Consider the following 72,089-nt stretch of genomic DNA (forward strand, 5'->3'; position numbering starts at 1 on the left):
CCATTACCGCTGGGGCCGCTGTGGGGTGGGGGTCACTATTACCGCTGGGGCCGCTGTGGGGGTCACTATTACCGCTGGGGCCGCTGTGGGGTGGGGGTCACTATTACCGCTGGGGACGCTGTGGGGGTCACTATTACCGCTGGGGCCGCTGTCATGTGGGGGTCACTATTACTGCTGGGCAGGGGTCACTATTATCGCTGGGGCTGCTGGGGGGGTGTCACTATTACCGCTGGGGGTGGGGGTCACTCTCACCGCTGGCGCTGCTGTGTGGTGGGGGTCACTATTATCGCTGTTGGGGGTCACTATTACCGCTGGGGCCGCTGTGGGGTGGGGGTCACTATTACTGCTGGGGCCGCTGGGATGTGGGGGTCACTATTACCGCTGGGGTATGTTTACAGGTGGCGGAAATGGGCAGGGCTATTTCAAAATAGACAGGGTGGAGATTTTGACTACTTTTTGGATGCGGAAATGCTGCCGAATTTTCCACAGAAATTTCCGCTGAGGACGTTCTGCAGTATTTCCGCATCAAAAAAGCAGTCAAAATGCGCTCCCTGTCTATTTTGAAGCGGCCCTGTCCTTTTTAGAACGACGGGGGTAAAATTATACGTCGTGATAAGCCCCGCCCCCTGACGTGTTGGCACTTTGCGATAAATAAGTGGGTTTTAGGTTGCAGTTTGGGCACTTGGTCTCTAAAAGGTTCGCCATCACTGTCCTAGACTCTGTAGGAGTCATGTAGGAGTCTAGTTTTTTCACCCTCTAATGTTTCTTAGCTATTTCAATTTGTCCTACATGTTCTGAAGTAAATCAAAGGTCGATAATAATCTATTATTATGAGCTTGGAAACTTCCCACTTCTAGGGCTAACAGTAAGTGGCCCTTTCCAACTACTTGACACAACACAAATCCTATGGACAGCGAAGAGCAGTTATTTAAAAAATTGGCTTGGGTCAGTATCATCACGATTTTACCAAAAATATTGACCGACTCCCATTGAAGTTACTGGGAGTAAAAATTGCGTTCACTAATTTGCCCTCCAGAAGTTCCCTAATGCGGCCGAACTTTCCAGATTGTTTGGAAATACAGCCACAGATCAGAGGAACACTATGTCCTTCCACAAATTGGTAAAAAATAGTGTACAATGGTGTGAGGGTCACTCAGAGCACAGGGGTTTCACTGAAAACAAACAGAGGCCCACATAGGGTCTCCTAGACTATAAATTATGCCAAGTAAGACAGCAGGTGTGGTACTTCTTTACAGTAAACGTGAAGAGAAGGTCCAAACACAGGCTTCTTCCAAAGAAAAACAATAGAGCTACCAATAATTACACCAAGGAAGATAGTAGGTTTGTGTTTTTTTTTAAACTAATGTCATAAATTTTGCAATGGCCAAATTCTACCAGGTGAATAGAATACCCAAACACTGGTCTCCTCCAAGAAAAAAGCATTGTTTTGTTTTGGGGAGGAATGAGGAGGAGGAAACATGGGGGAAGCAAGAGAAGGACAGCAGTATCAACAGCACCACTACCACCAATACCAGCTTGGGGGAAGAGTGTGCTCTCAGTAGAAACATAAGAGCTATAGCTATTATTTCAATTTTGACATATTTTTCTTTTGGGGGGATGCAGGAGGAGGAAGAAACATGGTGGAAGCAGGAGAAGAACATCAGCAGCACCACCACCAATACCATGTTGATGGCAGTGTGTAGTTTTTGATAGAAATCTATGCTCTGTCATATGCGACTTAAACTAGTCAGCATGCTAACTAATCAGTGGAAATTGCCATTGGGATACAGAAGTCACGTGAAATCCATGCTTAGTTCATTTTTACAAACGTCTGGTGATCCACGTTGATTTATTTGTTAGAAGCTGACTTTGTTTTTTGTTGCATTTGCATTTGTGGAGGAGTGGCTGCTTCCACTTTTCTTGCGCTTCCACCCCTTGCATAAATGGGGTCAGATATCACTTTTCCCTTAACCTTTCCTTGTATGGGGATAATTAAAGGAGATGTCTCACGCCGAAACGGTTTTTTTTTTTTTTTCAATAGCCCCCCCGTTCGGCGCGAGACAAACCCGATGCAGGGATCAAAAAAAAAAACCGCATAGTACTTACCCGAATCCCCGCGGTCCGGCGTCTTCATACTTACCTTGTGAAGATGGCCGCCGGCATCTTCACCCTCGGTGGACCGCAGGGCTTCTGTGCGGTCCATTGCCGATTCCAGCCTCCTGATTGGCTGGAATCGGCACGTGACGGGGCGGAGCTACACGGAAGCGCTCTCCTGCACGAGCGGCTCCATTGAGGAAAGAAGAAGACCCGTACTGCGCAAGCGCGTCTAAAATCGCCAGAAGAGGCGATTTTAGACGGAACCATGGAGACCAGGACGCTAGCAACGGAGCAGGTAAGTGAAATAACTTCTGTATGGCTCATAATTAATGCACAATGTATATTACAAAGTGCATTAATATGGCCATACAGAAGTATATAACCCCACTTGCTTTCATGAGACATCTCCTTTAATATTGCAGGCTCCTTTGCTACTGTAGCTCCTGCCTGCCAACCCACACTCTTCTCATCATTTAAGGGATCCATTGCTGGCTCAGAGTCTATCATGGCTAAAGTCAATTGTTTATCCGCTGTGAAGTTCTTTTGAGGCTCCTCTATGAGGTGCATGGGCAAATTCTCCAAGCAACATGCCATGGTTACATTCTGAAACGCTAAATACTTTAAAACAGAAAACATGCATTTACTGGGTACATATCAATCTGAGCCCTAATCTCCTATAATCCTTCCAAATAAACAGTCAAGAATTGTGCCACAATATAGAAGAGGTGGTACTTCGTCTGAGATGCAGTACTGTATATACCTTACGCTTTTTACTATGCAATTGAACCAGATTTATTTAAATGAATGTAGTATGTGTAAATGCTTTCAATGTCACTTTCTTAATCCCCAAATGCATATGCAAAGCTAATCATGTTAAAAGTGTATCAAATAAAACCCTTATTAAATATTATTTCACACAATTTGTTGTTTGCCATGTAGCTCAGTGGTTGGGACTGTTGTGTCTTAACACTGTACACAAAAGAAAATACACAAATTACCATCACATTTACTGTCCATACACATTTGGGATCATGTCGATTTGCAGGTGCCCTGGCCACTTGGGCCTGTAATAAACTTCAGTCATCACATGTAACATAGCCCATACAACCCCACAGTTTGCATACTCCTAAGGTTGACTGTGTGTAGGGAACAAACTAATGTGGCTAGAGCTCCATAGAAAGTTTTGATACTGTCACATCCGTGCGGCACACAAGGACCATGCTCAGCACGGACGGAGGATGACGTTCACAACCACTGCAGTTGACAATACCATGCACTGTAGAACAGTGTGCACCTCGCTATACTGAACAGTAGCACCACTCCAGGGAGAAGGAAGCCTGGCCCTAACCTAGCAGGGTGGGTGAAGGGTCCCTGCCTAGAAGCGGAGTAATCGCCTCGATAGAGGCAACCACTACGGTGCTCTTTCTGGGCCCTGATTGTCCCTATGGAGGCCCCTGGAGAGATGAACTGAACAGCAAAGCAAAACAGAAACATGACTGAAAAAGTAAACCGCAGCAACTTAACTGAAAGTAGCAGTACACCCAGCACAGAGGAGCTCCAACTCTCTACTACTCCTCTATGGAGCTGAATAAGCAGCATCGAGCAAAGGGAGGGGTGAGAATATAAAGCTACTCCACACCTGAGGACTAGCAGAGCAATTAGAGAACACACCTCGAACCTTCTCCCAGGCATGACTAATCCAGCATGCATCCATGCAGCCAAGAGAGACAGCACCCAGCAGTCTCTGCGCATGATGCATTAACCCTTGTCCTGCATAACAAGGTGACAGGTCTTGGTCTGCGTCGAGGCCACCATGCCACGATGCTGTCGCAACCGACAAGCCGTTACAGTACCTCCCCTCTGAGGAGGGAGTTCTAGACCCTTAGGTCTGGTTTACCAGAATTCCTGACTAAACAGTCTGCATTGACCTCAGCTGCTGAAACCCACATCCTCTCCTCAGCACTGCACCCCCACCAGTGCACCAGATACTGCAGCAAGTTCCTGACTCAACGAGAGTCAGTGATGCGGCTGACCTCGAACTGCAGATTCCCATCAACCAACACTGGCGGAGGAGGTGACGTCCCAAGTCTGGGATTCACCACCTTCTTAAGTAACGATTTGTGGAACACATCAGTGATTTTAGTGATCTGGGAATCTCCAATCTGAAGGACACTGCGTTAATACTCTCAGTTATCTTAAAATGACCAATAAACCATGGACCCAGCTTAAAAGATGGTTGTTTAAGCTTTATGTTCCTTGTGGGCAACCAAACTAAGTCACCCACTTGAGGTTCCTTGTGGACAACCTTGTGGACAACCAAACTAAGTCACCCATTTGAAAGCTAAACCCCTCTGACCGATTGTCTTCCGCCATGCTCATAGCTTCTGACCAATCTCTTGATATTTCTCTGCACCTCCTCCCAAACGGCTTCAAGGCTGGATGAAAATTTACTCTCTTGCGGTACCTCCGATGTAAATTTAGTAAAAGAACCAAAACACGGATGAACCCATATTTGCAAAAGAAAGGAGATGTGCCTGTAGACTCTAAAGTTCTGTTGTTCAGAGCAAATTCTGCCAGAGGTAAGTACCCAGACCAGCAATCCTGATTCTCCTAAACATCGCAGATACTGCTCGAGACTCTGGTTACACCTCTCCGTCTGGCCATTTGTCTCAGGATGGTAAGCAGACGGAAAAGACAGTTGTATGGTGACACACAAAATGCCAGAACCCAGATACAAATGTTAGATGGTACCCCATGTAACCTAATAACATGAACTATGAACAGCTTAGCCAATTTCTTAACGTTAGGTAGGCCGGGCAGAGCCACAAAATGACACATCTTGCTGAAATGATCAACCACCACCCAGATAACTGTGTTTCCCTCGGAGGAAAGTAAGTTCGTGATAAAATCCATGGACAGATCAGTTCATGGTCTCTCCGGTGCAGGTAGAGGCAACAACTTCCCGGCAGGGAGATGCCAAGACGATTTGACTCTAGCACAGATCTCACATGCAGACACAAAACATAAAACATCACGTCTTAAAGACGGCCACCAAAAAGCTTGAATTATTAACTTACGAGTATTATTGATGCCAGGATGACCTGCCAGAACAGAGCTATGCATTTCCGAAAATACCTAAAACCTCAAATGTAGCAGAACAAAACGTTTGTCTTTAGGCAAGCCAACAGGCGCCAAATCTTGTGCCTTATGAATCTGCTCCTCAAGATCCAGGGACACCATGGACACTGCCACCCCCTCCGACAGAATGGGTGCAAGAGGTTCATCTGAGACCACCGGAACAAAACTCCTAGAGAGAGCATCCGCCTTGATATTACAATTGCGAGGTCAGAATGTGACCACAAAATCAAACTGAGCATAAAACAACAACCACCGAGCTTGTCTAGGGTTAAGGCATTTCGCTGATTCTAAACAAATCAAATTCTAGTGATCAGTGATAACTGTCACCTTACGTTGAGCCCCCTCCAGAAGATGATGCCATTCCTCAAAAGCCCACTTAATAGCCAACAACTCTCTGTACCCAATGTCATAGTTCTGTTCAGTAGAGGTAAACTTCCATGAAAAAAATGCACACAGACGAAAATCCTTTAATTCGCCAGCGCTTTGAGACAGAACAGCCCCTACCTCTAAAGTGTCCACCTCAACAGCAAAAGGCTTGGATGAGTCTGGCTGTACAAGAATGGGGGCAGACGCAGAACACTTCTTCAAAGTCTCAAATGCAAGAGTTGCTTTAGGAGACCATTCAGTAGTAAAACACCCTTTTTTCGTCATATCGGTCAAAGGTTTGACCCTCTCCAAAAACCTATGTATAAACTTACGATAGTAATTCATGAAACCCAAGAATCTTTGAAGGGCCTTCAAATTTTTAGGCTGAACCCAGTCCAAAACAGCTCGGATCTTCCCAGGGTCCATCTTAAATCCCTCTGGTGTTATAATATGCCCCAGAAAAGATATCTCTTGTACAGTGAAAGTACATTTCTCTCTCTTGACAAATAGGTCATTTTCACGGAGAGCTTGCAACACCTGTAGAACGTGCAGAATATGACTATCATAATAGGGGGAAAAATAAGAATGTCATCCAAATATACCAAGACAAAACATCCAGTGAATTTCTGGAGTACCTCATTTATGAAAGCCCGAAAAATTGCGGGGGAATTGGTCAAACCGAAAGGCATCACAAGATTTTCAAAATGACCCTCGGGAGTATTGAAAGCTCTCTTCCACTCACCCCCCTCTCTGACCCGTATTAAGTTGTATGCCCCCCGCAAGTCCAGCTTAGAAAACCAGCGGGCAACCATTAACTGGCTGAACAAATCAGGAATGAGCGGTAATGGATAAGGATTTTGCTTAGTGATCTTGTTGAGTTCCCTAAAATCCAGACATGGTCGAAGACCCCCATCTTTCTTCTTAACAAAAAAGAAACCAGCAGCTGCTGGTGAATTGGATGAGTGTATTTTTCTCTTTCTCAAACTGTCCATGATATACTCCTTGAGAGCCTGCCTCTCTGGAGCTTACACATTATACATGCAACTCTTTGGTATCTTGCAACCTGGAATGAGGTCAATAGTGCAATCCCCCTGCCTATGAGGTGATAACTTATCCGCTCCCTCCTTAGAAAAAACGTCAGCAAAATCCTTGTTGTACTCTGGTAACTCCTTGGTTTGTACTGCTGAGTTATTGACTGACATGCAGTTCTGTCTACAAGAAGGATTCCACTGAACCATGTCTCCTTTTTCCAAGTCTACCACTGGATTGTGCAACTTCAGCCATGGCAAACCCAACACTTTCTGTGTAGGAAGGAAGTGATTCCATGACAAACAACATTATTTTCTCTGTATGGAATAACCCAAACTTAAGACAAACGTCTGAAACAAAAATTTTTAGACACTTCTGGGACAGTGGGGCGGAATCAATGGCTGACATAGGTATAGGGCAATCCAAAGGTCTAATAGCAAGTTTCAGCCGTTCGGCTACCTCATAATGAATTAAATTGACTCCCGCTCCACTATCCTAAAAGATTGTTACCGGACAACTCTGAGACCCTCGAAACGGACAAATCTGTATGAAGTGTCCTTCCCGGCCACAGAAAAAACAGCGATCCCTACCTTCTTGCTTCATCCTGTTCACCGCTCCACCAGATAAAGAACCTAATTGCATGGGTTCATTATACTCCATGGATTCTACAGACACAGCAAAGGACAGCTCACTTGCCCGCTCTTCATTGCCGACCAATCCTTATGGCTTTGGACAGGGCCTCGTCAAGAGTTTTAGGTGCCGGATGCGATACTACAAGATCCTTTATCTTATCGCAAAGCAAAGAGCAAAATTGACTCCGCAATGCGGGGTCATTCCACTGTAACTCATTAGACCAGCGGCAAAACTCTGTGCAAAAATCTTCTATCGGTATTTTCCCCTGACATAGGCTTCTAATCTGACCCTCCGCCAGAGATACCTTATTGGGATCATCAGACGCAGGGTGACGTTCACAACCACTGCAGTTGACAATACCATGTACTATAGAACAGTGTGTACCACGCTATACTGAAAAGTAACACCACTCCAGAGAGAAGGAAGCCTGGCCCTAACCCAGCAGGGGGTTGAAGGGTCCCTGCCTAGAAGCGGAGTAATCGCCTCGATAGAAGCGACCCCACGGTCCTCTTCCTGGGCCCTGATTGTCCCTATAGAGACCCCTGGAGAGTAAACCGCAGCAACTTAACTGAAAGTAGCAGTACACCCAGCACAGAGGAGCTTCAACTCTCCACTACTCCTCTATGGAGCTGAATAAGCAGCAATGAGCAAAGGGAGGGGTGAGAATATAAAGCTACTCCACACTTGAGGACTAGCAGAGCAATTAGAGAACACACCTCCAACCTTATCCCAGGCATGACTAATCCAGCATGCATCCATGCAGCCAAGAGTGACAGCACCCAGCAGTCTCTGCACATGGTGCATTAACCCTTGTCCTGCATAGCAAGGTGACAGGTCTTGGCCTGCGTCGAGGCCACCATGCCACGACGCTGTCACGACTGACAAGCCGCAACAGATACCCCTTTATCTCTTAGAACATGAGCTTGTATTACATCCATGACCACTATTCCAATGGAAGTATAGTTTGGGCCCGTAGCAGACTATGCAAAAAACTAAATTGTCCAAAGGGATAAATTGCCCTTGGTTGCCACTTTTTTCGACCAAGACATAACTTTTTTTTTGGATATATTCAAACTACCAAATAAAGTTAATTTAAAATGACTTTGCCAATGTGCCACTTAGTCAGAATGCACCAATCAGACAACTTGTCTATGTATTATAAAATCCCTGTCAATGATGGTATATTCATACACATCCCAATTCCCCTGATGACGGTGGTTTCTGCCAAAACATGTCAGGCGGGGATATTCATTTTTTCATGTGCAGGGCATAGTAAGCACAGTATATAGGCTTTATTGATCTCTAGCCTGCAGCAATGATCTATGCCTCTACATTGATATCATTGAGCTTAGAATATACCAGACAATTAAGTGGCACACTGGTCCTGTCATTTTAAATTCACTTTGTTTGATGGTTTAAATATATGCAATAAAAGTTATATCATAGACAAACAAGGTGGCAACCGATGGACAATTTGGTCCTTTAGGCAATTTTGTCTCTGGCTATAGTAATACCTGGTGCTACCTCTAGGATCATATTCTTTTATCTCTCATAGCAGACTATAAATTCCTAGCAGGCTACTATTTGATTTACACTCATGCAATTTCTAACTACAACATGTTTCCTATTCACTAGTACTTATTGGTAAAATTTTTCGGTTTTTTAAGCATTAAGAACTGCATTTTAGTAAGGTGATATGGGTCCTAAGTGGGAATTTTGCCGTAATAATTCAGTAATAATTAGTTCTTTTATGCAATATTAATGGAGGAGGCACAAGTAGAAACATTAGTACGAGGTATTCTTTTAAATGCCATTATAAATGCCATTATAGGACTCCATTAGTGATGAGCGAGCACACTCATCCGAGCTTGATGCTCGTTCGAGCATTAGGGTACTCGAGATGCTCGTTACCCGAGACGAACACCACGTGGTACTCGAGTCAATTGAATTTCCTTCCCTGCATGTTTAGGGCCATTTTCTAGACAATAAATATGCGGGGAAGTCATTACCACTTCCTGCTATGACGTGCCAGCCCTTTGCCCGCCAACAGCAGTGAGTGGCTGGGCCGACCAGGTGACCGCCGAGTACATAAACTGGTCCCGCCCACGGCTCACTTCAGACGCATGCTGGAAGAGGTTAGGGAAAGTGCTGCTGCTTATACAGGGATAGTGTTAGCGTAGGATCCTGTCTTCAAGAACCCCAACGGTCCTTCTTTGGGCTACTCCTCATCGTGTGTATTATAGTTGTGGCTGGCTTGGAGCAGTAGTGCACCAATTTTTTTTTTAAGCATCTTGGGCTGTGCAGGCCATTTCAGCTATAGTGTTCTCAGTCTGCAGTGCATTACGCAGAGTTTGGGGACAGAGCTGCCTATATAGGGAAAGTTTTACAGGACTCCTGATCCTCTGTGTAAGAACCCCAATGGTCCTTCTTAGGGCTACATCTCACCGTGTGCATTAAAGTTGTGGCTAGCTGGGAGCAGTGGTGCACCAACTTTTGTATTACACATCTAGGCCTGTTCCCAGCCTTGCAGTTATAGCATTCTCAGCCTGCAGTGCCTTACAACGAGCTCTCACCATGAAACTACACACTAAAATTTACTAGCCTACTGCAAAGTAGTTCAGTTATACCATTCTGTGTGTGCAGTGCATAACGCAGAGGTTAGGGACACAGCGACTTCTATAGGGAAAGTTATACAGTCCTGATTCTCCGTACAAGAATTCCAATGCTCCTTCTTAGAGCTACATCTCGCCGTGTGCTTTACAGTTGTGGCTGGCTGGGAGTAGTAGTGCAACAACTTTTCTATTACGCATCTAGGCCTGTTCCCAGCCTTACAGTTATAGCGTTCTTAGCCTGCAGTGCCTTGCAACGAGCTCTCACCGTGAAACTGCACTCTAAAATTTCCTTGGCTACTGCAAAGTATTTCAGTTATACCGTTCTATGTCTGCAGTGCATTAGAAAGAGGTCTCACCGCTAAACAGTACTGTAATATTTCCTGGGCCACTTCAAACTATTTCAGTTATATCATTCTATGTCAGCAGAGCATTATACAGAGGTCTCACCGCTAAACACTACTCTAATATTTCCTGGGCCACTGCAAACTATTTCAGTTATACCATTCTATGTCTGCAGTGCATTAGAAAGAGGTCTCACGGCGAAACAGTACTCTAATATTTCCTGGGCCACTGCAAACTATTTTAGTTATATCATTTTGTGTCTGCAGTAGATTAGACAGAGGTCTCACCGCTAAACAGTACTGTAATATTTCCACCAGGGCTCTGCAGCTCGGCAGCCTCACACACATGCCATGTCTGGCCCACGTCTTCAATCTGGTGGTTCAGCGGTTTCTGAAAAACTACCCCCACTTGTCTGACCTGCTCGGCAAGGTGCGCCGCGTCTGCAAACATTTCCGCAAGTCCACCATGGACGCTGCCACCCTGAGGACTCTGCAACATCGGTTCCAGCTGCTAGAGCACCGACTGCTGTGGGATGTGCCCACACACTGGAAGTCTACGCTGCACATGTTGGCCAGGTTGTACAAGCAGCGTAGAGCTATAGTGGAATACCAGCTGCAACATGGGCAGCTTAGTGGTAGTCATCCTCCGCAATTCTTTACTGAGCAGTGGGCATGGATGGCAGATATCTGCCAGGTCCTCGGAAACTTTGAGGAGTCTACCCAGATGGTGAGCGGCGATGTGGCCATCATTAGCATTACCATCCCGCTGCTTTGCTTGCTGAGAAGTTCGCTGCTAAGCATAAAGGCCGACGCTTTGCGGTTGGAACAGGAGAGGGGGATGACAGTATGACGCTTGATAGCCAGACCACCCTCATGTCTATAACTTAGCGCGTTTTGGAGGAGGAGGAGGTGGGAGACAGGGAGGAGGAGGAGGAGGGGAAGAGACAGCTGGCCACAATGCAAAGGGTACTTATGCTGCTTGCCTCTCATCTGTTCAGCATGTATGTGCTGAACAGGAGGAGGAGGATCCTGAAAGTCATCTTCCTAGTAAGGACAGCGATTTGTTGCATACTGGGACCCTGGCACACATGGCTGACTTCATGTTAGGCTGCCTTTCCCGTGACCCTCGCGTTAGACGCATTCTGGCCAACACGGATTACTGGGTGTACAACCTTCTCGACCCACAGTATAAGGAGAACCTTTTCACTCTCATTCCCGAAGAGGAAAGGGGTACAAGAGTGATGCAATACCACAGGGCCCTGGTGGAAAAAGTGATGCTAAAGTTCCCATGTGACAGTGCTAGTGGCAAAAGACACAGTTCCGAGGGCCAAGTAGTAGGGGAGGCACGGGGATCAGGCAGCATGTCCAGCACAGGCTGGGGAACACTCTCCAAGGCCTTTGCCAGCTTTATGGCTCACCAGCAAGACTGTGTCACCACTCCCCTGTCAAGGCTGAGTCGGAGGGAGCACTGTAAAAAGATGGTGAGGGAGTATGTAGCCGATCGTACCACCGTCCTCCGTGATGCCTCTGCTCCATTCAACTATTGGGTGTCAAAGCTGGACATGTTGCACGAACCTGCGCTGTATGCCCTGGGGGTGCTGGCCTACCCTGCCACTAGTGTCTTGTCAGAGAGGGTGTTTAGTGCAGCTGGGGGAATCATCACTGATAAGCGTACCCGCCTGTCAACTGCCAGTGCCGACATGCTTACACTCATAAAGATGAACAAAGCCTGGATTTCCCCAGACTTCTCTTCTCCACCGGTGGAAAGCAGCGGAACCTAATGATTCTTTTCGCTGCAACAGGAGAAAAATGCATCCTCTATTACCACAAAAAATGGATCAATTAGCTTTGTCAATCACTCTCGGATATTATTACTCCTACTACTCCTCCTCCTAAAACAGCATGTCATCACGCTGAACTGCCAATTTTTCTGCAACCCAAAAGGCTCTGTTTAAAAGTTTTTTACAATTTTTCAAAGTTTCAAAAGAATTGATAATTTTACAGAAACCAATTTTTTTCACAGGGCTGCCTCCAGGCTCTGTTACAAATTAAGCAACAGCGAGCTGTATCTTTAACAAATGTTTATGGGTTTCACCTGCCCTCGCGGTTGAGCAATTTTTCAGGGGTACACTTGTACTCTTGGTATACCAATTTTTCTTGCCCTCGCCTATACTATTATCTAACTCATTTTTCGGCCTTCACTCTTGGTAGCCAAATTTTTTCAGGTGTTCGCCTACACTCATGGTACACCAATATTTCAGGGGTCTGCCTATAGTTTTACTACAGAAATGTTAATGGGGTCTGCCTATACTTTTGTTACAGAAATGTTACTGGGGTCTGCCTGTACTTCTGCTACAGCAATGTTACAGGGGTCTGCCTATACTTCTGCTACAGAAATGTTACAGGGGTCCGCCTATACACTTGCTACAGAAATGTTACAGGGGTTCGCCTATACTCTTGCTACATAAATGTTACAGGGGTCCGCCTATACTGTGGGTGCACAAAGGTTTGCGATTGCAGTGTTCAGCTGCCTGACACATACACAGAATGAAGTGTGTGGGGACACATGGATTTCCCACAGCTATTTATTTCATGGCACCTTGGGTCACACAAGGTGGAGGCTTGGACCGAGCCTGACCCTGGGCCCGCTCACGTGCTTCCGACACAGAGTATTGCTGCATTGTGAAGATGTGTAGAAGTGCTGGCACCTGAGTCCCCTTTATGCCCATGTTTGCGGCTCTTGACAATTTTGTAACGGAGGTGGCAGGGGATTGGAATGATGATCGTATGTTAATTTATCATCAATTGTCATCAGCATTGTGGGCTATCGCCCACACTTTCAAAGAGGGTCGCTGCCTGGCCCTGCCAACCCTCTACAGTGTGTGCCTCTGGTTCCTCCTCATCCAGTACGCACTTATAAATAGACATAAGGGTGGTGTGGCTATGAAGCGATCGTGTGGCATGAGGCCAGCTGAACGCTGCGCAGGGAAAATTTTGTGTCCGCTGTGGATGCAGGGTCATGTGGAGGGTTGGACAGCAATGCCAGCATGTAACCCAGGAAAAGAGGCAGCGCAGTCAGCCGCAGGCAGTGATTGTCCTTGGTTGCAGGTAGTTTGGTGCTTAGCTAAGATGTGCCAGCGTGTGTACTTTGCTAATGAGGGTTTGTCCCAAGTAAATTGTTAGGGGGGTGACAGCCAGGCTCTTTCCCCCATTTTGGCTTAAAGGGGTTGTCTCGCGAAAGCAAGTGGGGTTCAGCACTTCTGTATGGCCATATTAATGCACTTTGTAATATACATCGTGCATTAAATATGAGCCATACAGAAGTTATTCACTTACCTTTCCTGCGCTGGCGTCCCCGTCTCCATGGCTCCGTCTAACTTCAGCGTCTAATCGCCCGATTAGACGTGCTTGAGCAGAAGGGTCTTCTGCCTTCGGGTCTGCCCGGCAGAAGCGGCGTTCTGGCCCCGCCCCCTTCTACGCGTCATCGCGTAGCTCCGCCCCATCATGTGTGCCGATTCCAGCCTCCTGATTGGCTGGAATCGGCACACGTGATGGGGCGGAGCTACGCGATGATGTGTAGAAGGGGGCGGAGCCAGAACGCCGCTGCTGCCGAACCGAGCCGAAGGCAGAAGACCCTTCTGCGCAAGCGCGTCTAATCGGGCGATTAGATGCTGAAGTTAGACGGAGCCATGGAGACGGGGACGCCAGCGCAGGGAAGGTAAGTGAATAACTTCTGTATGGCTCATATTTAATGCACGATGTATATTACAAAGTGCATTAATATGGCCATACAGAAGTGCTTAACCCCACTTGCTTTCGCGAGACAACCCCTTTAATAGTGGGAGCCTCAGATGCAGCCATGCATGCTGCCCCTGCCCTTCCCTATCCGTTTCTGTGGTGTTTCCATGACTTTCTGATGTTTTCAGGTGTTTGACAAGTCATCACCTATTCGGAGCATCGGTCCCATACAAAAATGCTCGAGTTCCCCATTGACTTCAATAGGGTTCGTTACGCGAAACGAGCTCTCGAGCATTACGAAAAGTTCGACTCGAGTACCGAGCACCCGAGCATTTTGGTGCTTGCTCATCTCTAGACTCCATACAAGGCAGAAAAGTTGTTTGAGTCCTAATGGAAATTTGAGTCAATCTGCTATAAATGTTCTAATATAAAGCTTTCAAATTAGAAAACATTGATAATCTGCTTAAGCATGTCTTATAATGTTTTAAACAGAATTTTTTTGTTTAGTTTTTTGTAATCTTGTCATTTAATTGGTTAACAATGATATTGGAGGCTAATAGTATAAATGTATCCCTCTGATAAAAATCTGTTTAAATGTAATGATTTAATTGTTGGTCATTTGTGTATGCTTAGACGTTCTATTCCCAAGTCACTAACTAGAGATTTTCCGAAGGCTAGCGTATATATAATACTGTTATTTTGCAGTGTACTCAGTTCAACCAACAGACAAGGTACTATCAGAGGAATTCAGTATCAAGATATATTGCACCCATTGGGAAGTTTACTGGATACATTTATCTTTTATACCATAACTGTTTCTGGTCATCAATCTTTCATTGGTTATTGAATAATTCAAAAAGTAAAAAACTTGAATTTCCAAATCATCAGAAGAAAACTTCAAAAAATGTTCTTGTATAATGTGTGATTTACTAAATCATTATTGTCATAGGGACCTTTCGCACAGGATGGAATATTCCACAACAGCATTGTGGAATATGTGCTCCTGGAGAATATTCAGCAGCAGAATCCGCCCTGCTAGCATATGGATTTTGATGCAGAATTGAAAATAGCAGAATCCAGCCAGGAATTCTACATCAAAATTCACAGTTAGCCGTGCCATGATGAGGGGTAATTTTGGAAAATTTTCTCTGCATGTCATTGTTATCTTAGAATCATAGAATGTTGGAGTTGGAAGGGACCTCCAGGTTCATCTGGTCCAACCCCCTGCTCAGTTACTGTTGATTTGGTGCACATAAATTTTGATCGACCAATATTTTTATATTTTTAGACTATGGTCCTTCAAGGTTTTGCAAGCTATTCAGATAATAGTAAAGAGTTTCCACAATTTATAAAGTAATAATGTTTTAAAACTATAATGTTGATTAAGAAAAAAATATCTGATGAAAGGTGATGTTTTCTAAAGCTAACTATAATAGATGTAAAAATGTTATTTTTAGACCAATATGGTCACTCATGCTGTATATTCACAATGAATGTAGCCTTTGCTGTGAAAATAGCGTTCTGAAATAGTTAAGTTAGCTATTGAAAGACATTCCTCGGTTAATACTTTGCTACATTTTATATTTGTATTTATATCTATGTAACATGGCGTAATACATACTTTTACATAATTAAATCAGAAGTTATATATTGCAAACCATCTCTCTGTTTAGGGTCTTATTAAGCAGTAATCCTCTAATAGTCCTACACGCAGATGTGTTTCTTTTTTACCGCAATGTCAGGTAAAGAATAACATACTGGCATTTACTAATAAGCATTATATTTATTTGTGTGTAAATAGAGTAGTAATCACTAAAGATAGTTCTACATCCAGTAATAAACATTGTATGCACTGGTAAGTATAGTAATATACACATTAGATACTTAATATAGTACTAATCATTATAGATTCTTCTGCATCTAGCAATAAATACTATAGGTAATTGTAGACTTAGTAAACAGTGTAGATAATTGTGCAATTAGTAATAAACACGGCAGGTACTTGGAGATATAGTAACAACTTCGCATTACAGCAAAACTACTTATGCATTTAGTAATAATAAACACTAGAAACATCACAGGTACAATGAGTGAAAAAGTCCCTTAAACATAACTTTCAATAAATGATTTACAACATATAAGGGTGCTTTCACACCTGCCCTGAGGATTCTGTCTCTCTGCCTGGTACACCATGCACATACTAACATCTCTTTTTCTTCCGTTAGTTTCAGCTGCATCTATGACGGTACTTTTGTTGGAGGGTCCGACGCAGATGTGAAACCACCATAACTCATGTTCAGCAGTCAGATAAACCAAACAATATATTCAAAATAAGGGCCAGTTATAAACAGGGTACAAATAACATCATTCACCGATACCGCAAGGTGTTTGCATATAGTTGATACCAAACAAAGTACAATACTGCTCACTTTCTATTAAATTAGGTCTCATTTATAGGGTAGTATTTTGGTCAGCAATTTGCTTCAATATTTGTAAGTCAAGACCAGGAGTGGAACCCACAAAGACATGTGCCCTTGGTCCTGGCTGAAAACAAGCCAATCTATCCACATCGGGCTTTAGATGCTGAACTAAAGCTACAACTCTGTCATTATAAGGCCGCATTCAGGCTACCATACGGTATATTAGCTGCAACTGAGATTCTCGGATGTAGCTTGCATCAGACAGCACACACATCCGTGTACTACCCAATTTCACAGACAGTGAACATTGCCTGTCCTATTCTCATCCATGGTACAGACCAGAATATGTAATGCTGCAATTTTTTTTTCACTCAGGCCATTAGTCCGTGTGAAAAGTTGTATATTTGAATAGCCCTATAGGCTATAATAGGTTTGTATGCTGTCCAGGAAACATATGGATAGCAAACAAAGGGGAAATATGCTTGTGTGTGTGAATGGGCCCTTAGTAAGGTCAATACAATCACCTCATTTTACAATGCCCTTATCCAAGGGTAAAAAATCACCTAGGCTATAACTTTGCAAGGTAATTAAGGACCTTAGAGATAGTTATGTTACATTTAATTTTAATTAGGTTTTCTGAGATATAAATACTTTTAATAGAAATGTGCTACAGATGTGACAAAAGACAACTTCCAAATATTGCTGAGTAATGCCCACAACACATGGGCGTAACTATAGGGGATGCGGTTGCACCCGGGCCCAGGAGCCTTAGGGGGCCCATAAGGCCTCTCTTCTCATATAGGGAGCCCAGTACTATGAATAAAGTATTATAAATCTTTTACAGATTTTGCATTAGGGCCCAGAAGTTTCAAGTTACTCCTCTGCAACAACAACATACCATACTACGGTAGCAGCACAGCTTCAGGTGTTGGTTTAGAATTCACACCTTTGTGGTAAGTTGTATCTACCAATCTGACTTTTAATATTGCACTTTTACAAATGTGTAAGATATTGCTTCATATCATAGAAAAAGTGTATAGATTTTTTTTTACTTAAATGAAAAATCTTGAAAGAAGCATTCCTGTGAAAGTAGAAAATAAAGTGGCAATGTGGAGTCATTTTTTTCATTATATGTAAGAGATGTGATCGTTATCACATGAATTTTTATACGCAAATATTCACATTAATATATTCTTCATTGGTAAATCATATTTAACTCTTTCAAATTTAATAATCAAATGGATTTGTTTTAGTTACATTAATGAAGTAAAATATTCTGATCTCTGGCTTTTTCTTACATTTCTAACAGAGTTCAGGGCAATAGAAAACGATGACCAATAGTTCTCTAGTTTCTGAATTTATTATTTTAGGCCTGACCACTCGTCCCGAATTGGAAAAAATTATTTTCATTGCTTTTTTGATCATTTACACGGTGGCTCTAATTGGTAATTTAATTATCTTTCTGCTCTCCATTTTTGACTCTGGTCTTAACACACCCATGTACTTCTTCTTAGGATTTCTATCATTTCTTGATATCTGTTGTACCTCAGCTACTGTTCCCAAGATGCTAACAGCCTATGTGACAAAATCTAAAGTGATTTCATATTATGGATGTGTCGCCCAATTATTCTTCTTTACTTGGCCTATGGGTGTTGAGCTTTTGTTGCTTACTGTTATGGCTTATGACCGATACATTGCAATTGGAAATCCGTTGCGTTATGCAACCATAATCAATCGTAAAGTCTGCATTCATGTAGCAATCATTATCACAATTATTGGTTCTCTGAATTCATTGGCACATACATATTGCACCTTTCGGCTCCCATATTGTGATGATAACAAGATCAATCATTTCTTTTGTGAGATAATGCCTTTGCTGAAACTTGCATGTGCAGACACCTACATAAATGAGATTGTGGTATTTACTGCCGATTTTATTCTTGGAATTTGCTGTTTTTGCCTAACGTGTATTTCTTATGTCTTTATAATTAGCACAATACTGAAGATACGTTCTGCTGAAGGAAAACGCAAAGCCTTCTCTACTTGTGCTTCACATATAACCATTGTATCCATGTATTATGGGGCTGTTATTTTCACCTACATTCGACCTCGATCGAGTCTGTCTTTAGAGAAAGATAAAATAGTTTCTGCTCTTTATGCTGTAATAACACCAACCCTCAATCCTATAATATATAGCCTAAGGAATAAAGAGGTGAAGGAGGCATTTAAAAGGACTGTTAAGGGACTACTACAGCATAAGCTTAAAAGTATGACGTAGAAAATTAATGCCATCTAGTGACTCAATTACATGGATGTAACTATAATGATCAGATGATGCCATCACATCCAGGCCCTGAAACCTTCATCAACCCAAAAAGTCTGTCTTCCCCATACGAGACCAGTACTATAAACTAAGCATTATAGTTGTGAGGCTCTGTTGCAGATTTTGCATTGAGGCCCAAGTTATGCTTCTGCTGAAGGATTTTTTCTATGAATGCATGATTTTGGTATGTTTTTAATTATCTATAATTTTCTCTGTAATAGTTCTTTAGTTGGAAAGTTTAATCAATGCCTTCACTCCATTGATTTTAATAAGAAGGTACCCATCTATTATACTTTCAGGCTTTACCACCCATGTGGATGGCTGGCTCTGCTGCACTGACAATGAGCTGGAAAATCAGCTGATCCGTGGGGATCCACTGCCTGAACCTAACTCATCAGTAGATAGATAATGGATATTCTGTGCCAGGAAAAGCTGGGGCTTGGCTATCTCCTGACAACCAGGCTCCTGCTCTAATTGCTGAGAGCAAATGGTACCAAGAAAATCTACAGGCTGTCCCGCAAAAAATAAGCTGTTATATAGCTCTGTCGATTAAATAAATATGAATGTTACGGGCCTTGTAATGTGGCGACACAGAAACATTTTTATTTTCAAAGTGTTCATTTCAATGTGCCAAAGTAGTAACACATAAAAAAATCTATATAAAACCTGGTTCCCCTATAATCATATAGATCAGGGGAGTAACATTGTCATGTTTTTCTACCGCACAGTAAAAACCAATAAAACAAAACCCAAAAAACAATGGTGGAATGCATCCCAAAGGGGTGCTATTACAAAATACAGCATATTCCACAATAAAAACAAGCCCTTGCAACTCTATGTTGATATAAAAATAACAAAAAAACTGTGGCTCTTTCAATATGACAATGGAAAAAAATTAAGAATATAGCCAATGTTTTTTTCATAAGAAGTTCTCTAATGTATACATGGCCAATTTGGTAAATAAAAAGCTCAGTTACCTAATAGAAGTTATAAATGGCATAGATTTTCATTTTGTTGAGTCTATTACGGATGTAACAGGGAGATATCTTGTTTTGCTCTGTATAATAAATGACACTCATTTCATCTTGGCCAATATCTACCCTATGTCCCAAATTCTTTTCAGATAATATTTTTTTAAGAAATCGATCATACATATTTGGAGCTCTGAAAATGGGAGAATAATATTAGGTTGTGATTTTAATCTAATCCTTAACGAATTGATAGATAAATGAAATCAGAATAAGAACACTCTACCCACTTTATCTTTTTGGATTCACAAAGAAGAGCTGTATCATTTGTTTAGATGTTTAAATATATCTTCTAGAAAATATACTTTTCATTCTGCAAGACATAGATCTCTTTCATGCATTGATTTATTCCTGTTTCATACTTGTACCTTTCAAATGGTAAAATCTTTAGGCATTGATCTAACCACATGGACAAACTGTGCTCCAATTTCTCTTTAAGAGTTTTAGACCTTTTGGAATGCAATGGGGCTAGAAGATAAAAAGTAGGCTATATGACTTAGAAGACAGGTTCAGTTCCCACACACACTATTGCATAACAAATATTAAATGTGTGTATAAATGTAAAATTATATTTTGTATCTAGGAAATAGAATGTTTCTTTCACTGTATAGAAGGGGCAGCAACTTTACATTGGAGAACAAATAATCAATAGTAAAAATTTTTGGGGACGGCAGCTACACGACTAGAGATGAGTGAACGTACTCGTCCGAGCTTGATGCTCGTTCGAGTGTTAGCGTGTTCGAGATGCTCGTTACTAGAGGCGAGCACCACGCGATGTTCGAGTTACTTTCACTTTCAACTCTGAGACGTTAGCGCGCTTTTCTGGCCAACAGAAAGACAGGGAAGGCATTACAACTTCCTCCTGTGATGTTCCAGCCCTAGACCATTCCCCTGCAGTGAGTGGCTGGCGAGATCAGGTGTCACCCGAGTATATAAATCGGCCCCTCCCGCGGCTCGCCACAGATGCATTCTGACATAGCTCAGGGAAAGTGCTGCTGATGCTGGAGCTGCTATAGGAAGAGTGTTAGGAGTGATTTTAGGCTTCAAGAACCCCAACGGTCCTTCTTAGGGCCACATCTGACCATGTGCAGTACTGTTGAGGCTGCTTTTTGCAGTGTTGCACATTTTTATTTTTATTTTTGTATATCGGCCGTGCAGAGCATTGCGTCCTCAGTCTGCAGTAATTTTACATAGTATAGGGCCAGTAGTGCTGAAGCAGGGACAGTGAAAAAGGTGAAAGACGATAAGGTGACTGACCCCACCTGGTTTGCTAAGCCTACTGAGGACAGGTCTTCAGAGGGGGAGGCAAGTGCAGCAGCAGGGCAGGTTGGAAGAGCCAGTGCGGTGGCCAGGGGTAGAGGCAGGGCCAGACCGAATAATCCACCAACTGTTTCCCAAAGCGCCCCCTTGCGCCATGCCACCCTGCAGAGGCCGAGGTGCTCAAAGGTCTGGCAGTTTTTCATTGAGAGTGCAGACGACCGACGAACAGTGGTGTGGAACGTTTGTCGCACCAAGATCAGTCGGGGAGCCACCACCACCAGCCTCACCACGACCAGCATGCGCAGACATATAATGGCCAAGCACCCCACAAGGTGGGACGAAGGCCGTTCACCGCCTCCGGTTTGCACCACTGCCTCTCCCCCTGTGCCCCAACCTGCCACTGAGATCCAACCCCCCTCTCAGGACACAGGCACTACCGTCTCCTGGCCTGCACCCACATCCTCACCTCCGCTGTCCTCGGCCCCATCCACCAATGTCTCTCAGCGCAGCGTCCAGCCGTCGCTAGCGCAAGTGTTTGATCGCAAGCGCAAGTACGCCGCCACGCACCCGCACGCTCAAGCGTTAAACGTGCACATAGCCAAATTGATCAGCCTGGAGATGCTGCCGTATAGGCTTGTGGAAACAGAGGCTTTCAAAAGCATGATGGCGGCGGCGGCCCCGCGTTACTCGGTTCCCAGTCGCCACTACTTTTCCCGATGTGCCGTCCCAGCCCTGCACGACCACGTCTCCCGCAACATTGTACGCGCCCTCACCAACGCGGTTACTGCCAAGGTCCACTTAACAACGGACACGTGGACAAGCACAGGCGGGCAGGGCCACTATATCTCCCTGACGGCACATTGGGTGAATTTAGTGGAGGCTGGGACAGAGTCAGAGCCTGGGACCGCTCACGTCCTACCCACCCCCAGAATTGCGGGCCCCAGCTCGGTGGTGGTATCTGCGGCGGTGTATGCTTCCTCCACTAAACCACCCTCCTCCTCCTCCTCCTACGCAACATCTGTCTCGCAATCAAGATGTGTCAGCAGCAGCATGTCGCCAGCAGTCGGTGTCGCGCGGCGTGGCAGCACAGCGGTGGGCAAGCGTCAGCAGGCCGTGCTGAAACTACTCAGCTTAGGAGAGAAGAGTCAGACGGCCCACGAACTGCTGCAGGGTCTGACAGAGCAGACCGACCGCTGGCTTGCGCCGCTGAGCCTCCAACCAGGCATGGTCGTGTGTGACAACGGCCGTAACCTGGTGGCGGCTCTGCAGCTCGGCAGCCTCACGCACGTGCCATGCCTGGCCCACGTCTTTAATTTGGTATTTCAGCGCTTTCTGAAAAGCTACCCACGCTTGTCAGACCTGCTCGGAAAGGTGCGCCGGCTCAGCGCACATTTCCGCAAGTCCAAGACGGACGCTGCCACCCTGCGCACCCTGCAACATCGGTTTAATCTGCCAGTGCACCGACTGCTGTGCGACGTGCCCACACGGTGGAACTCTACGCTCCACATGTTGGCCAGGCTCTATGAGCAGCGTAGAGCTATAGTGGAATACCAACTCCAACATGGGCGGCACAGTGGGAGTCAGCCTCCTCAATTCTTTACAGAAGAGTGGGCCTGGTTGGCAGACATCTGCCAGGTCCTTGGAAACTTTGAGGAGTCTACCCAGATGCTGAGCGGCGATGCTGCAATCATTAGCGTCACCATTCCTCTGCTATGCCTCTTGAGAAGTTCCCTGCAAAGCATAAAGGCAGACGCTTTGCGCTTGGAAACGGAGGCGGGGGAAGACAGTATGTCGCTGGATAGTCAGAGCACCCTCCGGTCTATATCTCAGCGCGTTGAGGAGGAGGGGGGAGGAGCATGAGGAGGAGGGGGAAGAGACAGCTTGGCCCACTGCTGAGGGTACCCATGCTGCTTGCCTGTCATCCTTTCAGCGTGTATGGCCTGAGGAGGAGGAGGAGGATCCTGAAAGTGATCTTCCTAGTGAGGACAGCCATGTGTTGCGTACAGGTACCCTGGCACACATGGCTGACTTCATGTTAGGATGCCTTTCTCGTGACCCTCATGTTACACGCATTCTGGCCACTGCGGATTACTGGGTGTACACGCTGCTCGACCCACGGTATAAGGAGAACCTTTCCACTCTCATACCTGAAGAGGAAAGGGGTTCGAGAGTGATGCTATACCACAGGACCCTGGCGGACAAGCTGATGGTAAAATTCCCATCCGACAGCGCTAGTGGCAGAAGGCGCAGTTCCGAGGGCCAGGTAGCAGGGGAGGCGCGGAGATCAGGCAGCATGTACAGCACAGGCAGGGGAACACTATCCAAGGCCTTTGACAGCTTTCTGGCTCCCCAGCAAGACTGTGTCACCGCTCCCCAGTCAAGGCTGAGTCGGCGGGAGCACTGTAAAAGGATGGTGAGGGAGTACGTAGCCGATCGCACGACCGTCCTCCGTGATGCCTCTGCCCCCTACAACTACTGGGTGTCGAAGCTGGACACGTGGCCTGAACTCGCACTCTATGCCCTGGAGGTGCTTGCTTGTCCTGCGGCTAGCGTCTTGTCAGAGAGGGTGTTTAGTGCGGCTGGGGGAATCATCACGGATAAGCGTACCCGCCTATCAACCGACAGTGCCGACAGGCTTACACTCATAAAGATGAACAAAGCCTGGATTTCCCCAGACTTCTCTTCTCCACCAGCGGACAGCAGCGATACCTACACAATACGTAGGCTGCACCCACGGATGGAAGCATCGTTCTCTATCACCATCAAAAACGGGGACCTTTTAGCTTCATCAATCTGTGTATTCTATTCATCCTCCTTCTCCTGCTCCTCCTCCTGAAACCTCACGTAATCATGCCGAACGGGCAATTTTTCTTAGGCCCACAAGGCTCAGTCATATAATATTGGAAAAAAATTTTTTATACGTTTCAATGCTCATTAAAGCGTTGAAACTTGCACCTGAACCAATTTTTATTTTAACTGGGCTGCCTCCAGGCCTAGTTACAAATTAAGCCACATTAACCAAAGCGATTAATGGGTTTCACCTGCCCTCTTGGTTGGGCATGGGCAATTTTTCTGAGGTACATTAGTACTGTTGGTACACCAATTTTTTGGGGCCCTCGCCTACAGTGTAATCCAATTAATTTTTTGCCCACCTACATTAAAGCTGACGTTACATCAGCTGTGCTGGGCACTGCAATGGGATATATTTATGTACCGCCGGTGGGTTCCAGGGAGCCACCCATGCTGTGGGTCCACAGGGAGTTGTAACTGCATGTGTCTACTTCTAAAGAACCCCAGTCTGACTGGGGCATGCAGTGTGGGCCGAAGCCCACCTGCATTTAACATGACATTACCTCAGCTGTGATGGGCAATGCAATGGGATATATTTATGTACCGCCGGTGGCTTCCTGGCACCCACCCATGCTGTGGGTCCACATGGAGGTGTAACTGCATGTGTCCACTTCTAAAGAACCCCAGTCTGACTGCGGCATGCAGTGTGGGCCGAAGCCCACCTGCATTTAATATGACATTACATCAGCTGTGCTGGGCACTGCGATGGGATATATTTATGTACCGCCGGTGGGTTCCAGGGAGCCACCCATGCTGTGGGTCCACAGGGAGTTGTAACTGCATGTGTCTACTTCTAAAGAACCCCAGTCTGACTGGGGCATGCAGTGTGGGCCGAAGCCCACCTGCATTTAACATGACATTACCTCAGCTGTGATGGGCAATGCAATGGGATATATTTATGTACCGCCGGTGGCTTCCTGGCACCCACCCATGCTGTCGGTCCACACGGAGTTGTAACTGCATGTGTCCACTTCTAAAGAACCCCAGTCTGACTGGGGCATGCAGTGTGGGCCGAAGCCCACCTGCATTTAACATGACATTACCTCAGCTGTGATGGGCAATGCAATGGGATATATTTATCTACCGCCGGTGGGTTCCAGGGAGCCACCCATGCTGTGGGTGCACACGGAATTCCCATTGCGGAGTTGTAGCTGCCTGTGACTATTTATAAAAAACCGCGGTCTGACTGGGGCATGCAGACACCTTGACAGAATGAATAGTGTGTGGCACATAGGTTCCCCATTGCTATGCCCACGTGTGCAGCTCCAGATGGAGGTGGTACAGGATTGGATTTCTCATTGCTTCTGTACAGCATTGTGGGGTATCGCCCCGCCCCTTTTAAAGCGGGTCACTGCCTAGCCGTGCCAACCCTCTGCAGTGTGTGCCTGCGGTTCCTCCTCATGGCAGACGCACTTATAAATAGACATGAGGGTGGCGTGGCATGAGGGCAGCTGAAGGCTGCGCAGGGACAGTTTGGTGTGCGCTGTGGACACTGGGTCGTGGGGGGGGGGGGTTGGGTAGCATGTAACCCAGGAGAAGTGGCAGCGGAGTGTCATGCAGGCAGTGATTGTGCTTTGTTGGAGGTAGTGTGGTGCTTAGCTAAGGTATGCTTTGCTAATGAGGGCTTTTCAGAAGTAAAAATTGTTGGGAGAGGGGGGGGGGCACTCTTGCCGCTATTGTGGCTTAATAGTGGGACCTGTGAACTTGAGATGCAGCCCAACATGTAGCCTCTCGCCTGCCCTATCCGTTGCTGTGTCGTTCCCATCACTTTCTTGAATTGCCCAGATTTTCACACATGAAAACCTTAGCGAGCATCGGCGAAATACAAAAATGCTCGGGTCGCCCACTGACTTCAATGGGGTTCGTTATTCGAAACGAACCCCCGAGCATCGCGATAATTTCGTCCCGAGTAACGAGCACCCGAGCATTTTGGTGCTCGCTCATCTCTACACCTTATCTTTCCATTGTGATATTTGGGGCGTTTGTTTCGTCTTCCAAAGGGGTTGGATAAGAAGTTTAGCTGCTGAAATCAAAATGGTGGGGAGGCAATTTCTTGAGGATTTAAACTTTTTGTTTTATGATAGCTTGCCAATAAGGTTTAATATTTGAGAAGTGCCACCATATGTGTAACAAATTTCCTCTATCAGAGTCGCATCTCCAGTACTTATCTGTCTGTGTAGTATTACATTTATAAAGTGAGGCCGGGGTTTTATACCAATGTGTTAATAGCTAGTTTGTATGAGTTTTCTTGTATGCGAACACATTTGGAGAATCCATGGGAGTTCCCCAACACTTTCCTAGTTTCTTCTTTATCGAAGGTCACCCCTAGTTCTCTTTCCCACTCCCTAAAGAACCATGGTTTATCGGACGAAACACCAAGCAGAAGGCTTCTGTAAAGAAATGTCATGAGCCTCCTTGGCTTCTCCGGAAGAGAGAGATACGTTTCAAACCAAAGCGAGTCACGTAATCCGCCCTGGTATTTCCCCTGAAATTTTTTAAGCGAAGAGTAAATGCTTGAGGTTTCAAGGAAGTTTAAGGGATGATTTGACAAGAGCAATTCAATGTGTGAAGGGTTGTTAATTTTTACTCCATTAATGATGTCATGGACTGTCAAGGGGTTAAGTTTCAACCAAAGGTTAGTTGTTTTTATTAATTTGTTAGTCAGAATAGAGGGGATTAGAGATGCAGGTGTCATTGGCGCTATCTTATGTTGGTCACTACTATTTGCTCTAATGGAGCTAATAACTTTAACTGTGCCTCTTAAAGTCGGATTTAATGCTTGCTTTTTGTATGGGAGGTGGGTACTGGTCCAGAGGAGATATTGTCCATTCTGATCTAATAATGATCTTTCCAAATTGATTGAGGGAGAATCCATTTCATGATCAACTAAGTTAACCCATCTAGCTATATGAATCGCTTTGTAGTATGTGAGTATGTTTGGAAGGCCGAAGCCTCCTTGTGGGTTTTTATGTGTCAAATACGAAAAAGCTAACCGTGGCTTTTGTTTATTTCATACAAATTTCCGGAAGACCCTATGTATGTTAGAGAAGAAGTTGCCAGGGATTTCTATTGGGACTGATTGTAGAATATAAAAAATGCACGGAAAGATATAAGTTGATATCAGATTTTTTCTACCTATCCATGACAGGAGAGGAGTATTAATGTTCTGCAATTGGTTTTGTACTTTTTGAAGAAGAGGTGGGAAATTTGCCTTGTAAAGGAGAGGGGGTCAGAAGTAAGAGTGATACCCAGGTATTTGATGCCAGATGCGGGCCATTTAAAGGGAAGTTCTTTCTTTATGTACTTAATCGTGTTGGTTGGAGCTGAAATGTTCAGAGCCTCTGATTTCTCATAATTAACCTTGAAGTTTAAGGTTTTACCAAATTGCTCGAATATAGCCAATATTGCAGGGAAGGCTTTCTCCTGGTTGGTCATGAGCACAAATAGGTCGTCTGCGAAAGCAGCCACCGTGTGCTTAAGATCTCCTATTTTTGATCCCAAGATATTGGGATGTTGTCTAATTCACTAGAGCAAGATCTCCATGACCAGCACAAAAAGGGTGGGGGAGAGCGGGCAGCCCTGCCTGGTTCCTTTGGTGATGGCGAAAGACCTCGACAGAGTACCATTGATTTGAAGTCTAGCTGTAGGAGTTGAGTACATACTAAATATGGCCGCTATAAACTGGTTTGGGAAGCCAAACTTTTGCAGTGCGACCCTCATAAAGTCCCAGCTCACTCTATCGAAAGCCTTTTCGGCATCTGTTCACAAAAGGACCAGTGGTGTTTTGTTATATTTTGCGCGGTGAATAGCATTGATAATACGAGATGTGTTAAATTTCCCCTCTCTTCCTGTTACAAATCCCACCTGGTCTGGGTGTATTAATTTAGGGAGTAAAGTTGAGATGCGCTGAGCTAATAGTTTTGCCCAGATCTTAAGGTCTATATTTAGTAACGAGATAGGCCTATAATTGCCACACTGTTCTGGATCTTTCCCTTCTTTTGGAATCAGGGTAATGAATGCTTCCAAAGCTTGTTTAGGGAGATTTTTTCCTGACAAAAGTGTGTTACACAGATTTGTGAAGATTGGAAGAAGTATTTTAGAAAAGGTTTTATAGTATAATGTTGACAGACGATCAGGCCCTGGGCTTTTCCCGTTGGGGATGGGTTTAAGAATTTTCTTTTCCTCAGAGGGGGTGATTGGGGATAATAGGTTGGCTTTGTCGTCGTCAGTTAGATTGGGTAGTTTAAGGGACTCCATGAAAGTTTGTATTATGTTGTTAAAGTTTTTATTTCCCCCTTCCTGACTATTGTTGGGAAGATTGTATAGGTTTTTGTAGAACTTTTCAAATTCTGAAGCAATGTTAGCAGTGGATTCTACTGTGTGGCCTGAGGTTGTTTTTATTTTGTGGATAAATGCTTTTTCTTTTTGTTTCTTGATGAGATTAGTCATTGTTTTGGAGCCTTTGTCTCCATGCATGTATATTTTATATTTGGAGGAGAGGAGGGTCTTTGCTGCTTTAATGTTGAGAGTGTTTTTAAAGGGGTTGTCCCGCGAAAGCAAGTGGGTCTATACACTTCTGTATGGCCATATTAATGCACTTTGTAATGTACATTGTGCATTAATTATGAGCCATACAGAAGTTATCAAAAGTTATTCACTTACCTGTTCCGTTGCTGGCGTCCTCGTCTCCATGGTTGCCGTCTAATTTTCGCCGTCTAATGGCCAAATTAGACGCGCTTGCGCAGTCCGGGTCTTCTTCTCTTCTCAATGGGGCTCCGTGTAGCTCCTGGTAGCTCCGCCCCGTCACATGCCGATTCCACCCAATCAGGAGGCTGGAATCGGCAATGGACCGCACAGAAGAGCTGCGGTCCACGGAGGGAGAAGATCCCGGCGGCCATCTTCAACCGGTAAGTAAGAAGTCACCGGAGCGCGGGGATTCAGGTAAGCGCTGTGCGGTGTTCTTTTTTAACACCTGCATCGGGGTTGTCTCGCGCCGAACGGGGGGGGGGGGGGGTTGAAAAAAAAACAAAACCCGTTTCGGCGCGGGACAACCCCTTTAAGTTTGTCTCTAAGGCCTTTCAGTTCCTGGGGTGTATCACTTTTTGATGAGTGTTTATGAATTTTCTCTAGGCTAGATATCTGAGCTAGTAGGGAGTCAATTTCTTTCTCTCTTTGTTTCTTCTTAACCTTCGTACCCAGAGCTATCAACTCTCCCCTAATGAAGGCCTTATGTGCTTCCCAGATGGTTGAAATAGGGATGTCTGAAGTGTTATTTATCCCAAAGAATTCCTTCAGTTTTCCTGATAGTACAGAACGTTGATATGTATCACTTATCAATGTGCAATTTAGTCGCCAGGTCCATTTTCTAATGGGGAGGCTGTGTATGGGAATCTACACTGAAATCAGTGTGTGATCTAAAAAATTGTTATTTGGCCAATGTCTGTGGCTCTGACATTTTGATTATGTTTACCTGAAACTAGAAGGTAGTCTAGTCTATGAAAGGTCTTCTGTATATGGGAGAAATGTGTATACTCTCTGTCTTTGGGGTATAATATCCTCCATATGTCTTGCAGGTTCAACTCAGACAGAGTAGCTTTAAGTCTGTGTATGTGTTTACTGGGAACTGAGGGGGTAGTTGATGTGGTGTCTTTGGAAGGGTCTAAAACTAAGTTAAAATCTCCTCCCACCGCTACCAGCCCCTCGGCAAAGTCTGCAAAACTAGATAGGGTGCGGATAAGCCACAGGACTTGATTGTGGTTCGGGGCGTAAAGGTTGGCAAAAGACACTTTGTTATTGGCGATCGTGTCTTTAAGGAAGATGTATCTACCGCAGGGGTCTATTTTCTGAAGTGTTAATGTGAAGGGGATGTTTTTCCCTATTGTGATGGACACTCCTCTAGATACAGAAGAGTATGTGCTATGGAACCATTGGTTGTATGCATGAGTAGGGAGTTTGGGTATGTGATTATGTTTTAAATGAGTCTCTTGGAAGAACACCACTTCAGATTTTAGTTTTTTCAGAAGGGCGAATATTTGACTTCTTTTTTGAGGAGTATTCATCCCTCTCACATTGAAGGATGTGTACTTAATGTTAGCCATTGTGTGTATGTATTAATTTGTTAGGTGCCTAAAACCCGCTCATGATGCTTCATATGTTGGATGTCCCAGCTAGATGGACAAACTACAAAAATTATTTACAAGTTTCGTCACACTATGTGGTGAGTAAATCGAATTACAAGAACCCAGCTGTGGAGAGAGCCACCAAAAAGACGAGCCCTTCAGTGCGTGAACTAGGCCCTGAATAATAAAGGCTCGACCCAGATGGCAAATCCTACCTGCATATTTGGGGATGGTTAGACATACTCCATGGGTTTAGTAGACCACTGAGACTTAATAGTTTAAAGTTTTGTCTTTGAAATAGTATAGTAGTAGATTATTTGACCAATAATTGTCAGACTTTGTTTGACAAAGTTAACATAGTTTAACCTAGTTTAACATAGTTTAACACAGACTAACTATAGTTCTACATGGATACCCCTTTGTTTCAGAATCTGTCAGCATAGTTACATGAGTCAAGTTTATTTAGTAAATTCTTGTCCCATTGGCTGGAGGTCCGATCCCCCAACGCACCCCATCAAGGAGGTCACGGGTCCCTGGCGTGCTTGGCAGCACTCTCCATCTCCTCTCCAACTGTAATAAAGTCCTCCTCCAAGATGTGATGTTGGTTTCTTATCCTAGAAAATTAGGAAAGAGAGGGAAGGGGGAGAAAGAGAGAGAGAAAGAGAATGGAGGCAGGTCTGGAGGGTCTGGTCTGGCGATGACAGTCCAAAAAAGTATCCTATCCACTTAAAGGTGGATGGTTTGGTTAGTTAGTCATTTAGGGGTTGAAACTTTCAAGATGATTTAAACTTGGAGCTGATCTTCTAGCCCTTTAGTTTTGAGAGTTGAGGAATCGCCTGGTGAATTCGTACTGGCAGCCAGGAAGGGATGTCGAGTGGAGAGATGTCCATCTTCTTCCAAGCGCTATTTAGATCCTCTGGAGTTCTGATAGTGATTTGTTGTCCTTCTTTGAATGTGCAAGGCCAAATGGGAATAGCCACTTTATTGGGAGTTCTTTCGCCCTCATGGCATCTGTAAGTGGCTTCAGTATGCGTCTTTTAGCTAATGTGCTTGGTGCTATATCTTGGAAGAGTTATTTTTTTGTTGTTTTCAAATAGGATGTCTTGGGTCTTTCTTGCTTTCTGGAGAATAGCTGCGGTATCTACGTAGCTAAGTAGCCCACAAATAACGTCACGTGGAGGGGCTGAGGCCACGGCTCTGGGTCGGAGGACCAGATTCTTTTACCTTTTACAAAGCCTAGAAGCTCTCCGGGGTCTCTCAGGATGTTGAAGATGCTTCTTAGTCACTGAGTAGATAGCTTCTATGTCCGTAAGGGTCAGATATTTGAGCTTTTCTGGTATTTCAGAAGGGTTTTCTGAGGAGCTGTTAGGAACACGACCTTGCCGCTCAGAAGCTAAGCCACGCCCCCCCCCTCATCGAACAATATTTTCATGATTTTAGACTATAGTTCTTTGAGCGATTCTGATAACGGTGAAGAGTTTCCACAATTTATAGAGTAATAAATAATGTTTTACACAATTATTTTGATTAAGAAAAAATATCTGATGAAAGGTGATGTTTTCTAAAGCTAACTATAATAGATGTAAAAATGTTATTTTTAGACCAATATGGTCACTCATGATGTATATTCACAATGAAAGTAGTCTTTGCTGTGAAAAATAGCGTTCTGAAATAGTTAAGTTAGCTATTGAAAGAAATTTCTCTGTTAATACTTTGCTCCTCGTATATTTGTATTCATATCTGTTTAACATGGGGTGATACATACTTTTACATCATTAAATCCCAAGTTATATTTTGTAAACCATCTCTGTATTTAGGATCTTATTAAGCAGTAATCCTTTAACCCCTTCCCGCTCCTGGACGTACCTGGTACGTCATGGTAGCGGGATACTTCCCGCAACATGACGTACCTGGTACGTCATGTCATTAAAGTGTCGCCGCGGTGACAATCACGGCGACACAGCAGTGATGTCTGCTGACATAGTCAGCAGACAAGTGCTGCGTCCGGGCTGGGGACCAATCAGAGCGGTCCCTCCCCCACGATCGCTGTGATTGGTCAGGGAAAAACTCCCTGACCAATCACAGCGCAGCAGCGGACTTCGCGCTGTTTACAGTAGGGGCTCCATGTGCAAGCACCGCAGTGTGTTTCCGGTGCTTGTAGATAGAGCACCTACTGTGGTATTTGTGATAAAAAAGAGCGATTACTGTGTAGATTAGGCAGGGAGTGCGTGATCAGTGTAGTGGAGAGGAGTTAGTCATCAGTGTGGTGTAGTGGAGTGAGTGTTAGTGATCAGTGTGGTGTAGTGTAGTGAGTGTAGTGAGTGATTGATCAGGCAGTGTAGTGTAGTGAGTGTAGTGAGTGATTGATCAGGCAGTGTAGTGTAGCAGAGTGGAGTGAGTGATCAGAAGTGCAGTGTAGTGTAGTGAGTGAGGGATCTGTAGTGTGTGATCAGAAGTGTAGTGAGTGAGCTGTAGCGTGCGATCAGCAGTGTAGTGTAGCGCAGCGTGTAGTCAGTGTATCCCTTGGTGTAAAAAAAAAAAAAAAGTTCCTGTTGTTCCCATTTCGTTACCTGTCCCGTCACCTGTTATTAGTTAGTGTAGCGTTTAGTTAGTCCGTCTAGTGTGTAGCGTGTCGTTAGTCCGTGTACTGTCAGTGTATTCGTCTGTGTAAAAAAAAAAAAAGTTCCTGTTGTTCCCATTTCGTTACCTGTCCCGTCACCCGTTATTAGTTAGTGTAGCGTTTAGTTAGTCCGTCTAGTGTGTAGCGTGTCGTTAGTCCGTGTACTGTCAGTGTATTCGTCTGTGTAAAAAAAAAACCAAAAAAACAAAAAAAGTTCCTGTTGTTCCCATTTCGTTACCTGTCCCGTCACCCGTCATTAGTTAGTGTAGCGTGTCGTTAGTCCGTCTAGTGTGTAGTGTGTCGTTAGTCCGTGTTGTGTCAGTGTATTCGTCTGTGTAAAAAAAAAAAAACACTTACGTGAATACACCACATAAGTTTCCGCGTTCTTTCCGACCCCCGTCCCGTGGTCACCCCATCCCGCAGTGTCCCATCTAATAAAACCTTTTCCCCGTGTGCCCCATTTTATATAAATATGGCCCGCAGGAGGTACACTTCAGAGGAACTGTATGCAATCATTGCATCAGACTCGGACTCAGGTAGTGGTGATGACGACCCCACTTTTTTGGCATTCTCCGACTCCTCATCCTCATCCTCATCCAGCGAGTCTGAGCTCCCTGCACCTCCGAGAAGGCGTCCAAGGACCGCCACTGACCCCAATGCATCAGATGCTCACTGGAGTACCCCGGAAGATTACAGACCCCAGATCCCTGATTTTATTGGGAACCCAGGGATTCAATTTGACACGGAAGGGCTCAGAGGGAAGGACTTCTTCAAGTTTTTTTTTTCTGAAGAGTTCATTGCCCATATTGTTACCCAGACGAATTTGTACGCCCAGAATTTTATAGAAGAAAATCCCACCTCCAGCTATGCCAGACCCGATAAGTGGACCCCTGTGGATGCACCAGAGATAAAAATATTTTGGGGGCTTATACTAACCATGGGGCTAATAAAGAAGCCAACAATCAGGGCGTACTGGTCTACCGATATTTTGTACCACACCCCAATGTTCCGCATGGCGATGTCGAGGACGCGCTTTGAGTGTATTTTAAAATTTCTGCACTACAATGACAACCAGCTGTGCCCCCCCAGCGATCACCCCAATTACGATCGGTTGTATAAGATCAGGCCCGTAATAGACCATTTTAACGCCAAGTTTGCCCAGGCGTATGCCCCACAGATAAACATTGCAGTAGACGAGTCCCTGGTACACTTCAAGGGGAGGCTAAAATTCCGCCAGTACCTGCCCAGTGAGCGGGCACGGTATGGTGTGAAGTTGTACAAGCTGTGCGAAAGTACATCAGGGTACACCCACAAGTTCCGTATTTACGAGGGGAAGGACACTAAAATTGAGCCCCCAGAATGCCCCCCCGTGCTGGGAGTAACAGGGAAAATAGTGTGGGAACTGGTGCACCCACTATTAGACCAGGGTTACCATCTGTACCTGGATAACTTTTATACCAGTGTCCCCCTGTTTCAGTGCCTCGCTTCCAGAGGAACAGTGGCATGTGGCACTGTTCGGAAAAATCAAAAAAGCCTCCCTAAGACACTGCTTGGGCAACTGCTCAGAAGGGGTGAGAGCCGGGCCCAATGCAGCGACAATGTATTGTGCGTTAAATATAAGGACAAGAGGGATGTCCTTATGTTGACGACAATACACGGCCACAGCAGTACCCCCTGCCCAGTACGAGGTACCAGTGCAGAGACCCCCAAACCAGACTGCGTCCTCGACTATAATAAGTACATGGGAGGGGTCGATCTATCAGACCAGGTACTGGAGCCCTATAGAGCCATGCGGAAAACACGGGTGTGGTACAAAAAACTGGCCGTGCACCTCGTACAGATGGCACTGTATAATGCCTACGTGCTGTTCCGAGGTGCAGGCCACAGGGGGACATTCCTTGAATTTCAAGAGGAAGTTATCAAGGACCTAATATTTGGGGACCAGGAGGTGGGGGAGAGGCCCAGTACTTCTGGAAGCGAGGCCACAAGAATTGTACCAGGGCAGCATTTTCTCAGTGAAATTCCCTCCACTGCGACGAAGGGAAGGACCCAAAAGAGGTGCAGAGTGTGCTACAAACAGGGGATAAGAAAAGACACCATATACCAGTGTGAAACGTGCCCCACACAACCCGGCCTCTGTATAAATGAGTGTTTTAAGATCTACCACACGTCCCTGAAATTTTAATTTTTTTATTGCCCTGACGTTTTACCCTGATGTACTTCGCACAGCTTGTACATAAAGCCACATGCTAAGTCCTTCCCTTCTGAGCCCTGCGCCCTAAAAACAGTTTAGATTCACATATGGGGCATTTCCCTGTTGGGTAACATCATGGGTTACGTTTTCTCCTTCTGCCCCTGGTAAAAAATAAAAATCTGGGCCTAAACTGAGCATTATTGGAAAAATGTGAATTTTTCGTTCTCAACTCAAATTGTTAAAAAAAATTCCTCAAATACCTGTGGGTTCAAACCGCTCACTACACCCCTTAAAAAATTCCCTGAGGGGTGTAGTTTCCAAAATGGGGTCAGTTGTTGGGGGTCTCAAATGCACTGGTACCACAGGGGCACTGCAAACACTACACGGTGTCTGAAAATTATTCCAGCAAAATCTGCATTCAAAAAAAGCGCTCCTTTCTTTCTGAGCCCTGCCATGTGCCCAAACAACAGTTTACATCCACATATGGGGCATTTCCGTGCTCAAGAGTAATTGGGTAATGCATTATGGACTATGTTTTCTCCTTCTGCCCCTGGTGAAAAATGAAAATCTGGGCCTAAAGCTGAACATTATTGGAAAAATGTGAATTTTTCGTTCTCAACTCAAATTGTTAAAAAAAATTCCTCAAATACCTGTGGGTTCAAACCGCTCACTACACCCCTTAAAAAATTCCCTGAGGGGTGTATTTTCCAAAATGGGGTCAGTTGTTGGGGGTTTCAAATGCACTGGTACCTCAGGGGCACTGCAAACACTACACGGTGTCTGAAAATTATTCCAGCAAAATCTGCATTCAAAAAAAGCGCTCCTTTCTTTCTGAGCCCTGCCATGTGCCCAAACAACAGTTTACATCCACATATGGGGCATTTCCGTGCTCGAGAGTAATTGGGTAATGCATTATGGACTATGTTTTCTCCTTCTGCCCCTGGTGAAAAATGAAAATCTGGGCCTAAAGCTGAACATTATTGGAAAAATGTGAATTTTTCGTTCTCAACTCAAATTGTTAAAAAAAATTCCTCAAATACCTGTGGGTTCAAACCACTCACTACACCCCTTAAAAAATTCCCTGAGGGGTGTAGTTTCCAAAATGGGGTCAGTTGTTGGGGGTCTCAAATGCACTGGTACCTCAGGGGCACTGCAAACACTACACGGTGTCTGAAAATTATTCCAGCAAAATCTGCATTCAAAAAAAGCTCTCCTTTCTTTCTGAGCCCTGCCATGTGCCCAAACAACAGTTTACATCCACATATGGGGCATTTCCGTGCTCGAGAGTAATTGGGTAATGCATTATGGACTATGTTTTCTCCTTCTGCCCCTGGTGAAAAATGAAAATCTGGGCCTAAAGCTGAACATTATTGGAAAAATGTGAATTTTTCGTTCTCAACTCAAATTGTTAAAAAAAATTCCTCAAATACCTGTGGGTTCAAACCGCTCACTACACCCCTTAAAAAATTCCCTGAGGGGTGTAGTTTCCAAAATGGGGTCATTTGTTGGGGGTTTCAAATGCACTGGTACCTCAGGGGCACTGTAAACACTACATGGGGTCTGAAAATTATTCCAGCAAAATCTGCATTCAAAAAGCCAAGAAGCGCTCCTATCCTTCTGAGTCCTGCCATGTGCCCATACAACAGGCTACGTCCACATATGGGGCATTTCCGTGTTCGAGAGCAACTGGGTAACGCATCATGGGGTACGTTTTTTCCTTCTGCCACTGGTAAAAAAATATAAATCTGGGCCTAAAGCTGAACATTATGTGAAAAATGTGATTTTTTTGTATTGAACTCAAACTGTTAAAAAAATTCCTCAAATACCTGTGGGTTCAAACCACTCACTACACCCCTTAAAAAAATTCCCTGAGGGGTGTAGTTTCCAAAATGGGGTCAGTTGTTGGGGGTTTCAAATGCACTGGTACCTCAGGGGCACTGTAAACACTACATGGGGTCTGAAAATTATTCCAGCAAAATCTGCATTCAAAAAGCCAAGAAGCGCTCCTATCCTTCTGAGTCCTGCCATGTGCCCATACAACAGGCTACATCCACATATGGGGCATTTCCGTGTTCGAGAGCAACTGGGTAACGCATCATGGGGTATGTTTTTTCCTTCTGCCACTGGTAACAAAATATAAATCTGGGCCTAAAGCTGAACATTATGTGAAAAATGTGATTTTTTTGTATTGAACTCAAACTGTTAAAAAAATTCCTCAAATACCTGTGGGTTCAAACCGCTCACTACACCCCTTAAAAAATTCCCTGAGGGGTGTAGTTTCCAAAATGGGGTCAGTTGTTGGGGGTTTCAAATACACTGGTACCTCAGGGGCACTGTAAACACTACATGGGGTCTGAAAATTATTCTAGCAAAACCTGCATTCAAAAAGCCAAGAAGCGCTCCTATCCTTCTGAGTCCTGCCATGTGCCCATACAACAGGCTACGTCCACATATGGGGCATTTCCGTGTTCGAGAGCAACTGGGTAACGCATCATGGGGTACGTTTTTCCTTCTGCCACTGGTGAAAAATGAAAATCTGGGCCTAAAGCTAAACATTATGTGAAAAATTGGATTTTTTCGTATTGAACTCAAACTGTTAAAAAAAATTCCTCAAACATCTGTGGGTTCAAACCGCTCACTACACCCCTTAATAAATTCCCTGAGGGGTGTAGTTTCCAAAATGGGGTCAGTTATTGGGGGTTTCAAATGTACTGCTACCTCAGGGGCACTGCAAACACTACATGGGGTCTGAAAATTATTCCTGCCAAATCTGCATTCAAAAAGACAAGAAGCGCTCCTTTCCTTCTGAGACCTACCATGTGCCCATACAACAGGCTACGTCCACATATGGGGCATTTCTAAAAACTGCGGAATCTGGGTAATACATTCCAAGTTTTGTTTCTTTGCTAACTCCTACTGTTTTATATAAAAAAAAAGGTTTTATATTGAAAATCAGTAGAAAAAAGGAACTGTTCTAATTTTTGATGCACTTTCCTTTAATTCCTGTAAAACATCTAAAGGGTTAATAAACTTTCTAAATGCCATTTTGAATACTTTGAAGGGTGCTGATTTTAAAATGGGGCAATTCATGGGGGATTCTGATATACAGGCTCGGCAAAACTATGTCTGAACTGCATTGGTCCTTAAAAAATTTAGATTTTGAAATTTGCTAGTAAATGTGAAAAATTACTGCTAAATTTATATACTTTGTGGAGTCTGCAAAAAGTAAAATAACACTTAAAAAATGATTGCTGTGTAAAGTAGGCCTATGGGAAATGTTAATTAATAACTATGTTGTGGTGTTTGACTTTCTATCTTACAAAGAAAACAATTCAAAGTTTGAAAATTGTGAATTTTTCCAAATTTTCAGTAAATTTGGATTTTTTTTCCTAATAAGGACAAAATTTATTGATGAAATTTTTACACTAACATAAAGTACAATATGTCACGAAAAAACAATCTCAGAATCACCTTGATAAGTAAAAGCATTCAAAAGTTATTAGCACAGAAAGTGACAGATGTCAGATTTGAAAAATAAGGCTTGGTCCTTAAGCTCAAAATAGGCCATGTCATTAAGGGGTTAATAACCCTACTATCCTATCAAATATTACATAGGCAGATGTGTTTGTTTTTAACCTCAATGACAGGTAAACAATTACATGCTGACATTTACTAATAAGCCTTATACATACTTGTAAATAGAGTAGATATTTCTACATCCAGTAATAAACATTGTATACACTTGTTAGTATAGTAATAAACACGTTAGATACTTAATATAGTACTAACTATTGTAGATTCTTCTACATTTAGTAATAAATACTGTAGGTAATTGTACACTTAGTAAATAAACAGTGTAGATAATTGAGCATTTTTTCTTTAACCTCCAAGATTTTATTTTGCAATTAGTAATTTGGAAATAAACAGCGAAACTACTTATACATTTAGTAATAAACACTAGAAACATCACAGGTACAATTAGTGAAAAAGTTCCCTAAAACATAACGTTCAATAAATGATTTACAACATATAAGGGTGCTTTCACATATGTTCTGGGGATTCCGCTTTCCTGCTCCTTTCGGGAAACGCTGCATGAGGTGCTTTTTTCTCCCGGTATTTTCAGCCGCATCTATGACGGTACTCCGGTTGGAGGGTCCGATGCAGATGTGAAACCACCCTTACTCAAGTTCATCAGTCAGATAAACCAAACAATATATTTAAAATAAGGGCCAATTATAAACAGGGTACTAATAGCATCATTCACCGATACCGCAAGGTGTTTGCATATAGTTGATACCAAATGAAATACAATACTGCTCACTTTCTATTAAATTAGGTCTCATTTATAAGGCAGTATTTTGGTCAGCAATAGAGATGAGCGAGAATATACTCGCTAAAGGCAATTGCTCGAGCGAGCATTGCCTTTAGCGAGTACCTGCCCGCTCGAGACGAAAGGTTCGGGTGCCATCGGCGGGCAGGGAGCAGCGGGGGAGAGTGGGGCGGAACGAAGGGCAAATCTCTCTCTCCCCCTATCCCCCCCCCCCCCCCGCTCCCTCCTGCTGACTGCCGCTACTCACCGCTCCCCGGCGCCGGCACCCGAACCTTTCGTTTCGAGCAGGCAGGTACTCGATAAAGGCAATGCTCGCTCGAGCAATTGCCTTTACCGAGTATACTCGCTCATCTCTAGTCAGCAATTTGCTTCAATATTTGTAAGCCAAAACCAGGAGTGGAACCCACAAAGACATGTGCCCTTGGTGCTGGCTGAAAACAAGCCAGTCTATCCACATCGGGCTTTAGATGCAGAACTAAAGCAACAACTCTGTCATTATAAGGTCACATTCAGGTGGCCATAGGGTATACGAGCTGCAACTGAGATTCTCGGATGCAGCTTGCATCAGACAGCATGCGGTCACACATCCATGTACTACCCAATCTCGCAGACAGCGGACATTGCCTGTCCTATTCTTATCCATGATACAGACCAGAATATGTAATGCTGCGATTTTTTTCACTCAGGCCACCGGTTCATGTGAAAAGTCACACATGTGAATAGCCCCATAGGCTATAATAGGTTTGTATGCTGTTTGGGAAACATATGGATAGTACACAGATAGCCAATACCATCACCTCGTTTTACAATGCCTTTAGCCAAGGACAAAAAATCACCTAGGCTATAACTTTGCAAGGAGTTTAAAGACATAGCAGATAGGTATGTTACATTTAATTTTAATTAGATTTTCTGAGATAGACATACTCTTAGATCTCATTCACATGGGCGCTGTCGGCATGCATAAGAGGTGGGCACAGGACGCGCTTCCATAGAAACCAATAGGTTCCTATAGAACAAACGATTGTTAGATGCGCTGAATGTGCACATCTAACAAAGATAGGACATGTCAATCCAAACTCGATTGTCAGCTCCGAGGTGCGCACAAAGATAGGAGCCTTGAAAGTACGCATCATGCACCTCGGATTGTGTGAACGGGCTACTTCAAGTAGCTTGCGGTAGTCCGTTCACGCAATCTTTATAACACTATAGCCGCAATCTTTTCTCGTAGCCATAGGGCACGCCCACAGCACTAGTCTGAATGAAGCCTGAATAGAAATATGCTACAGATGTAAAAAATGACAACTTCCAAATATTGCCCAGTAATACCCACAACAACACACTATATAAGACCATGGCTGCAGGTGTTTGGTTTAGAATCTACACTGCTGTGGTAAGTTGCATCTACTAACGTGACTTTCAATATTCCACAAACGTGTAAGATATTGCTTCTTATCATAGAATAAGTGTAAAGAATTTTTTTTGCTTTAATAAAAACTCTTGAAAGAAGCATTCCTGTGAAAGTAGAAAATAAAGTGGCAATGTGGAGCAATTTTTTTCATTATATATGAGAGATGTGATCGTTATCACATGGATTTTTAAATGCAAATATTCGCATTAGCATATTCTTCTTTAGCTCTTTCAAATTCAACAACCAAATGGATTTGTTTTAGTTACATTAATGAAGTAAAATATTCTGATCTCTGGCTTTTTATTTTACTTTTCTAACAGAGTTCAGGGCAATAGAAAACGATGACCAATAGTTCTCTAGTTTCTGAATTTATTATTTTAGGCCTGACCACTCGTCCAGAATTGGAAAAAAATATTTTCATTGTCTTTTTGATCATTTACATGGTGGCTCTAATTGGTAATTTAATTATCTTTCTGCTCTCCATTTTTGACTCTGGTCTTAACACACCCATGTACTTCTTCTTAGGATTTCTATCATTTCTTGATATCTGTTGTACCTCAGCTACTGTTCCCAAGATGCTAACAGCCTATGTGACAAAATCTAAAGTGATTTCATATTATGGATGTGTCGCCCAATTATTCTTCTTTACTTGGCCTACGGGTGTTGAGCTTTTGTTGCTTACTGTTATGGCCTATGACCGATACATTGCAATTGGAAATCCGTTGCGTTATGCAACCATAATCAATCGTAAAGTCTGCATTCATGTAGCAATCATTATCACAATTATTGGCTTTCTGAATTCATTGACACATACAAATTGCACCTTTCGGCTCCCATATTGTGATGATAACAAGATCAATCATTTCTTTTGTGAGATAATGCCTTTGCTGAAACTTGCATGTGCAGACACCTACATAAATGAGATTGTGGTATTGACTTCCAATTTTATTCTTGGTATTTGTTGTTGTTGCCTAACGTGTATTTCGTATGTCTTTATAATTAGCACAATACTAAAGATACGTTCTGCTGAAGGAAAACGCAAAGCCTTCTCTACTTGTGGCTCACATATAACCATTGTATCCATGTATTATGGGGCTGTTATTTTCACCTATATCCGACCTCGATCTATTCTGTCTTTAGAGAAAGATAAAATAGTTTCTGCTCTTTATGCTGTAATAACACCAACCCTCAATCCTATAATATATAGCCTAAGGAATAAAGAGGTGAAGGAGGCATTCAAAAGGACTGTTAAGAGACTGATACAGCATAAGCTTAAAAGTATGACGTAGAAAATTAATGTTATCTACTGACTCAATTACAGGGATGTAACTATAATGATCAGATGATGCCATCACATCCAGGCCCTGAAACCTTCATCAACCCAAAAAGTCTGTCTTTCCATACGAGACTAGTACTATAAACTAAGCATTATAGTTGTGAGGAGGCATTCAAAAGGACTGTTAAGAGACTGGTACAACATAGGCTTAAAATATGGCATAAAAAATAAGTGCCAGATACTGACTCAATTACATGGATGTAACTATAATGGGTGCAGAGGGTGCAATCACATCCAGGCCCCTGGAACCTACATCAACCTAAAAGGTTTGTCTTCCCCATATGAGACCAGTACTATAAACAAAGCATTATAGTTGAGAGGCTATGTTACAGATTTTGCATTGGGGCCCAAGTTATGCCTCTGCTGAAGGATTTTTTCCATACCCATGATTTTGGTATGTTTTTAATTGTATATAATTTATTTTGTAGTAGCTCTTTTGTTGGAAAGTTTAATGAATGACTTCACTCCCATTGATTTCAATGAGAGGGTAGACAACTATTACACTTTCAGCCCTTACCACTGATGCGGTGGGCTGGCCCAACTACACCGGCAATGAGCTGGAAGACCAGCTGATTGGTGGGCATCCACTGCCTGAAGATAGCCCATCAATAATAAAAATTGGCAAAACCCCTTTAAGCAATATCTATTTCTTACTTGCTTATCATGGGTCCAGCTACACAAGCTTTGATACTATAAATTACTTAACCCTTCAGTGACCACTCATATGCCTTTTTAGTGGTCACTAAGGGGCTTTAAAACTAAACATGTATTTTTACAGTGGTGTAGGTTTAAATCGGCATGAATGTTCTGTACCAGGAAAAGCTGTGGCCTAGCTGTCTCCTGACAAGCAAGCTGCTGCTCTAATTGTTAGGAGCAGAGAAACTCTTTTCCCAACTGCTTAACCCCTTCAAGCAACAGTGATCGAGGAATGTAAGTGGGTGGCAGGAGAAGGGGGCTTCCATTGTCACCCATCAACACCCCTTGATGTGCTTGCGCACTTCTGATGAGTTCTCGTAACAACTGGAGACCTGAAAAAGGCCTCCATGTATGCCATGTAGTTCAGCCTATCAGACCATGACTTCAGCAGAGTCTAATAGGCTACAATCATAGGCATAGTATACTGCATTACAGAGGTAATGCAGTACATAGTGTTAGCAATTCAATGATTGCATCTTCGAGTTCCCTTGAAGGACTAAAAAGTGGTATAAAAAAGTTTAACAAAGTTAATTTAAAATAATCTAGTGTATAAAAAAATTCCCCATAAAAATACTTTAAAAAATAAAAAAAATACAGTGCTCGAAACAATGAAAATATTTGTTATTTATACCACATGATGTAAAGAAAAAGCAGAATTTCTAATTTTGGACTGTAGAAACTCCTAAAAAGCATCTACTCCAAAATTATAGAATTGAAAACTATAACTCTTCATGCAAAAGCAAGAGATTACACAGCTTCATTAGGGTGGGTTCACATGAGTGTGTTTTTGTGTGTGCATACGCATGCATAAAAGCACACTTGTATTTGCAACATTGCATTCCCTATGGTGTGTGCACATGTCCGTACTTTGCAGGTGCGTGCCTGCAAAGATAGGACATGCGTGCAACATTGGGAATGCACGCATTGTGTTCAATGGAGCCGTGGCTGTTGCCGGCGACTCCATTGAAAACAATGGTCTGCCGGCACCCCTGCATTCTTTTTCAGGGAAGGGCTTTACATATAAACCCTTCCCTGAAAAAGAAATATTTTAGTGTACAAATATATATATATATATATATATATATATATATATATACCTGTCCGCCGCTGCCGTGACCCCCGCAGGGATGAAGAACACATCTGCCGCATGCGGATGTTTCCTTCATCCCAGCTAGTTAAAAGAATTCTCTGCTGCTACATATGCCACATCTGGGACAGATGCAGCAGAGGAATTCTTCAATTCTCTACCGCAGCTGTCACACATGTCAGCTGCGGTAGAGGATTCGCTGGCGGCAATTGATTTCAGGGAAGGGCTTTAAATATCAAATCAAAATCAAGTAAAAGTGGTTTAAAAAAACAAAAAAATAGATACTCACTAGAGATGAGCGAGCACCAAAATGCTCGGGTGCTCGTTACTCGGGATGAAATTTTCGCGATGCTCGAGGGTTCGTTTCGAGTAACGAACCCCATTGAAGTCAATGGGCGACCCGAGCATTTTTGTATATCGCCGATGCTCGCTAAGGTTTCCATTTGTGAAAATCTGGGCAATTCAAGAAAGTGATGGGAACGACACAGCAACGGATAGGGCAGACGAGGGGCTACATGTTGGGCTGCATCTCAAGTTCCCAGGTCCCACTATTAAGCCACAATAGCGGTAAGAGTGCCCCCCCCCCATCCCAACAACTTTTACTTCTAAAAAGCCCTCATTAGCAATGCATACCTTAGCTAAGCATCACACTACCTCCAACAAAGCACAATCACTGCCTGCATGACACTCCGCTGCCACTTCTCCTGGGTTACATGCTGCCCAACCCCCCCCCCCCCCACAGCGCACACCAAAGTGTCCCTCCGCAGCCTTCAGCTGCACTAATGCCACACGCTGGCCTCATAGCCACACCACCCTCATGTCTATTTATAAGTGCGTCTGCCATGAGGAGGAACCGCAGGCACACACTGCAGAGGGTTGGCACGGCTAGGCAGCGACCCTCTTTAAAGGGGCGGGGCGATAGCCCACAATGCTGTACAGAAGCAATGAGAAATATAATCCTGTGCCACCGCCATCAGGAGCTGCACACGTGGGCATAGCAATGGGGAACCTATGTGCCACACACTATTCATTCTGTCAAGGTGTCTGCATGCCCCAGTCAGACCGCGGTTTTTTATAAATAGTCACAGGCAGTTACAACTCCGCAATGGGAATTCCGTGTGCACCCACAGCATGGGTGGCTCCCTGGAACCCACCGGCTGTACATAAATGTATCCCATTGCAGTGCCCTGGACAGCAGAGCTAACGTCAGATTAAATGCAGGTGGGCTTCGGCCCACACTGCATGCCCCAACCTGACCGGGGTTTTTAATTCATAGACACAGGCAGGTACAACTCCCTATTGTGTAGTCCCTGTGGACCGACAGCATGGGTGGGTGCCAGGAAGCCACCGGCGGTACATAAATATATCCCATTGCATTGCCCATCACAGCTGAGGTAATGTCATGTTTAATGCAGGTGGGCTTCGGCCCACACTGCATGCCCCAGTCAGACTGGGGTTCTTTAGAAGTAGACACATGCAGTTACAACTCCCTGTGGACCCACAGCATGGGTGGCTCCCTGGAACCCACCGGCGGTACATAAATATATCCCATTGCAGTACCCAGCACAGCTGATGTAACGTCAGCTGTAATGCAGGTGGGCAAAAAATTAATTGGATTACACTGTAGGCGAGGGCCCCAAAAAATCGGTGTACCAACAGTACTAATGTACCTCAGAAAAATTGCCCATGCCCAACCAAGAGGGCAGGTGAAACCCATTAATCGCTTTGGTTAATGTGGCCTAATTTGTAACTAGGCCTGGAGGCAGCCCAGTTAAAATAAAAATTGGTTCAGGTGCAAGTCTCAACGCTTTAATGAGCATTGAAACGTATAAAAAATTGTTTACAAAAATTATATGACTGAGCCTTGTGGGCCTAAGAAAAATTGCCCGTTCGGCGTGATTACGTCAGGTTTCAGGAGGAGGAGCAGGAGGAGGAGCATGAATATTATACACAGATTGATGAAGCTAAAAGGTCCACGTTTTTTATGGTGATAGAGAACAATGCTTCCATCCGCGGGTGCAGCCTACGTATTGTTTAGGTATCGCTGCTGTCCGCTGGTGGAGAAGAGAAGTCTGGGGAAATCCAGGCTTTGTTCATCTTGATGAGTGTAAGCCTGTCGGCACTGTCGGTTGACAGGCGGGTACGCTTATCTGTGATGATTCCCCCAGCCGCACTAAACACCCTCTCTGACAAGACGCTAGCCGCAGGACAAGCAAGCACCTCCAGGGCATACAGCGCGAGTTCAGTCCACGTGTCCAGCTTCGACACCCAGTAGTTGTAGGGGGCAGAGGCGTCACGGAGGACGGTCGTGCGATCGGCTACGTACTCCCTCACCATCCTTTTACAGTGCTCCCGCCGACTCAGCCTTGACTGGGGAGTGGTGACACAGTCTTGCTGGGGAGCCAGAAAGCTGTCAAAGGCCTTAGAGAGTGTTCCCCTGCCTGTGCTGTACATGCTGCCTGATCTCCGCGCCTCCCCTGCTACCTGGCCCTCGGAACTGCCCCTTCGGCCACTAGCGCTGTCGGATGGGAATTTTACCATCAGTTTGTCCGCCAGGGTCCTATGGTATAGCATCACTCTCGAACCCCTTTCCTCTTCGGGTATGAGAGTGGAAAGGTTCTCCTTATACCGTGGGTCGAGCAGTGTGTAAACCCAGTAATCCGTAGTGGCCAGAATGCGTGTAATGCGAGGGTCACGAGAAAGGCATCCTAACATGAAGTCAGCCATGTGTGCCAGGGTACCTGTACGCAACACATGGCTGTCCTCACTAGGAAGATCACTTTCAGGATCCTCCTCCTCCTCCTCAGGCCATACACGCTGAAAGGATGACAAGCAAGCAGCATGGGTACCCTCACCAGTGGGCCAAGCTGTCTCTTCCCCCTCCTCCTCATCCTCCTCATGCTCCTCCTCCTCAACGCGCTGAGATATAGACAGGAGGGTGCTCTGACTATCCAGCGACATACTGTCTTCCCCCGCCTCTGTTTCCGAGCGTCTGCCTTTATGCTTTGCAGGGAACTTCTCAAGAGGCATAGCAGAGGAATGGTGACGCTAATGATTGCAGCATCGCCGCTCACCATCTGGGTAGACTCCTCAAACTTTCCAAGGACCTGGCAGATGTCTGCCAACCAGGCCCACTCTTCTGTAAATAATTGAGGAGGCTGACTCCCACTGCGCCGCCCATGTTGGAGTTGGTATTCCACTATAGCTCTACGCTGCTCATAGAGCCTGGCCAACATGTGGAGCGTAGAGTTCCACCGTGTGGGCACGTCGCACAGCAGTCGGTGCACTGGCAGATGAAACCGATGTTGCAGGGTGCGCAGGGTGACAGTGTCCGTGTGGGACTTGCGGAAATGTGCGCCGAGTCGGCGCACCTTTCCGAGCAGGTCTGACAAGCGTGGATAGCTTTACAGAAAGTGCTGAACCACCAAATTAAAGACGTGGGCCGGGCATGGCACGTGCGTGAGGTTGCCGAGCTGCAGAGCCGCTACCAGGTTACGGCCGTTGTCACACACGACCGTGGCCGGTTGGAGGCTCAGCGGCGCAAGCCAGCGCTCGGTCTGCTCTGTCAGACCCTGCAGCAGTTCGTGGGCCGTGTGCCTCTTCTCTACTAAGCTGAGTAGTTTCAGCACGGCCTGCTGACGCTTGCCCACCGCTGTGCTGCCGACACCGACTGCTGGCGACGTGCTGCTGCTGACACATCTTGATTGCGAGACAGAGGTTGCGTAGGAGGAGGAGGAGGAGGGTGGTTTACTGGAGGAAGCATACACCGCCGCAGATACCACCACCGAGCTGGGGCCCGCAATTCTGGGGGTGGGTAGGACGTGAGCGGTCCCAGGCTCTGACTCTGTCCCAGCCTGCACTAAATTCACCCAATGTGCCGTCAGGGAGATATAGTGGCCTGCCCGCCTGTGCTTGTCCACGTGTCCGTTGTTAAGTGGACCTTGGCAGTAACCGCGTTGGTGAGGGCGCGTACAATGTTGCGGGAGACGTGGTCGTGCAGGGCTGGGACGGCACATCGGGAAAAGTAGTGGCGACTGGGAACTGAGTAGCGCGGGGCCGCCGCCGCCATCATACCTTTGAAAGCCTCTGTTTCCACAACCCTATACGGCAGCATCTCCAGGCTGATAAATTTGGCTATGTGCACGTTTAACGCTTGAGCGTGCGGGTGCGTGGCGGCGTACTTGCGCTTGCGCTCCAACACTTGCGCTAGCGACGGCTGGATGGTGCGCTGAGAGACATTGGTGGATGGGGCCGAGGACAGCGGAGGTGAGGGTGTGGGTGCAGGCCAGGAGATGGTAGTGCCTGTGTCCTGAGAGGGGGGTTGGATCTCAGTGGCAGGTTGGGGCACAGGGGGAGAGGCAGCGGTGCAAACCGGAGGCGGTGAACGGCCTTCGTCCCACCTTGTGGGGTGCTTGGCCATCATATGTCTGCGCATGCTGGTGGTGGTGAGGCTGGTGGTGGTGGCTCCCCGGCTGATCTTGGCGCGACAAAGGTTGCACACCACTGTTCGTCGGTCGTCTGCACTCTCAGTGAAAAACTGCCAGACCTTTGAGCACCTCGGCCTCTGCAGGGTGGCATGGCGCGAGGGGGCGCTTTGGGAACCAGTTGGTGGATTATTCGGTCTGGCCCTGCCTCTACCCCTGGCCACCACACTGCCTCTTCCAACCTGCCCTGCTGCTGCACTTGCCTCCCCCTCTGAAGACCTGTCCTCAGTAGGCGTAGCAAACCAGGTGGGGTCAGTCACCTCATCGTCCTGCTGCTCTTCCTCTGAATCCTCTGTGCGCTCCTCCCTCGGACTTACTCCAATTACTACTACCTGAGTAATAGACAACTGTGTCTCATCGTCATCGTCCTCCTCACCCACTGAAAGCTCTTGAGACAGTTGCCGGAATTCCCCAGCCTCATCCCCCGGACCCCGGGAACTTTCCAAAGGTTGGGCATCGGTCACAACAAACTCCTCCAGTGGGAGAGGATTCGGAACCATTGCTGCCCATTCTGGGCAGGGGCCCGGGAACAGTTCCTGGGAGTCTGCCTGCTCCTCAGAATGTGTCATTGTAATGGAGTGAGGAGGCTGGGAGGAAGGAGGAGCAGCAGCCAGAGGATTCAGAGTTGCAGCAGTGGACGGCACAGAATTCTGGGTGGTCGATAGATTGCTGGATGCACTTTCTGCCATCCACGACAGGACCTGCTCACTCTGCTCATTTTCTAATAAAGGTCTACCGCGTGGACCCATTAATTGTGAGATGAATGTGGGGACGCCAGAAACGTGCCTCTCTCCTAATCCCGCAGCAGTCGGCTGCGATACACCTGGATCAGGAGCTCGGCCTGTGCCCACACCCTGACTTGGGCCTCCGCGTCCTCGCCCGCGTCCACGTCCTCTAGGCCTACCCCTACCCTTCAGCATGCTGTATTACCAGTAGTGCAGAAACAGAACGCTGTAATTAAGAGTGCCGCTTATTGGCCTGTGGTTGGAGGCTGACTTCCCTTACGGAACGCACAGCAGAGCCAGGAAACAATTTTGCACACGCCTGTAGTGAGACGTAGGTGCGTATGACTGAGCTAGTGGAATTCACAGCACAGAAGCAGTCAAGTGGCCAAAGGCCAGTAGTAGGCCTTAAGTTTTTTGCTTCTATTTTTTTTAAATGCTGAGCTGATACAGCAGACAGATACTGTAGGCAGCATATAATATCATGTATACTGTTTCCCTCTGGCGGGATGACGGCGCTGATGTAACAGAGACAGCAGATCCAGGAAACAATTTTGCGCAAGCCTACTGTAACGCTTAGCTGCGTATTAATTAGGACTACTACCCCCAGCAGATAGATACTGTAGGCAGCGTATAATATTATGTATACTGTTTCCCTCTGGCGGGATGACGGCGCTGATGTAACAGAGACAGCAGATCCAGGAAACAATTTTGCGCAAGCCTGCTGTAACACTTAGCTGCGTGTTAATTAGGACTACTACCCCCAGCAGATAGATACTGTAGGCAGCGTATAATATTATGTATACTGTTTCCCTCTGGCGGGATGACGGCGCTGATGTAACAGAGACAGCAGATCCAGGAAACAATTTTGCGCAAGCCTGCTGTAACGCTTAGCTGCGTATTAATTAGGACTACTACCCCCAGCAGATAGATACTGTAGGCAGCGTATAATATTTTGTATACTGTTTCCCTCTGGCGGGATGACGGCGCTGATGTAACAGAGACAGCAGATCCAGGAAACAATTTTGCGCAAGCCTGCTGTAACGCTTAGCTGCGTATTAATTAGGACTACTACCCCCAGCAGACACGCAGTAAACTGAAGACGGACACAGGCAGCCCAAATATAGTATTTTTCCCCAATTTTTTGGAAAAAGCCCACTGCCTATATAGCCTGAATATCTCTTTCCCTGCCTCACCAGTACTGGCCCTATACTCTGTACAATGACTGCAGACTGCGGACGCAATGCTCTGCACGGCCGATATACAAAAAAAAAAATTGTGCAACACTGCTAAAAGCCTCAACAGTACTGCACACGGTCAGATGTGGCCCTAAGAAGGACCGTTGGGGTTCTTGAAGCCTAAAATCACTCCTAACGCTCTCCCTATAGCAGCTCCGGCACCAGCAGCACTTTCCCTGATCTCTGTCAGAATGCATCTGTGGCGAGCCGCGGGAGGGGCCGATTTATATACTCAGGTGACACCTGATCTCGCCAGCCACTCACTGCAGGGGGGTGGTATAGGGCTTGAACGTCGCAGGGGGAAGTTGTAATGCCTTCCCTGTCTTTCTATTGGCCAGAAAAGCGTGCTAACGTCTCAGAGATGAAAGTGAAAGTAACTCGAACATCGCGTGGTGCTCGCCTCTAGTAACGAGCATCTCGAACACGCTAATACTCGAACGAGTATCAAGCTCGGACGAGTACGTTCGCTCATCTCTAATACTCACCTCTAAAATCCCTGCCTGCCGAAAGAGCTAAATGTGATTGGCTGAGATGCTCAGCCAATCACAGGCCGCTCTCGCCCGTCATTCATTCAGCTCTCGCCCGTCATTCATTACTTACACAGAATGCAAAAATGTGGTGTGAGCCTAGCTTTAAGGCATTTGATGGTGTGAAGTGGCCTTTCCTTTGTAGAAAATCAGCTCTGGTAAAAATGTAATTTATGGGGTATATAATAGGATGTTAAAGCAATTACATATTTGTGGAACTGGCAATCTATCCCATTATACTCACATACAGTTGCTGAAATATGAAGCTACCTGACAATCTTATTAGACATCTTTAATGAATCTAAGTAGTAATCTGCAAAAAATCTCTTTGCATTGCACATATCGCTAAAATACTTTATACGTCACTGATTTTTATAGAAATATCTCACTTAAGAATGGTCTGGATTTAATATTACATTGCCTTAAAAAAGACCCTACAATGTCAAGCAAGCAAAAGTATGGTAATTAGAGATGAGCGAACGTACTCATCCGAGCTTGATACTCGTTCGAGTATTAGCGTGTTCGAGATGCTCGTTACTCGTAACGAGTACCACGCGATGTTCGGGTTACTTTCAGTTTCCTCTCTGAGACGTTAGCGCGCTTTTCTGGCCAATTGTAAGACAGGGAAGGCATTACAACTTCCCCCTGCGACGTTCAAACCCTATACCACCCCCCTGCAGTGAGTGGCTGGGGAGATCAGGTGTCACCCGAGTATAAAAATCGGCCCCTCCCGCGGCTCGCCTCAGATGCGTTGTGAGATAGCTGAGGGACAGTGGTATCGTGTTGGAGCTGCTGTAGGGAGAGTGTTAGGAGTTAGTGTAGGCTTCAAGAACCCCAACGGTCCTTCTTAGGGCCACATCTAACCATGTGCAGTAGTGTGGAGGCTGCTTTTAGCAGTGTTGCACATTTTTTTTTTTTGGTATATCGGCCGTGCAGAGCATTGCGCCCTGCAGTAATACTACAGGGACAGAAGTGGTGGTTAGGCAGGGAGAGTGTAATGAGTGATTGTAGGCTTCAAGAACCCCAACGGTCCTTCTTAGGGCCACATCTAACCGTGTGCAGTAGTGTGGAGGCTGCTTTTAGCAGTGTTGCACATTTTTTTTTTTTTTGGTATATCGGCCGTGCAGAGCATTGCGCCCTGCAGTAATACTCCAGGGACAGAATTGTGTAGGCAGGGCCAGAAGACATATATAGATTGAATATACGCAGTGGTCCTTTAGAAACAAATATTAAAAAAAAATCTATTTGGCCTGCCTGTCACTCTGCTCAGTGTTCTGGGTCTGTGTCTGCTGGGGGTAGTAGTTCTCCAAATAAATACGCAGCCAGCTAAGTGTTACAGCAGGCTTGCGCCAAATTATTTCCTGGCTCTGAAATCACCGCTCTGTTGCAGTTAATAACAGTGCAACACTGCAGTTCCGTCACACAGTCCAGGGCCAGAAGACATATATAGATTGAATATACGCAGTGGTCATTTTGAAAAAAAGATTTTAAAAAAATCTATTTGGCCTGCCTGTCACTCTGCTCAGTGTTCTGTGTCTGTGTCTGCTGGGGGTAGTAGTTCTCCAAATAAATACGCCGGCAGCTAAGTGTTACAGCAGGCTTGCGCCAAATTATTTCCTGGCTCTGAAATCACCGGTCTGTTGCAGTTAATAACAGTGCAACACTGCAGTTCCGTCACACACACATCAGGGACAGAATTGTGTAGGCAGGGCCAGAAGACATATATAGATTGAATATACGCAGTGGTCCTTTAGAAAAAAATATTTGAAAAAAATCTATTTGGCCTGCCTGTCACTCTGCTCAGTGTTCTGGGTCTGTGTCTGCTGGGGGTAGTAGTTCTCCAAATAAATACGCAGCCAGCTAAGTGTTACAGCAGGCTTGCGTCAAATTATTTCCTGGCTCTGAAATCACCGCTCTGTTGCAGTTAATAACAGTGCAACACTGCAGTTCCGTCACACAGTCCAGGGCCAGAAGACATATATAGATTGAATATACGCAGTGGTCCTTTTGAAAAAAAGATTTGAAAAAAATCTATTTGGCCTGCCTGTCACTCTGCTCAGTGTTCTGGGTCTGTGTCTGCTGGGGGTAGTAGTTCTCCAAATAAATACGCAGCCAGCTAAGTGTTACAGCAGGCTTGCGCCAAATTATTTCCTGGCTCTGAAATCACCGCTCTGTTGCAGTTAATAACAGTGCAACACTGCAGTTCCGTGACACACACATCAGGGACAGAATTGTGTAGGCAGGGCCAGAAGACATATATAGATTGAATATACGCAGTGGTCCTTTTGAAAAAAATATTTGAAAAAAATCTATTTGGCCTGCCTGTCACTCTGCACAGTGTTCTGGGTCCGTGTGTGCTGGGGGTAGTAGTTCTCCAAATAAATACGCAGCCAGCTAAGTGTTACAGCAGGCTTTCGCCAAATTATTTCCTGGCTCTGAAATCACCGGTCTGTTGCAGTTAATAACAGTGCAACACTGCAGTTCAGTCACACAGTCCAGGGCCAGAAGACATATATAGATTGAATATACGCAGTGGTCCTTTTGAAAAAAAAGATTTGAAAAAAATCTATTTGGCCTGCCTGTCACGCTGCTCAGTGTTCTGGGTCTGTGTCTGCTGGGGGTAGTAGTTCTCCAAATAAATACGCAGCCAGCTAAGTGTTACAGCAGGCTTGCGCCAAATTATTTCCTGGCTCTGAAATCACCGGTCTGTTGCAGTTAATAACAGTGCAACACTGCAGTTCCGTCACACACACATCAGGGACAGAAGACATATATTATAGATTGAATATACGCAGTGGTCCTTTGGAAAAAAATCTTGAAAAAAAATCTATTTGGCCTGCCTGTCACTCTGCTCAGTGTTCTGGGTCCGTGTGTGCTGGGGGTAGTAGTTCTCCAAATAAATACGCAGCCAGCTAAGTGTTACAGCAGGCTTGCGCCAAATTATTTCCTGGCTCTGAAATCACCGGTCTGTTGCAGTTAATAACAGTGCAACACTGCAGTTCCGTCACACACACATCAGGGACAGAATTGTGTCGGCCGGGCCAGAAGACATAAATTATAGATTGAATATACGCAGTGGTCCTTTTGAAAAAAATATTTGGAAAAAATCTATTTGGCCTGCCTGTCACTCTGCTCAGTGTTCTGGGTCCGTGTGTGCTGGGGGTAGTAGTTCTCCAAATAAATACGCAGCCAGCTAAGTGTTACAGCAGCCTTGCGCCAAATTATTTCCTGGGGTTCCGTAAACGAAGTCAGCCTCCAACCACAGGCCAATAAGCGGCACATTTAATTACAGCGTTCTGTTTCTGCACTACTGCTAATACACCATGCTCAGGGGTAGGGGTAGGCCTATAGGACGTGGACGCGGGCGAGGACGCGGAGGCCCAAGTCAGGGTGTGGGCACAGGCCGAGCCACTGCGGTGGCCAGGGGTAGAGGCAGGGCCAGACCGAATAATCCACCAACTGGTTCCCAAAGCGCCCCCTCGCGCCATGCCACCCTGCAGAGGTCAAGGTGCTCTACGGTGTGGCAGTTTTTCACAGAGACGCCTGACGACCGACGAACAGTGGTGTGCAACCTTTGTCGCGCCAAGATCAGCTGGGGAGGCACCACCACCAGCATGCGCAGGCATATGATGGCCAAGCACCCCACAAGGTGGGACGATGCCCGTTCACCGCCTCCGGTTGGTACCACTGCCTCTCCCCCTGTGCCCCAACCTGCCACTGAGATCCAACCCCCCTCTGAGGACACAGGCAGTACCGTCTCCTGGCCTGCACCCACACCCTCACCTCCGCTGTCCTCGGCCCCATCCAGCAATGTCTCTCAGCGTAGCGTCCAGACGTCGCTAGTGCCACAGTTTGAGCGCAAGCGCAAGTACGACGCCACGCACCCGCACGCTCAAGCGTTAAACGTGCACATTGCTAAATTGATCAGCCTAGAGATGCTGCCGTATAGGCTTGTGGAAACGGAGGCTTTCAAAAGCATGATGGCGGCGGCGGCCCCGTGCTACTCGGTTCCCAGTCGCCACTACTTTTCCCGATGTGCCGTCCCAGGCCTGCACGACCACGTCTCCCGCAACATTGTACGCGCCCTCACCAACGCGGTTACTGCCAAGGTCCACTTAACAACAGACACGTGGACAAGCACAGGCGGGCAGGGCCACTATATCTCCCTGACGGCACATTGGGTGAATTTAGTGGAGGCTGGGACAGAGTCAGAGCCTGGGACCGCTCACGTCCTACCCACCCCCCGAATTGCGTGCCCCAGCTCGGTGGTGGTATCTGCGGGGGTGTATGATTCCTCCACTAAACCCTCCTCCTCCTCCTCCTCCTACGCAACCTCTGTCTCGCAATCAAGATGTGTCAGCAGCAGCAGCACGTCGCCAGCAGTCGGTGTCACGCGGCGTGGCAGCACAGCGGTGGGCAAGCGTCAGCAGGCCGTGCTGAAACTACTCAGCTTAGGAGAGAAGAGCCACACGGCCCACGAACTGCTGCAGGGTCTGACAGAGCAGACCGACCGCTGGCTTGCGCCGCTGAGCCTCCAATCGGGCATGGTCGTGTGTGACAACGGCCGTAACCTGGTGGCGGCTGTGCAGCTCGGCAGCCTCACGCACGTGCCATGCTTGGCCCATGTCTTTAATTTGGTGGTTCAGCGCTTTCTGAAAAGCTACCCCCACTTGTCATACCTGCTCGGAAAGGTGCGCCAGCTCTGCACACATTTCCGCAAATCCCACACGCACGCTGCCACCCTGCGGACCCTGCAACATCGGTTTAATCTGCCAGTGCACTGACTGCTGTGCGACGTGCCCACACAGTGGAACTCTACGCTCCACATGTTGGCCAGACTCTATGAGCAGCGTAGAGCTATAGTGGAATACCAACTCCAACTTGCGCGCCGCAGTGGGAGTCAGCCTCCTCAATTATTTACAGAAGAGTAGGCCTGGTTGGCAGCCATCTGCCAGGTCCTTGGAAAATTTAAGGAGTCTACCCAGATGGTGAGCGGGGATGCTGCAATCATTAGCGTCACCATTCCTCTGCTATGCCTCTTGAGAAGTTCCCTGCAAAGCATAAAGGCAGACGCTTTGGAATCAGAAACGGAGGCGGGGGAAGACAGTATGTCGCTGGATAGTCAGAGCAACCTCATGTCTATATCTCAGCGCGTTGAGGAGGAGGGGGAGGAGCATGAGGAGGAGGGGGAAAAGACAGCTTGGCCCACTGCTGAGGGGACAGATGCTGCTTGCCTGTCATCCTTTCAGCGTCTATGGCCAGAGGAGGAGGAGGAGGAGGAGGGGGAGGAGCATGAGGAGGAGGGGGAAGAGACAGCTTGGCCCACTGCTGAGGGTACAGATGCAGCTTGCCTGTCATCCTTTCAGCGTGTATGGCCAGAGGAGGAGGAGGAGGAGGAGGAGGAGGATCCTGAAAGTGATCTTCCGAGTGAGGACAGCCATGTGTTGCGTACAGGTACCCTGGCACACATGGCTGACTTCATGTTAGGATGCCTTTCTCGTGACCCTCGCGTTACACGCATTCTGGCCACTACGGATTACTGGGTGTACACACTGCTCGATCCACTGTATAAGGAGAGCCTTTGCACTCTCATTCCCGAAGAGGAAAGGGGTTCGAGAATGATGCTATACCACAGGGCGCTGGTGGACAAACTGATGGTAAACTTCCCATCCGACAGCGCTAGTGGCCGAAGGCGCATTTCCGCGGCCCAGGTAGCAGGGGAGGCGCAGAGATCAGGCAGCATGTACAGCGCAGGCAGGGGAACACTCTCTAAGGCCTTTGACAGCTTTATGGCTCCCCAGCAAGACTGTGTCACCGATCCCCAGTCTAGGCTGAGTTGGCGGGAGCACTGTAAAAGGATGGTGAGGGAGTACGTAGCCGATTGCAGCACCGTCCTCGGTGACGCCTCTGCCCCCTACAACTACTGGGTGTTGAAGCTGGACACGTGGCCTGAACTCACGCTGTATGCCCTGGAGGTGCTTTCTTGTCCTGCGGCTAGCGTCTTGTCAGAGAGTGTGTTTAGTGTGGCTGGGGGAATCATCACGGATAAGCGTACCCACCTGTCAACCGACAGTGCCGACAGGCTTACACTCATCAAGATGAACAAAGCCTGGATTTCCCCAGACTTCTCTTCTCCACCAGCGGTCAGCAGCGATACCTAAGCAATATGTAGGCTGCACCCGCGGATGGAAGCATCGTTCTCTATCACCATCCAAAACGGGGACCTTTTTGCTTCATCAATCTGTGTATAATATTCATCCTCCTCCTGCTCCTCCTCCTGAAACCTCACGTAATCACGCCGAACGTGCAATTTTTCTTAGGCCCACAAGGCTCAGTCATATAATTTTTCTAAACAATTTTTATACGTTGCAATGCTCATTAAAGCGTTGAAACTTTCACCTCAACCAATTTTTATTTTAACTGGGCTGCCTCCAGGCCTAGTTACCAATTAAGCCACATTAACCAAAGCGATTAATGGGTTTCACCTGCCGTCTTGGTTGGGCATGGGCAATTTTTCTCAGGTACATTAGTACTGTTGGTACACCAATTTTTGTGGGCCCTCGCCTACAGTGTAATCCAATAAATTTTTGGCCCACCTGCATTACAGCTGACATAACATCAGCTGTGATGGGCACTGCAATGGGATATATTTATGTACCGCCGGTGGGTTCCAGGGAGCCACCCATGCTGTGGGTCCACAGGGAGTTGTAACTACATGTGTCCACTTCTAAAGAACCCCAGTCTGACTGGGGCATGCAGTGTGGGCCGAAGCCCACCTGCATTAAACATGACATTACTACCTCAGCTGTGTTGGGCAATGCAATGGGATATATTTATGTACCGCCGGTGGCTTCCTGGCACCCACCCATGCTGTGGGTCCACAGGGAGTTGTAAATGCATCTGTTTCCACTTCTAAAGAACCCCAGTCTGACTGGGGCATGCAGTGTGGGCCGAAGCCCACCTGCATTAAACATGACATTTCTACCTCAGATGTGTTGGGCAATGCAATGGGATATATTTATGTACCGCCGGTGGGTTCCAGGGAGCCACCCATGCTGTGGGTGCACATGGAATTCCCATTGCAGAGTTGTACCTGCCTGTGACTATTTATAAAAAACCGCGGTCTGACTGGGGCATGCAGACACCTTGACAGAATGAATAGTGTGTGGCACATAGGTTCCCCATTGCTATGCCCACGTGTGCAGCTGCAGATGGAGGTGGCACAGGATTGGATTTCTCATTGCTTCTGTACAGCATTGTGGGCTATCGCCCCGCCCCTTTTAAAGAGGGTCGCTGCCTAGCCGTGCCAACCCTCTGCAGTGTGTGCCTGCTTTTCCTGTGGCAGACGCACTTATAAATAGACATGAGTGTGGCGTGGCATGAGGGCAGCTGAAAGCTGGGCAGGGACAGTTTGGTGTGCGCTGTGGACACTGGGTCGTGGGTGGGGGGGAATTGGCAGCATGTAACCCAGGAGAAGTGGCAGCGGAGTGTCATGCAGGCAGTGATTGTGCTTTGTTCGAGGTAGTGTGGTGCTTAGCTAAGGTATGCATTGCTAATGAGGGCTTTTCAGAAGTAAAAATTGTTGGGAGGGGGGGGAGCTTACTCTTGCCGCTATTGTGGCTTAATAGTGGGACCTGTGAACTTGAGATGCAGCCCAACATGTAGCCCCTCGCCTGCCCTATCCGTTGCTGTGTCGTTCCCATCACTTTCTTGAATTGCCCCGATTTTCACAAATGAAAACCTTAGCGAGCATCGGCGATATACAAAAATGCTTGAGTCGCCCATTGACTTCAATGGGGTTCGTTACTCGAAACGAACCCTCGAGCATCGCGAAAAATTCGTCTCGAGTAACGAGCACCCGAGCATTTTGGTGCTCGCTCATCTCTAATGGTAATTCATTAGGAATGGTATTGAATTAATTTTAAAACACAATGCGGGAGATTAATGAAATTGTCTAAAGGAAAAACTGTCTTACTTTCCCATAGCAACCAATAACAGTGCATCTTTCATTTTGTGTTCTGCTCTGCTAAAATGAAAGCTAAGCTCTGATTGGTTGCTATGGGCAGCTAGGGCAGTTTTTCTTTTAGACAGTTTCATAAACCTGCCTCATTATTATAGCTTGTTTCACATAAGTGTATCATTGCTGTATAGATCAAGTTGCATGTAGGTGAATTTGTGGACTTATTTACATACTTCTTGCATCCATGTACATCCAATATTATGCTTTTCAAACACTATATGGATGATATGAATGACTTGGTGTTCATTTGGAATGGCCTTGTTGATAGATTTGATGGTTTCAAGCAGCACTCAGATACATCAAAAACTCTTATTGTTGCCCCGATAAATTTTTGGCCTGATTATTGCAACTCACTAATAATCAGTCTTCACCAAACTCACCCTTCTCCAATCTATCCTGATTACAGCAGCCAGGCTCATGCTGTTATCCAACTGCTACACCAATGCCTCTTTCCTTAAGTGCACATGTGCGACCATTGCTCGATTTATGCAAGGACACATGAACTACCCAATAACTATAGATCTCATCAAGGAAACAGGTTTCTTTCATTAACTAAAAATAATTACTATTCCCAACTTGTGCAGGACCAACTATAAGGAAGCCCTTTTGGACTTAATATTAATAAAAATATCTGAAAGAATAATAAACATGCAGGATGATGGCATCAAGGAAATAGCAACCATAATATTACAAATTTCCACTTGTCTTTAAATCAGGTATTTTGATTGGGAGCCATAAGAACTTCAGAAAAGCAAAGTTTGATCAGTTTAGAGATGCCCTTAACCTTATTGACAGGGATAATGTCCTCAAAAATAACAGTACAGATAATAAATGGGAATTTTCTTAAATATTCATGGTGAGAGGCACATAACTTGTGGGAATAAAAGGGTTGGGAACAGGAGAAAACCCCTTTGATTAAATAAAGATGTAAAAGGGCAATAAACAACAGAAAGAAAGCATTTAAATTGAACCTGTCACCAGGTTCTGCAGAAACTATAAGCAGCATGAACCCATATACAAGAGTTATGCATTTTTATTCAGATATTGGATGTGTATGAGTGCTGTGTTTCTACTTGTACTGTATTGTTGCAGCCATGGTTGATGTGCATCTATGCATTTAAGTTTTTTTTCACAACTACCTTGATAACCTCTTATTATTGTTCCTACACATCTTAAATGACAAAAAGCAACCTTGCAACTAGTTTTAAGAAAGCATTTCCTATTGAACGAAAATAGACTGCGCACCCCTCTAATTTGAACTTCTCATTCCCGCCTCCAAGACTTCTACAGAGCAGCAGCGGTCCTCTGGAATGCACTACCAAAGGCTACCTGGGCAATCCAGGACTCGAAAAACTTCAGACGTGCTCTAAAAGCGCACCTCTTCAGGGAAGCATACCGCATCACCTAAACAAACTCCTCTGTATGACATCTGATAACATGCTCCCTGACCTTGCCAGCCACCATCAACCACCTCTGCAGTCATACTGATCCTGCCGTCACATGGCTAAATGTCTGACCATTGTCTGTGTATAGCATCCCTCACACACCACCTCGCCACACCATGCACATCTCCAGCCCCTTTACCTTCTGTTTCATGCCATTACTTGTAGTATGTAAGCTCATTGGAGCAGGACCCTCACCCCTATTGTTTCCATCAACTGATTACTATGTAACCGTGGTTCTGTAATTTTTTTTACTTTTGTCTTTCTGTATTCCCCTGTCTATGTAAGCGCTGCGGAATATGTTGCCGCTATACAAATAAAGATTATTATTATTACAATTGTTTTGAGAACAATAAAATTCAATGCATTTTTAATGAATATTTTTTTTAAAGAAAAATAACTAAAACAGTAAAAGACATACACATACTTGGTATCCCCAAGGTCAAGATGCATTTCATCCTATTAAGGGGTTGTACCAGAATAACAAGGGATCCAATTGAAATTAATGGACTGCTGACTGCGAATCCTCATCCAGCACTCCATTCAGAGTGACATCATTGCTGGGGCAAAAGCAACCCCCGCAGTGACATGAAAACAGTTCCATTCTCAAGATCAGTGGCGGTCTCAGTGGTGAGATTCCCACCAATCAGCAAGTTATTCCTTATCCAGTGAATAGGGGTTAGGCTGCTATTCTGGTGCAATTGCTTTAATGGGGTAACTGCATTAAAAGAAGCAGAGCTAAAAATGCAGTACAACAGTATTAAATTAAAAGGTGATAACTGGAACTTTTCATTAATGTAATAAAAATATGATGTTAGTCACCAACCTTTTTGTTATGGTACAACAGGGGTCAACAATCTTTTGTGGGCCTTGCAAAAAAAAAGATAAAAGGTATATATCTCATCCTGTAGAAGGGGTCTGTCAACAACTGATTGACTGATGTAAAGTCATCCCTATTTCTTTTAAAAGGAAGTGCTTAAACAGTTACAGTGTATCATAGAGCAAGCCTATTAACATGTAAAGGGTCATGCAAGTACTTACAATCATACATATAGTCTTCTGGGTCAAGTGGCATCTCAGACATCTTCATACACAATTGCTAGAGGGATGTGACTTGCACAGGTACTCCCTGAACCAGACCTTCAGGTTGCATTAGCAGACCAGGAATTCTTATCTGGGAGATAGAACTGAAACATGGCAAGAGCATGACTTCCCTGCAGGTGAAAGTTTTCACTACAAAATCCATCCATCAGAGGATAGAGTGTCTATGTCTCAGGAGCTGCAACTCAAGGTCTCTGGACACTTCAGGAGTCTAAAATTGGTTTCTATGGCTCTCCTCCATTTATAACAGCTACTGTTGACCAACAGTACTACTGTTGGCTCCAATTATTATACGCAGGCAACTTCTGGCCAGACTTTTCTAGGTAGTAGATGGGTGTAGTGATGAGTGAATATTTGAATAATCGGTTTGTGTCAGCATCAGGCCAATTTCACGAAAATAATCGTGAATCGGGATATCCGAATTCGACTTCTATTAAAGTCAATGGGAGTAAAATCCATTACATTATTTTACCCTCTATACACTCCTCAATACAGCCAAAGCCTCCCAAATTCCATTGGGAATACAGCCACACATCTGTGGAACATTCTGCTACTCCCATAAAATTGGTCAAAATAGTGTACAGCGGTGTAGGTATCAATTGTAGCACAGAGTTGTCACTGAAAACAAAAGAAGGGTCACACAGGGTCTCCTAAATCCCAAATTGCACCAAGGAAGACTTCAGATGTGCTTATTGTTTTATAATCAATGTCATAGATTTTGCAAGGACAGATTCTGCCAAGTGAACATAACACTCAAGCACAGGCCAGCTCCAAGAAACAGCTGCAAAGCTATTTCACTATGCAATACAGCAGGTATGCTGTTTGTTTTAAAAGCAATGCCTACATTTTACAAAGACAAATTCTGCCAGGTCAACATAGCACTCAAGCACAGACCTCCTACTCCTGCTCTTCTAATGAAAAGCTGTAGAGTTACCAAAAATCACACCAAGGGAGACAGGAGATGTGCTCATTGTTTGAAAAGCAATGTCATAAAGTTTGCAGAGGACAAATTCTACCCAGTGAACAGAACAACCAAGCACGGGCCTTCTCCAAGGAAAAGCTGTACAACTGCAGCTGTTTCTTGTGCTTTAGAAATTTTCTTTTTGGGAGAATGAGGAGGAGAAGAAAACATGACAGACACAGGAGAAGAGAGCAGCAGCACCACTACCACCTACAACAGCAGCAACAGCACCTTGAAGGCAAATTGTGCTCCTCATTAAAACATGAGTGCTGTAGCTCTATATTTTATATTGAAATATCCCATTCGGGAGGGGGCTATAATTAAATAAATAAAAACAGGATTACCGGAGGCAAACAATATTCAAACATGGAGAGCAAGACAGGCCACTCATACCAGGAAAGAACGCTGGAACCTTTACATCCATCCAAAATTGCAGAGATCAGGTGAAGTCAGAAATAAAGGCATATAAGGAGTTCATGTAGTATTTGCATAGGAAGCACAGGGGCAGGAATGCTCTAATAGACCATGCAAAATAACAGAGGAGAAGGAACAAGAATAGAGCAATTACCAGGAGTTTGTTTGGAATAGGGACTGCTGTTCGCCAGGAGTGTAATGGTGCTGAGGAGACATTGGTAAAAAAAAAATCACAAAAGATCAAACAGCATGTATCCAAATATAAGTCCACTGTTAATGACTGTATTTTATCCTACATATGAAAATGATGATCATTATCAGCTGTTTGCTATAATTATTTAGTCAAAAACTCGACCAAAATCCTAAAGAATTCCCTGACTTTGTGCAAGAGTACCCGAAAAGTTTGATGCAATTTTGAAGACAAAGGTTTGTCACAGCAAATGTTGATTTGATTTAGATCTCTCTTTTATTCATTAATAGAGATGAGCGAGTATACTCGCTAAAGGCAATTGTTCGAGCGAGCATTGCCTTTATCGAGTACCTGCCCGCTCGAGATGAAAGGTTCGGGTGCCGGCGTGGGGGAGCAGTGAGTAGCGGCTGTCAGCAGGAGGGAGCGGAGGGAGAGAGGGAGATAGAGATGTCCCCTCCGTTCTGCTCCGCTCTCCCCCGCAGCTCCCTGCCCGCCGCCGTCACCCGAACCTTTCATCTCGAGCGGTCAGGTACTCGCTAAAGGCAATGCTCGCTCGAGCAATTGCCTTTAGCGAGTATACTCGCTCATCTCTATTCATTGACTTTGCATTTTGTTAATTGACAAAAATAAACTATTAACACTTCTATTAAGCATTCTTATTTCACAACATTTTATTTTTCATTTTCCAGAGGCTCTGTGGGGGTAGTGTAAAGGAGAAAGCAGTAAGTGAGTAGCGGCTCTGTGAAAAAGTAAGAGGAAGTGCATATAAGACATTGCAATGGTTTTTTATGTACTTCCTCTTCCTCTTTCAGAGAGCCGCTGCTCACCTACTGTCTATTACTTTCCTGCACCACAACAGAGCCCATGACCACCACCATGCCTACGTCCTTGTGATCCATATATGTATGACTATGCAGTGTGGTCACACGAGTTAAAAATTCCCATGCTCCGAGAATGTCTAATTCTGCATAGACTCCCTTAGTTCTTCCCTTAGTGATCAAGCATAGCATCACTGTGAATGCTGTTTTTGTTCAGCCTACCTCCTAAAAGTGGAATAAAAGTGCTAAAAATGTTTACAGTGTATGTAGTAATGAAATCAACGGCTCATCTCGTGAAAGGCAAGCCTTTACACAGCTTCATCGACAGAAAAAAAAAAGTATGGCTTTTAGAATATAACAACAAAAAATTTTTTGAAAAATATATACTTTGTCCGGAAGTAGAAAAACAAAAAAACTATAATCATAGCTAATCAATCAAAACTAAAAAGCAATTATGGAATTCCTGTTTTTTTTTTTCCTTTTCCCTTCTTCTTAAAAAAAATTTAATAGTCAATTTATGTAAAGGTAAAATTGGGCCATTCAAAATTGTATCTCACCCTGTTTTTTCCTTTTTAATATATACAAATTTGAAAAAAAAATTAACATTCCCTTGCTTAAAAGTATGGAGGGAAGTTATGTTTTCTCTGCCAATCAAAAGTACTTTAGACATGTTGTGCGTTAGTGAAATAGAAGTTTAATATAGAAATATTTAACAAGGCCCTAGTGGTTGTTTTCAACCTGCATTTTAATGTCATGTCTAATGGGATTTCACAAGCAGTCCCTTGAAAGTGAAAAGGCATATAAAGTGATATTCTTCTAAGTTGATACTGAATATAAATCTGTACATTACCACAGTCATATGCAGTTTTTTGTATTATCATTTATCGTGGATCTATAGGACCTTGCAGAACCAACAAAGGTAATGTATACATTAAAATCATGACATATAAACTTTAAATCACTAGCAAGTTGTTATATGAAATTCATCCATCAACAAATTGTTATTTCCAATAATTGTTACTTAAAATGTTATTTCTTACAATGCTTTTAGATGTACAGATAACAAATTAATGAGCCGAGATAGGAAGTTAAAGACGCAATGTATAATTTTGTCAGTGAAGTGCAAACTTCTTATTTTACTTAATTAGTTTTAGTAATTTTGGGAAAGTGGAATACAAATAAAAGAATACAAGAACTGTTGTTTAGTGATCAGTAAAAATAGCAAGTTAGCTTTTGTATTACGAAAGTAATCCTAATATTTTTTTTTTCTACTTCATGACGATACCATCTGCAAAAATGTTCAGTGCTCCAAAGTGCTGAAAAAAGATGTAATTACCTTCATTACCTTGGGCCTTTCTCAACTAGCAATACAAAATAAGTACAGTTTTTTATGTTTTGTTTTTTTTAAATTAGATATTTTTTATTGAACATTTCCAACGTTTCTTTTACATATTTCAAACGTGGTTTCTAGGGAAAAAATTCATTTCTGTTTCACTGCACTATGAGAGTCATAACTTTTTTATTTTTCTATGGCCATACTGTAGTCTTACGAGGGCTTGTTTCTTGTTGAGCAAGTTGTAGTCTTTATTGGTAACATTCTGGAGTACAAATAATTTGAATCATTTTTGTTTGCATGGTGAATTGAAAAAAACCCAGCAAATCTGCTAATTTTTTTTATAACATGCACTGTGCAGTGTAAATGGTAAGTAATCTTTATTCTACTGGTTACTGTGACTACAGAAGCACCAAATTTGTATACCAGCACTCTGCACCTATAGCATGTATCACAAATCATTTAATTGGTAGTATTCAGCAATCTCTTCACAGAAATATAGTCATGTAGAATTACTTGCTGCACTCATTAGTTCTTTATTCTGATAACGTAAAGCATCAGGGTGATAGGCAATGGCAATACATGCTTCATGCTTACTAAGAAACCAAATAAAGATTTTTTAATGGTTAACTATTTAAATGATTTTTAAAGAAAAAATAAGTCTCTAGGTGGCTTCTTATTATGTATTAAACTTCATTTCTTTTTTGTTGCATTAGCAGATTTGAAATACCCATCACTGGATAGTTTACAAAATGCTTTGGAATAAATAGGCCCCCACGCTGCCATAGTAACGCATCAGCAACATTGCAGAAAACAGATTTGCAAACAGAGGGAGCTCCTTTCCTTTGTCAAACACATTAGATGTTGGGGTCACTATTAACTCTAGCTTCTAAAGCATTAAATAACCAGGATAGGACATTTCTCTGATTTTAGCTGTTGTAGCAGGAAAAAGACTTTCAATAACTACTGATCTCCTACTGTTGGTTACATGGGTATACCTTCTGTGTCCATGTACTCTTCATAACGTACATGTATGGCATGTTGCCTTATCACAAGACATTGAATGACATATTGTGTTAAGGACTTAAAGAAACAATCCAGGTTTTTTTTTTGTTTTTTTTAATCTATCTTTCTATATTTAAACCACATGGGGAGATAGCCTTGCATTTAAATCCGGGTCACACAACAGGCTATGGGATTCCAGTTGTCAGACTGGTGGCTGGAACCAGATGTAGTATTACTGCAAGAAATAATTGGTAAGAAAATTCCTTTCATTATATATTACCTAATGTTGCTTACAAAAGGAGGAATAAAAAATCCCAGAATCCTTCTTTAACGGCAAGAATAGCATAAACTAAGCTGCTATTATCAACTCACAAACCAAATATGTCAGTGACATTTGTCAGGATTCACAGAGATCTGTTTGGAAATGGATCTATTGAAGCTGCTATTGCTCCATTAAAAACAGAAACCAGGGACTCTAATGTGAACAGAGGTTTTATGTGATAAATTACATGTTGTATAAATCAAGTAACAGGAATTTGCTGTCAAATGTATTTTGCTGACATATATTTAAAAAATTATGTAAAAATATATACAGAAAGTTTTATTAAAGATATAATGTATCTTAGAGGTAATCCATAAATATGACATTTCTCAATTATAGGTCTTTCATCAGGTAGTTCCTTTCTATGATCAGAACAATAAATAATTATCTAAATATAACTACTTATTTAATAAAAACTCACTGCAGTAGTCATGTCCAAACTTCCTGGTAAGGAGCTTGCATCATTCTCAGTACCTTCCCGTAAGCCAACTAATAGCATACAATCACAGAAAACGGCCATTACGTATTGAGTAAGGGGGGCATATTGATGCATCCTCTCACCATGCAGATAGCTGACTACCAAATGAGGGAGCTAATTACACCTGTGCAGGACACCGATGAGACAGCCACTCACACTGCCTCTTGATATAGAGGGGGGTGGCTGCTTGGCGTATACTCCCACACACAGGTGTAATTCGCTCCCTCATTTGGTAGTCAGCTACCTGCATGGTGAGAGGAGGATGCATCTATATGCACTCCTTACTCAGTAAGTAATGGCCATTTTCTGTGATTGTTTTAAATTTTCTATATTTCCCCTTCTGTGATCTATAACTAATAGCATACAGTGTAAATCCATGAGATCTCATAAGTTGTCATGAAATCTTATGGCTCTGACTAAAAGAGCACTATTTATAGCATTTGTATATCAGTTAATGATATTTATTACATATGCATTCATAACTGCTACCGCATATAAACACTATAGACAGTGCTCTTTTACTCAGAGCCGCAAGATCTTGTGATCATTAACAAGATCTCTTGGCTTTACACTATAGATCCCTTGAGGTACTTGACATAACAAGTGTTTTCTAAAAGAGTTTGGACTCAACTTTGTGGTAAAAGAGGTCATTTTCGAAAAGTGTGTGTGACCTACAATATGTAACATTTTTTAAATTTGTTTAATTAGTTAGATTTAGGCAGCTATTTATTTTTGGGCGGACTATTGATTTTTTGTAATACAACTGATAATGTAATCTTGGTGATAGGTCCTTTTTAACTATCCCACATGTTACAATCAAAAGAATTGATGTTTACAGATTCTCAACAATCCACAATGTAAAACACTTAAATAAACACATAGCATATAAATATTGGAATACTTAAAATCTCCACCTCCATAACCAGCATATTTAGTAGAAATTACTGTAATTTCTTTGCTAGTTGCCTGTGCAGATCTCCTTATATATTGTGCTCTCTCCTAAGGTAGAATCCAGCATGAGAGATGATATCCAGAAATCAAAGTACAGCAGGAATGTTCATACTCTTGGGGTTTCCCAGCAGTAGACAAGCACAGTTATTTTTCTTTGGAATATTCTTAGCCTTCTATCTCTTGACCATCGCTGCAAATATGCTCATTGTTGGGATCGTGACTTTGGATTGTACCCTTAAGAAAACCCCTATGTATATATTTTTAGCCCACTTCTCTTTTCTTGAGATCTGGTATATCACTGCTACCGTGCCCAAAATGCTGATGGACTTTTTGACTGACAACAACACAATTTCTTATAATAGCTGCATTGCCCAGGTCTACTTTTTCTATGCATTAGGGTTCACTGAGCTGTTTTTCCTTTCTGTAATGGCATATGACAGGTACTTGGCTATATTGCACCCACTACGGTATAGCAGTCTTATGACAATCAACCGATGCCAGGTGATGATCTTGTGGTCATGGATTTGTGGATTTATAAGCAGTCTCTTAGTGACCATTCCAAGCTCAAGACTCTTATTTTGTGGTCAAAAAATCATTAACCACTTTTTTTGTGACCTCATGCCACTGTTACATATCTCCTGCAATCAAACTTTGTCTACAGATGTCATCTACTATGCATTTGCTTGGATTATCATACTTTATTCCTTGCTTCTAACCGGTATTTCCTATGTACAGATTATAAGGGCAATTTATTGTCTGCCTTTTCAGTTAGGTAGAAGCAAGGCTTTTTCATCTTGCGTATCTCACCTAGTTGTTGTCTTGACCTTCTATGGCACAATTATGTTTATGTATATAAGACCCTCCAGAAAATGCACGTTAAATGTAGATAAGGTTGTGTCTATATTCTATGCGGTGGTGATTCCATTAGTTAATCCTCTTGTTTATACTCTCCGAAACCGGAATTTTCACACAGCCATAAGAAAAAGAATTTCATGTGTTGCTGTTATGTTTTGCCAATAATAATATGCTTGATACTTTTGATATAAGCCTCAACAGCGCCGTGACTATGCCAGAATGAAAATACTGATAACATGAAATGTGCCCTTCATGTCAGCACCAGTTAAAAGAGTGGTGTAGAAATGTGCAGGATGGTTAAAAGATTTTCTAGGATAGTTATTTTTCACATATCATTATCCCTAACCTCTATTTCCAATACCCATTTATCCTGCATGAGTTGCTTAAAGAGCTCCAGGACTGATGTGGGGTATTAAGATACTAATTTCTTTGAATTTTCGTTAATTGTATATCAGCTCGCTTTTGCGGTCTCTCTGTGAACATATTTATGTATAGGTCCCCATTGCTGTACAGTGATTTGCCCATAGCCTATATCGGTGCGTAAAGTGCATAAAAATAGAACGTGCTGTGTTTTTTAATGAACATAGTACATGTGAGTGAACCCTCAGAGTTAAGTGCAAAACAAAATTGTATGTAGAGAATAAACTGGCTTTTTTAGCATCTTTTTGTTATGAGTCTTTGAATACAGCAATGCCAAAAATACATTTTCCAAAATTTAGGATTGAATTCATTAAACCAGCCAGAATTCTGGAGTTGAAAGGCTGCAATTATTAGCACAAGTCCTACTGCATTTTTCATGACCCTTAATACTTTTGTTAAAAAAAGAAGGAGTGATTTTGAGGAAGGGAGCAGGGCTGTCTGCAGCCTATCAACTTACTATAATTTTTTGTGAGAAACTGAGGCTTGCAACTCTTGTTGCATTTGGCACATCTTATTCCATCACCTTTTACTTAAGACCAATGTATAAAACACTAGCTTTAGGGTAGTTTCTAGAGATGAGCGAGCACCAAAATGCTCGGGTGCTCGTTACTCGGGACGAAATTTTCGCGATGCTCGAGGGTTCGTTTCGAGTAACGAACCCCATTGAAGTCAATGGGCGACCCGAGCATTTTTGTATATCGCCGATGCTCGCTAAGGTTTCCATTTGTGAAAATCTGGGCAATTCAAGAAAGTGATGGGAACGACACAGCAACGGATAGGGCAGGCGAGGGGCTACATGTTGGGCTGCATCTCAAGTTCCCAGGCCCCACTATTAAGCCACAATACCGGCAAGAGTGGGCCCCCCCCCCCTCCCAACAACTTTTACTTCTGAAAAGCCCTCATTAGCAATGCATACCTTAGCTAAGCACCACACTACCTCCAACAAAGCACAATCACTGCCTGCATGACACTCCGCTGCCACTTCTCCTGGGTTACATGCTGCCCAAACCCCCCCCCCCCCCCCCCCCGCACGACCCAGTGTCCACAGCGCTTCGGCCCACACTGCATGCCCCAGACAGACTGGGGTTCTTTAGAAGTGGACACATGCAGGTACAACTCCCTATTGTGAAGTCCGTGTGGACCAACAGCATGGGAGGGTCCCAGGAAGCCACAGGCGGTACATAAATAAATCCCATGAGGTTTCAGGAGGAGGAGCAGGAGGAGGAGGATGAATATTATACGCAGATTCATGAAGCTAAAAGGTCCACGTTTTTGATGGTGATAGAGAACAATGCTTCCATCCGCGGGTGCAGCCTACGTATTGTTTAGGTATCGCTGCTGTCCGCTGGTGGAGAAGAGAAGTCTGGGGAAATCCAGGCTTTGCTCATCTTGATGAGTGTAAGCCTGTCGGCACTGTCGGTTGACAGGTGGGTAGGCTTATCTGTGATGATTCCCCCAGCCGCACTAAACACCCTCTCTGACAAGACGCTAGCCGCAGGACAAGCAAGCACCTCCAGGGCATACAGCACGAGTTCAGGCCACGTGTCCAGCTTCGACAGCCAGTAGTTGTAGGGGGCAGAGGCATCACGGAGGACGGTCGTGCGATTGGCTATGTACTCCCTCACCATCCTTTTACCGTGCTCCCGCCAACTCAGCCTTGACAGGGGAGCGGTGACACAGTCTTGCTGGGGAGCCAGAAAGCTGTCAAAGGCCTTAGAGAGTGTTCGCCTGCCTGTGCTGTACATGCTGCCTGATCTCCGCGTTCCCTCGGAACTGCGCCTTCGGCCACTAGTGCTGTCGGATGGGAATTTTACCATCAGTTTGTCCGCCAGGGTCCTGTGGTATAGCATCACTCTCGAACCCCTTTCCTCTTCGGGTATGAGACTGGGAAGGTTCTCCTTATACCGTGGGTCGAGCAGTGTGTACACCCAGTAATCCGTAGTGGCCAGAATGCGTGTAACGCAAGGGTCACGAGAAAGGCATCCTAACATGAAGTCAGCCATGTGTGCCAGGGTACCTGTATGCAACACATGGCTGTCCTCACTAGGAAGATCACTTTCAGGATCCTCCTCCTCAGGCCATACACGCTGAAAGGATGACAGGCAAGCAGCATGGGTACCCTCAGCAGTGGGCCAAGCTGTCTCTTCCCCCTCCTCCTCATCCTCCTCATGCTCCTCCTCCTCAACGCGCTGAAATATACACAGGAGGGTGCTCTGACTATCCAGCGACATACTGTCTTCCCCCGCCTCTGTTTCCGAGCGCAAAGCGTCTGCCTTTATGCTTTGCAGGGAACTTCTCAAGAGGCATAGCATTCTCAAGAAGACAGCTGGACCTCATTAGGCTTTAATAGCCATTCAGTTCCACGGAAAGGGTGTGTCACGTGTATGTGTGAACCGGTCTCGCGGATGAAAAAATTACAGTAATATATTCAGACACATAAGCGACATGCTGATTATGGTCCTCTTCAAACCTTGTTCATGCGCAAATATGCTGAGCTGCTGTGAGTGTATTTGTGCATATGCTCATGTGACGCTGCCCTGAGCTGTAGGTTTTACTGGAATCATTTTGGTACACATCAACTTTTTGATCATTTTTTATTCATTTTGTTTTACCAAGACATGTTACCCAAAAACACATTTGTGGTACTGTACATTTTTTCTTTACAGTATTCACTGTGCAAAATAAATAGTGTGATGTTTTAATAGTTTGGACTTTTACAGACAAGATGAGATCAATTACTTTTTACAATTTACATTTTTATAGGAAAAATTAGGAAAGGTTTGTTTTCAGCTTTTAATATTTATCATATTTTTGTTAGTCTGAATATGGGAATTTAAACATGTAATCATCAGATGCTTTGTACCATCTACTGAAATACTTTAGTATTGCAGTGTAGAGTATTTTGTATTGTTACCTATTAATCCCTGACACAGGAAAATAGAGTGCCTATCCTATCAATATCATAGTCTGCTGAAGAATAACAAAGATTCGTTTGCTGACCTGTCAATCAGACTCAACCAGCACACTCAAGAAACACCTATGCTCGCATTTAAAGAGACACACACCAAAGTCCATTATACAGAATTGCCTGCATAGTTGTGTGTTCTGTCCACACATTGCCCTCAAGTTCTCTGATACTAACACAGCCTGGCCTAAAGGAGATTTTTGAGAGCTTGAGCAGAT

The 72,089-nt window shown here is 44.6% G+C and overlaps 3 protein-coding genes across 3 annotated transcripts; all 3 read left to right on the forward strand.

The window, feature by feature from the left end:
* The first annotated feature begins 14,858 nt into the window (after positions 1-14,858).
* On the forward strand, positions 14,859-18,652 carry LOC136628864 (olfactory receptor 13G1-like). Its single transcript, XM_066604957.1, has 2 exons — positions 14,859-14,875; positions 17,716-18,652. Exons 1-2 carry the CDS (start codon positions 14,859-14,861, stop codon positions 18,650-18,652), a joined length of 954 nt encoding a protein of 317 aa, XP_066461054.1.
* A 22,195-nt stretch (positions 18,653-40,847) lies between these two features.
* Positions 40,848-41,795, forward strand: LOC136628865 (olfactory receptor 13G1-like). Its single transcript, XM_066604958.1, has one exon. It carries the CDS (start codon positions 40,848-40,850, stop codon positions 41,793-41,795), a length of 948 nt encoding a protein of 315 aa, XP_066461055.1.
* Positions 41,796-67,703: 25,908 nt separating this feature from the next.
* LOC136628866 (olfactory receptor 6F1-like) lies at positions 67,704-68,651 on the forward strand. The gene has a single exon (XM_066604959.1). It carries the CDS (start codon positions 67,704-67,706, stop codon positions 68,649-68,651), a length of 948 nt encoding a protein of 315 aa, XP_066461056.1.
* The last annotated feature ends 3,438 nt before the right edge of the window (positions 68,652-72,089 follow it).

Source organism: Eleutherodactylus coqui, chromosome 5 (assembly GCF_035609145.1).
Source record: "Eleutherodactylus coqui strain aEleCoq1 chromosome 5, aEleCoq1.hap1, whole genome shotgun sequence".
In the NCBI taxonomy this organism is placed as follows: Eukaryota; Metazoa; Chordata; class Amphibia; order Anura; family Eleutherodactylidae; genus Eleutherodactylus; species Eleutherodactylus coqui.

Excerpts from the sequence above, each read along its gene's own strand:
- LOC136628866 (XM_066604959.1), top strand. The coding sequence starts at position 67,704 with ATGATATCCAGAAATCAAAGTACAGCAGGAATGTTCATACTCTTGGGG.
- LOC136628865 (XM_066604958.1), top strand. The coding sequence starts at position 40,848 with ATGACCAATAGTTCTCTAGTTTCTGAATTTATTATTTTAGGCCTGACC.